The 72,089-nt window shown below is 39.3% G+C and overlaps 3 protein-coding genes and 1 long non-coding RNA gene across 4 annotated transcripts; 1 reads left to right on the top strand and 3 right to left on the bottom strand.

Annotated features, from left to right (window-relative positions):
- The first annotated feature begins 26,792 nt into the window (after window positions 1–26,792).
- Window positions 26,793–28,488, top strand: LOC124275523 (spore wall protein 2-like). The gene is made up of 2 exons (XM_046711101.1): window positions 26,793–27,151; window positions 27,882–28,488. The coding sequence occupies exons 1-2, from the start codon at window positions 26,793–26,795 to the stop codon at window positions 28,486–28,488; spliced, it is 966 nt and encodes a 321-aa protein (XP_046567057.1).
- An 11,333-nt stretch (window positions 28,489–39,821) lies between these two features.
- Window positions 39,822–41,548, bottom strand: LOC124275536. Its single transcript, XM_046711113.1, has 2 exons — window positions 41,158–41,548; window positions 39,822–40,743 (listed from the first exon to the last, which is right to left on the bottom strand). The coding sequence occupies exons 1-2, from the start codon at window positions 41,543–41,545 to the stop codon at window positions 40,289–40,291; spliced, it is 843 nt and encodes a 280-aa protein (XP_046567069.1). The 5' UTR covers window positions 41,546–41,548; the 3' UTR covers window positions 39,822–40,288.
- Window positions 41,549–46,783: 5,235 nt separating this feature from the next.
- LOC124275535 lies at window positions 46,784–47,985 on the bottom strand. Its single transcript, XM_046711112.1, has 2 exons — window positions 47,607–47,985; window positions 46,784–47,410 (listed from the first exon to the last, which is right to left on the bottom strand). Exons 1-2 carry the CDS (start codon window positions 47,965–47,967, stop codon window positions 46,971–46,973), a joined length of 801 nt encoding a protein of 266 aa, XP_046567068.1. The 5' UTR covers window positions 47,968–47,985; the 3' UTR covers window positions 46,784–46,970.
- A 115-nt stretch (window positions 47,986–48,100) lies between these two features.
- On the bottom strand, window positions 48,101–61,084 carry LOC124275533. The gene is made up of 3 exons (XR_006898304.1): window positions 60,966–61,084; window positions 48,224–48,229; window positions 48,101–48,110 (listed from the first exon to the last, which is right to left on the bottom strand). It is a non-coding gene; the product is annotated as an uncharacterized LOC124275533 (long non-coding RNA).
- Between the last annotated feature and the right edge of the window lie 11,005 nt (window positions 61,085–72,089).

Below are 72,089 nucleotides of genomic sequence, written 5' to 3'. Positions count from 1 at the left end.
CCATACTCGCTCACTCACTCACTCTGCCTGTCCCGAAAGCATGTGCCGTTGCTCATGATGTCGTCCATCGGTTTGCCTCGGCAGCTGGTATTATTGATCACCATGAATCATTGCTGCTTACTGCGTAAAATAGCTCAACAATATAAAACGACTTCCTCTGGTCGCCCACCCAATCTTCGTGACGTTTCCGGCCCAGAAATGATCACTCTAATGCCACAAATATAACGTCATATGAATCTGTCTACGAATATGATGGGTATTATGATAACGTGTCAACTATATCCTTCCGGTTACCGATAGCATTGCTTCGAGGAAAATCTGATTTAGAATAGAAAACTGATCATATACCAGAGACTGCGCTCTAGTGATCCCGCCTCGATAGTTCTACCTCCCACAACGCTTCAGTGTAACCAACACTCCCTCCCAGATCTATCTATCTATCCATCCATCCATCCATCCATCTAAGAATATTAATATAATACATACTGATACCGGGGCGGTGTTGAAGCCTAGTTGTTAAAGTGTTCGCTCGTAACGCCGAAGACCCGGGTTCGAACCCCCACATGGGTACAATGTGTGAAGCCTATTTCTGGCGTCCCCTGCCGTGATATTGCTTGAATATTGCTAAAAGCGGCGTAAAACAAAACTCACTCACATACTGATACCATTAAAGGTAAAATCCCTGATGGCTGGTCGGCGTGTAATAATATATTGTGGGGAAAATATCCGAGTCTTTCTTGAGTATAGATGACGTCATCCACGCCGTCGTCTCATGGAAAATACATCACATCTTTGTCGTGCGGTTTTATTGATTAGGATTCGTCCCACAGAAATAAGGATTGTCTTGAATAACTCATTGTCAAGCCGGAAAGAATGGGATCGGATCGTTCCTTTGTCATATCATACAAAGGTGGTAAAAATAGACAGCGATTATTGATAATCATGCCCAACCCAGGATTGCTGTGATGCTGTTAAAAATTGCCACAGCGTACACTCGCCCATTCGGACTGACATATGCAAACGTGTCGTCTAAATCATTTGGCTAATAGAGCAATATGGTGGGGTAGGGTGGGGTAGGGTGGGGCAATGGGTGGGTTTCGCCGGGTTGTGCTGTGGTCGTTTCGAACCCAAATCGGGTCCGGTCCCATAACCTGGTTAAGACATCCATAAAACGGGAATTGCTTCGCTAATGCACAGAAAACCTGTATTCATGCTTGCAGTACATACGTACCAATGCCAGCAGGATGGGCCGATTAACTGGACGAAGCGCTCATATCAATCACTGGATTGTCTGGTCTTGATTCGATCATTTACAGTTATATTGCAAGAATAATGCTGCGTGTGGAGTTGGAACGGTTGATTGTGGCTAGCATTCGGTCACTCGTTCCCTCACAGGTCGCCGTTATGTAAAGTATTGCTGGCCCGGCGTAATATAACATTCAAAAGTAGCAGTTGTTCTGGTGGAAGATCTAGGGTCGTCATATGAGCGAAACCTCATTTCACCTTAGGATTGTGAGTAAGTTGCAGTGAAATCAAAATGGTCAGATCTGAGTAAATCAGGTTGGGAAATTGTCTGGTGGGTGTGTGGAATTGTCTGGTGGGTTTGGGGAATTGTCTGGTGGATTTGGGGAATTGTCTGGTGGTGCAGGGGAACTGTCTGGTGGGTTTGGGGAATTGTTTGGTGGGTTTGGGGAATTGTCTGGTGGAGAAGGGGAATTGTCTGGTGGCTTTGGGGAATTGTCTGGTGGGGGAGGGGAATTGTCTGGTGTGGGAGGGTATTTTCAGGTGGAAGTAGTCACAGACAAGGTGGCAATTGTCCTGATTTGAAAGAGAGAGTGAGTTAATATTTTAAGTCACATCGGCAATATTTCAGCCATATCGTGACTTAAATCAAATTATAGATTTATAGTAATTGAAAGTAAAAATTAAAATCCTGTCAACAAAGGACAGTAAAACAACTAGATTATCATAGATATATACATTCAAAACTAGTATTAAAATCTACAATATTTTAACTATAAATGACAATACATTATAAAAAACAGGCTATAGATTGCCAACAACTGAAGGTAGATCACCATACTAGGGGCCATGGGGACTCACAGTACATTTGCTTCCTGCATGGACCCTAGCTGGGTTTACACCATCCCTTCAGATGTTAGCATATTTTTGACAATCTAGCCATAAATTAAGAACATATATGCTGCAGTAAATAACAAGTAGTATGTTTAAATTTACTATAATTGTTTTGGGACTTACGTACCCAGATTTAAAAGAAAGATGATCAGTGACACTCTATCATATCATGATTGACGTTGTCAATTTGGTCAAAGTCACGACACGGGCCGGCGCGAGGTTACTGTAATATTGCTGACAACTTATCGGGCAACACATCGGTGTCCCGGTAGCCTCGTACTTGCTTTATCTACGGAGTGCACTTCGGAAGCAGTCATAACAAGGACGTTGATGATACTATCTCATAGACCACTCGTCCTGTGCACCTTCGATACGTTTCCTCATCAGAGTGGATGTTTCACTTCAAGGGTTGCACACTTCCCGGCCTTACAGATCTGGTAACATTTCAAGTGGCAGGACAATGTTGGTATTCCGGATCGGGAAACGCTGACCTCCCCCCATGCTCGTTGTTATTGTATGCGTCAGCTGATATGTTTGTTTGTTTGTTTGTTGTTTTTTGCAGTCAGCTTTGTTTCAGCTCTATGGCGGCGGTCTGTAAATCATCTGATCACAGATAACCCAGTGATTGACATCATGAGCATCGATCTACACATCTGGGATGCGATGACATGCATCAACCAAATCATCGAGCCTGACCACCCAATCCCGTTAGTGAGTGAGTGAGTTTAGTTTTACGCCGCTTTTAACAATATTCTAGCAATATCACGGCAGGGGAAACCAGAAATGCCCAATCCCGTTAGTCGCCCGTCAGAACCATGGGCTGCTGAATGAGGATTCTCCACGGGTACCTTAATGGATCTGACTGAAGTTGTTTGAGCCTAATTTAAACAGTTCCGTTATATTCAGCCTTGTCAGCTTGATGTTGGAGGAAATCCCAAAAGCTATGCGTGTCTTGGGCGTTTGCCACTATGGTGAAGAGCTCGGGTATGGTACTTATAAACCGTCAACCAGAACACGGATTCGAACCCACGATCAACGAGTTCTGGCAGGACTGAACTCTGAACGGAGAAGAGCGGCGCCTTTAACCTCTGGTCTTCCTGAAGAACGCGTCACGCCGAAGACCCGAGTTCGAATCCCCACATGGGCACAATGTGTGAAGCCCATTTCTGGTGTCCCCCGCCGTGATGTTGCTGGAATATTGCTAAAAGCGGCGGAAAAACCAAACTCAGTCAGGCAGTCCTGAAGAACGAGTGGTTTCCATGTGATTAAACACCATCTACAAGACTTGTCGGTATTTCATATATTTTCTTATATTCCATTTATTCTGTTTTATTTTATTTCGACAGCAGATGAGATCGCGTTTTTTGCGTTATCACCCAACAGTGCAAGACTCGATCTTGTACAGTTCTGTGATGCATTTGGAACGCTGATGACTGCGGCATGAAGGTACATTCACTCAGTCAGTGTACTACATCATGGACACGCCGAACTCAGTACGTAGGAGGGACAGTGTACATTCCAGGACAAGCAACATATCAAAACTGATGACGTTGTTGTGTGTGTTTCACTGTAACTGTATATATAATGCGTCAGCGAGTACCGTTACCTGTTCAAGGTCATTTGATGGACCAAATCTACAATAATCCGTTGAAACATATCACATTGTAGCTAAACATTTCATTTGACCTTCAAGTTGCCATCTAAACAAGCCCTGGTCGGATGCACGTTGAATATGTAATATAATAACAACGTCCAGTACAAAAAAGGTACTGTTATTCACACCATTTGAAATCCATTTACGTGCCATTCACATTACTTTTACACATCCATCTATCCATCCATTAGGGCTGGGACGGGTCCAAATTTTCTACCTGGGTACCCCACTCCCTACCGATACCCGTTATGTTAATTCCTGACATCAAATTTGCAAGAAATGGCAGTATATTCTTCAGCTCGGAGGCTAAAATATCGCGTTTTTCAATATCATAACCATGTATTATATTCAAAAGGAGTGACTGTAATTATGTCTAAATCGTCAAAGACAATACAACTATTAATCATGAAAGAATAACTTATTACATTGTTTAATCTATTAGTCACATGAACATAACGGGTCCGGGTATTGAGAGGGGTACCCCGGGTGCAACTCATTACCCCCCCCCCCCCCCTCCCCGGGTATCTGGGTAGCCCATCCCTGCCCTACCATCCATCCATCCATCCATTTACATAGCGCTAACACCCAGCACCAAGGGCTGCTCAAAAGCGCTTCGATGTACTTCAGTTACTGTTTAGTAAACGTATGCAAGTCTGTAATAGTGCGCCTTTAGTGTTGACTTAAATGTACACAACTGGAACCGAATGTCAGATGGTAGGCTGTTCCACAAGTATGGTCCCGCTCTTTTCAAATGATCTGTCCCCGAACGTTTTTGTGCGCGTAACTGGCAGTTGTAAAAGCATCTGTTCATCTGATCTTAGTGATCACTGTAATTGTTTTGTATGTAATACCACTGACAAAGTGTATGTATATATGTTTTTGTCAACACGTATGGATATTGCCATTTTTCCATTTAAGAATATTTTGTACCTTAGTTTCATGGTTACTTCGGTAGTCTTGTGGTGAAACTGGTGGATCGTCTCGCGGAAGGTCAGCGTTCGATTTTCAACAAGGATAAAAGATGTGGAGCAACGTCTTGGTGTCTTCCCCTCAGCCCATGCTCCCAGACCCAGCCCTGACATAAACTGTCACACTTATACACCCCTTATGCCCCATCCGTTGTTCTATGGTTGGTACGCAGGGCCACAGAAAAAGAAGAGGGAAGCAATTCGGAGTATTCAAAACGCCTTTATTTGTTTATTATACGACTGTCTCTAACTCTTAACATGACACTTTATGTACAAATATAATTGTATGTGATACACTGCAACTATTGGAAGAACACAACGCTAAAACGGGTGTCGGGGTCGTCAAGGGCACAGCAATTCGCTATACTACCAGTGGTAGTAGTAGTGGGATGTATTACACTATAGTGAGTGAGTGAGTTTAGTTTTACGCCGCACTCAGCAATATTCCAGCTATACGGCGGCGGTCTGTAAATAATCGAGTCTGGACCAGAGTTGAGCTGAGTTGAGTTGAGTTGGGCTTTACGTGACATCGGCATTATTCCAGCCATATAGTGACGAGATCATGTCTGCATTTATAAACATTGTAAGTACAGAGTCAAAATGAGTTTTATTTCAAAAACATATATTCATTACATTGTCATTTAAAGACAGAAAAAGGCATAGCACTAAATTTAAAGGCAGGCAATTTGTTAGTCACATTACACAGTTACAACTTATGATACAGATCAACTTCCCTCAGGTAGTTCACTATCAGATGGGGGCGGTGGGGTAGCCTAGTGTTAAGCCCATTTCTGGTGTCCCCCGCCGTGATATTGCTGGAATATTGCTAAAAGCGGCGTAAAACTAAACTCAGTCAGTCAGTCAGTCACTATCAGATGAGCGCTCACGCGGGAGAACAGATCTTTTAGGTTTGTTGCATCACAATGTGAGTCCCTTGCAGACGATAAGTCCACACAGTCAAGCAGAATATGCTTGATGGTGAAAACCTCATCGCAAGAGACACATATGGGGGGTCCATCCCCATCCGTTTTCAGCAGATCGTCATGTGACTATTACATTATAATAACTGGAGGGTGTTACTTAATTTCAGAACTTCAAACCAATATCTACCAATTGAAACAGGGCGATGGATCAAAACTCCCCCAAATGAAAGACTATGTACTCTCTTTAATGCAAACGATATTGGATATGAATTTCCCTTTTTGTTTAATTGGCCTGCCTTGACCCAAGAAAGGAAAATTAATCAACAACTATTTCTGTAGAAACCCGAACATCCACAAAATGAACTAGCTTTTTCACTCTAACAAATTAGGAACAATTAAGAAATTAGCAATAATTTGCAAAATAATAATGTATCGTTTAAGCAACAGCCCCACACAAGATAACCAAACACGCACGAGTGTAACATTGTTCATTTAACTGGTTAAATGTATTTACAGACAGTTTATTCTTGCATCTACGCGATATGTATATATATTACCACTATATGTTCCATACATGTTGTACATAATGATGTATAATTGTACCTCAAAATGCCGCGGAACGCGGCCGGAGTGTAAATAAAGTTCAGTTCAGTCCAGGTAGTTTCAGATAATAAAACACATTTCTTAGAATACAATACATCGAGTTACTGGAGGCCAAAAATACACCTTTTTCTGATTTAAATACACACAGGAATAAACAGGGGGTATTCAAATTAATATAATGGGAATTATATTATGCTCATCTGATAGTTACAAATTTGCTAATCTGGGTTTCAAGCGACGTCTTGGTGTCTCCCAAACAGCCCATACTCCCAAACCCAGCCCTGACATGAACAGCCACACTTATACACCCCTTTATGTCTCATCCCCCTGACATGAACAGTCACACTTATACACCCCTTTATGTCTCATCCCCCTGACATGAACAGTCACACTTATACACCCCTTTATGTCTCATCCCCCTGACATGAACAGTCACACTTATACACCCCTTTATGTCTCATCCCCCTGACATGAACAGTCACACTTATACACCCCTTTATGTCTCATCCCCCTGACATGAACAGCCACACTTATACACCCCTTTATGTCTCATCCCCCTGACATGAACAGTCACACTTTTACACCCCTTTATGTCTCATCCCCCTGACATGAACAGCCACACTTATACACCCCTTTATGTCTCATCCCCCTGACATGAACAGCCACACTTATACACCCCTTTATGTCTCATCCCCCTGACATGAACAGCCACACTTATACACCCCTTTATGTCTCATCCCCCTGACATGAACAGCCACACTTATACACCCCTTTATGTCTCATCCCCCTGACATGAACAGTCACACTTATACACCCCTTTATGTCTCATCCGTTGGTCTATGGTTGGTACGCAGGGCCACGGAAAAGAAAATGGAAGCAATTGATTTGGAGTATCAAACACGCCTATTTCTTGTCAGTTATTAAAAGAGACTGAAACTACTTCAGCGTATTTCATATAAACTATACATTCATTTGGGAAATGACTTCAAGTGAGACAATTCAAGGAGTAAAAAAACCTTTTGCAATAGTGTTGCAATAGTTGGTCGCAACAGATTATAGCTATCGCAATAGTATGTTGCAACAGACTATCGCTATCGCAATACACAATGTAGTTGTTTCCCCCTTATAGTACCCGCGTATTTATTCCATACATCTAAAGAAATATAGAACATCTTCACATAATACAAGAAATATTATATTTGTAATTGCACTCTTTCTAAAGTACAAATTCTATTACTTGTTATTGTTGAATCCTGTTCGGGATTCGAACCCACATTTTCAGAACGAGGCATTCGAGCACACAATGTCAAAGATCCAACCGGCACCGATCATGGTAACATCTACGTTGACCACGGAGTTACATCTACGGTGACGATACTATCAGTTATGTAGATTATTTTATTTTAGAATGTAGCACCAATACCTTCTTTATAAATCACAGAAATAACTCCAAAAGCGCAAAGAGTGCTATCCAAGAAATATCAATCCTCGCGATAAACATCGTCCTTGAAATATGACCGCGTAGTAGCAATCCCGGTAAGATCCGGTCAGCTGATCCTGAGTTTTATTTAGGAGCTAACGTGACCAATATGTCTATAAATAGAACATCTGCACGTGTTTCTTTCTATCGGTTCGTGTTGTCAATAGCAGTACGTGTCACACTCTGTTAAATATAGCCGTCTTTGGAACCTATCATGTTTTTTTCTAATGTTCTATGATGTCTCGGTTTCCATGCTGACCGGGTGTTATAAACCTTTGAATCATCCTCGAAAAACATTGTGTTTTAATACGTGACACATTAAAAGAGTCCTCTTTTTTTGTCTCGTGTCACAAAACTGCTAACACAAGTCGTACTTCGATTGCGTTGACCGATACACATGTAATCAACCATTGTTTAATGTGGCTCAGATACTTTTACCAACACAAGGGTTGACCTTTGACATCGGACCCCATGGGGTCAAACAGCATTTACATTCACAGTTTTTTCTATGCCTTTATCCTCCATAGTCAGGTGAACCTTTCCACAGAACATTCCTCCCGGAGTTGCCTCCCTTGTTATAGCCAGGGCGATAAGCCGACTGTGGAAATTAAGGGATACGACGAACGCATAAATATTGTGTTTTCAGGAGACAAAACAAAACGATATCACCTATAAAGCAAAATGGTAAAGTATACTCTTTTGAAAGGTAATATTCATGGATTATTCTTTATTGTGAGGGACGCGACGCTTCGGAGTATATTCCTACTCCTTCATCAGTTGCGATAATATAATACAAATGGACACTTAACAAGAGACGTCAGTAGCAATGGAGGAATATAAGCCAGTACTACATTAGTTCGGACAGGTAAGGGGGGCGGTGGGGTAGCCTAGTGGTTACAGCGTTCGCTCGTCACGCCGAAGACCTGGGTTCTATTCCCCACACGATTACACTGTGTGAAGCCAATTTCTGGTGTCCCCCGCCTTGATATTGCTGAAATATTGCTAAAAGCGGCGTAAAACCTAACTCTCACTCACTCACTCTGATAGGTAAGAATCACTGATTGGTAAGGGACGAAAGGAAGGCATGGGGTAATTAGAAATGATTTGTGATAGCGATGAAATTTTTATTTTTTTATTATCTGTGCCACTATCCATTAAACTGGCTTCCATATGTCCATCACTGTCATCAATCTGTACTTGCAGTCCACTTTCAGTGTATGCGATGTTCCATTGTCTAATTCTTATTTCAAAGATTTATTTCGAATAGCACCTGTCGTGCACCATACCGGGCGGTAAGAATCTTCCTTCTACCTCGCCATGTTCAGGAGAGAATTGTCAAGGTGACCTCGTTGACTTATGTCTTTATAATTACATACAGTCCCAGATGTTGTGACTTTGTCCACCTAACTGAATAAGCTCAATATAATTAGGATTATCTTTTAGTCGGTACTCAGCTTAGAAACTGGTTTGCCTATTTTTTATTGTTTACAGATTGAATTCCTTACTGAAAAACCTTTCAGTTATTGTGTTTTAACTACGAGTCGTTCATCAAATAGGTAATTTGCTTATTTAAACGTCAGTATTTGTTCAAACAGTATACGCATCAAGGATTTCGTAATTCAATGAGACTTATATGTAATAAAAACATATCTTCGTGTGATAATGATTAAATTAATTGAGAATAGTACATTTACTCCGTTTATTACGTTTTCATTGATCGCCAACGTGGTGTAGTGGTTAGAGCGTCCGCCAGGAAAGCGGAAGGTCGCTGGTTCGATTTCCGGCTTGTTTGTCCCAGCCTGGCACTCGGCATTAATGGGTAAAACAAGCTATAACTAGTCGGCTCGGAATCAGTATAATGTGTCTGAGTGGGGTATTCATGCTTAACTGCGGCAGGGTATCTCATTGAGCTAGCACTATAAAACCAGCTTAAGTGTGGGCTAGTACAAGCGGTGACCTCCCAAAAGTTAGACGTCCCAAAAGTTAGACGCGTTAACACAACAAAGGTTATGGTTGGTTGCACTGAGGTTCACTACACTGTTACCTTCGTTAATTAATGGACTACTCCAATTATACTAATCCAAACACAAAGAGAAGCTTGGATAATGACAATGACTTTATTTGACATGAAACAAAACAATTTGATTGTATTTTTGTTAATATGTTGCTTTACAACCAACCTATGTTTAAAAACATAATTATTAAGTGAATAATGATGAACGTAATAAAAGGTTAAAAATGAGTTAAAGTTAAAAGAACATATATACATATTTATAACAATTTTTAAAATGGTAAAAAGTGGAATTATTGTATTATTGTTTTTTATCCTAGATTGTTTGATATAATTTTGGCACACGCACGCACGTAATCATATGAGCGAAATAAATACGACGTTAAACCCCATGTTATTAGCGCTTCACAAAGAAGCTAGTGTCCAAGCTTTCACGAGGGAGGTTTTATGTTTTGTGATTGTCGTTTTTCGCCCAGGTTCACTGAATCAGCATGCTGGGAAATCAAGGCTATATCACCACCAAGGGGGCTTGTATGAATGGTAATGACCCAAGTGTCCATGCATAATTACCCATTACTGACGACATCGAACTACAGATGATGAACAATGGAGAAATCCTCTAGCGATATCCAGCTCACATAAACAAAATACTTACACTGAATCTATATTTGGTGTTACAGTTGCTAAGCAACTGGTGTACGACTACGCCAGAACCAAAGAAGGATTTCGCGCTTTGACCAAGCATTACTAATTATAGATATTAGCACTCGTTTTCCGTTCATTTCAGCTCGGTAACGACTGGGAGTAGACGAACTGTTTAACCTCGTGTGATTATCACATGGCATGTAACCCAGTTTTCCTGATGTGAACGCTCAAGTGTTTCAGTTTGTTTAATTTTAAATCAAAATTTATAAATTACCTTTCTGAACCATACACTAAACTAAGGGAGATAATTCAAGTACGTCTATGCCTTCAGTGTGAGGATCATCTTTGGGAGCATATGCTTACATCCTCATCAGTTGAAAGTAGGAGAGAGCATATTGTCCGAAACGTTTTGTTCCTCATGATAGAGACGTCGGCGTTCATCAATTATCACTAATATGTGTATTTCTCCTAAATGTCATTCAAAAACTTCATGAACTCCGTTTTTTTATATTTAAAAAATCCTTTTCGTGAAACGGTTGCGGTGGGATATTGCACGCGGGACAGTGTTAAACTGTGAACACAGAGCTGAAGAGCTGCCGAAGGTTGTCGGTCGCTTGATGTGAGCTCTGATGAACCAGGGACGAAGCTTACTTCTCTCCGCCATTATCACATACAGTGAATGACTGTCTGAAGAGGATGGAGCAGAATTTTCATCTTCATGTGTAAGAGCCTTGAACACTTGCTTCTTGGTAAACAGAAAATTCAAAATGTTTCAGTGTAAAATTAATGCTCAAATATAATTTAATAATTATTCCATGCTCATTTGAAGTTTTTGGCAGGAATGTGTTAAGTTACCAGCTTTGCAATGAATTAATACCAAAAGCTACCCACTGTGGTGAGGTGAGGTGAGGTGAGGTGAAATTGGGTTTTACGTCGTACTTGATAATATTTCGCTCATATGACGACGTGCATGCGTGTGTATGTGTATGTGTGGCTGCTTGTACTAGCCCAGACTTAAGCTGGTTTTATAGTGCTAGCCCACTGAGATACCATGCCGCAGTGAAGCATGAATACCCCACTCAGACACATTATACTGACTCCGAGCCGACCAGTCCTTGTTGTACCCATTAATGCCGAGCGCCAGGCAGGGACCAACAAGTACCATATTTTAACGTCTTTTGGTATGACGCGGTCGGGGATCGAACCAGCGACCTTCCGCTCTCCGGGCGGACGCTCTAACCACTACACCACGGAGGCGGTCCTACCCACTGTGGAAGTGACGAATAAAGATTTCCTTACAAGTTCATACATGCACATGCATCTGCAACATTAAATGTTCGTGTTTTAACTGATTGTGAAAGAGATTCTGTCCTATCTGACTACATGTATATATGTCTGGGTGTATCGTGTGATTATGGACGTGTAATAAACCCACACGTATTACTGACAGGAACATAAATTCTCGTTTCTATCTGAACGTGGAATATATTCTTAAATGAGATATGAATACACGAGTATTTTTGACGTGAAATAGATCAATGTGTATTTATGAACGTCACTTACACTCACGTGTATTTGTGAACGTGCGGACCCGTGTAGGTCAGGGTTAGAATTGACCTTCTGTAACCCGTGTTTGTCGTAAGAGGCGACTAACGGGATCGGGTGGTCAGGCTCGCTGACTTGGATGACACGTCATCGGTTCTCATTTGCATAGACTGATGCTCATGCTTTTGATCACTTGATTGTCTGGTCCAGACTTCATTATTTACAGACTGCCGCCATGCAGCTGGAATATTGCTGTGTTCGGCGTAAAACTAAACTCACTATGACTGACTGACTGACTGACTGAGTTTGGTTTTACGCCGCTTTTAGCAATATTCCAGCAACATCACGGCGGGGGACACCAGTAATGGGCTTCACACATTGTACCCATGTGGGGATTCGAACCCGGGTCTTCGGCGTGACGAGCGAACGCTGTAACCACTAGGCTACCCCACCGCCCACACTCACTATGAACGTGCGATATACTCATGTATATTTCTGAACGTCACTTATACTCAAGTGTTCCTGAACGTGAGATAAATTCTGATATTTCAGAACTTGTGATAAATCCATGTATATTCATGAATGTGTGTATCACACATCCACGTATATTTCTACACTAAAATAGATTCACGTGTATTCTCAACGTGAAATAAACTTCAGTGTATTTCTCAACGTGAAAAAAGCTCACGTGTACTTCCGAGCATGCATTAGTGTCGTTGAGTTTCTTCATGATTGAAGACTGTATTTTTCACCGGAAACACCGAGATGTTAAAGTCACGCCAACAGTGTTACTATAGTAACAACAGAATCATCTAACAGCGTACCTAAGACATGACAAATCAATAGAGTAATAGTCCTTACGTAATTGAACCCGTTTGTAGCGTAATTAATGTTTTCAACAACGGGTTTTATCATGTTATGTCATTTAATGATATGTGCTTATATGTTACCTGGAAACATCCTGTCCGTGTTTGTAATCATAAGAATATAATAATTAATTGAATCCATCGTCAATGTTAATCAATTGATCGTGAGAAACATACTCCCATGTTCAAGTGCACCGAGTTATGCATTACCCATTAAACATGTATAAGTATAAAACACACATGGTGCTAAGTGCCAGTGTACGCATACGCATCAATTTGCCTATGCGTATGCAATATTAAGTTTGTATAGTGCAATTTTTTTTCAAATTCTGTTGTTTACAATGCATTTTTAAAATCAATTGTTTTATCGCATGAGAAAATTCAGGATACAAAATCATCAAAATTAAATTTTAAATTAATTTGAGATTAATTTTTTATTAAATAAAACTTGAAATTACATGTATAAGTAAATTACTACTAAAGTACTCAAGTACTGATTTGTTATTTTAATAAACAGAAGGGAAAAAACCATTTCCACATACAGTAGAAATCTTTGCCAAGATCAGAGTCGATTGTATGACTGATATGATAATGTTTTTTTAGAATCACTGTTAAATAGCTATGATACCAGGCTTTCGCGAGAAGGGGCGCATATTCTGCAGTCGTCAAAAAACATATTGAAGAAATGAAAACAATTGAGAAGATTTGCTTCAAGTCAAACTAGCGAACTGCATTTTTACAACTGATGGGATAAAATTTGAAACGCCATCCCCATATCTACCACGAACATTTTGAAAGCTTTAGTTGAATGTTACAATCCCGATCGAGCATCGTCTGAGTATCAATCGTTTTTGACGCCTTTTAAAATTTTGGTGAAAAGGCCATGCTTGATTGTACCTCAAAAGTTGTAAACTGTAAACATCAAAGGTTGGAGAATAGTGGTCGACCAAAATGGAAAGTCGACTATTGGAAAGTTGAAAACGTCGACTTTGTCATTCAGCCTTATGGCGAGGTGTCGATCTTTCAGCATAGATATAAATATGAAACACTCGAAACCTGGTTTGTCTGGTTTGTGTTAGATCATTTTTCATACATCTGGATACCCATGAAGATCCGGGTTAGAATTGATCTTCAGTAACCCACGCTTGTCGTAAGAGGCGACTAACGGGATCGGGTGGTCAGGTTCTCTGACTTGGTTGACACATGCCATCGTATCCCAATAGCATAGATCGATGCTCATGCTGTTGGTCACTGGATTGTCTGGTCCAAAGACAATTATTTACAGACCGCCGCCATATAGCTGGAATATTGCTGAGTTAAACACCAAACGAACTTAACTGTCGAGCATGTTAAACTGTTAAATGTTTTCTGGATCTAGAAATATTAATACATGCATGGTGTTGCATTTTCAAGCATTTTCTAAAGCACTTATCCATTTTTGTCTAAATATGTCATTTAGGCTTTCTAGATATTCATTATCAGTCAATATTTGATGGTCCCTTCCCTGAAGATTACAGGGAGTGTTGGGTAGGCTAGTGGTCGAAGAGTTGCCTTCTCAAACTGGAACGACGGGTTCAATTATAGTACCCACAGTGACAAAACTTGTGAAATCAATTGCAGGCATCACTTGCGGTTTTATTGCTGGACCTTTGCTTAATGATGCTAAGACTTTCTCTCACTAAATACCAATGTTTTTGTTAAACAATGAATGGAACAATTCGCAATGTAATAAGGTAACCGGTAGTTATGTCTTCGAAATTGAGGAAAATGTGTCACGTACGATAGGCTCCGGTTCTAAAAACCTCAAATGTAACACTAAATTTAGTTCATATTAACCGTAGTTCCTTATACTCATGTCGTCTCAAATATTTAGCATTTGCCCAGGCCTCAGATTACTTTATGTTTGTAAATCAATATTAGTGGGCGTGGTTGGTTCAATGCAGTTTTTGGCTGTACATAATAGTGTTGATATAGTTATAATAGTTAAACATGTACACACCAAGATATTATAACAGTAAAGTATGTCTAATAGGGGTGACTATTCAGGGGGAAACAATTATTGCGATAGCGATAGTCTATTGCGACTAACTATTGCAATACTATTGCAATATTTATTTTTCTCCTTTAATTGTCTCATTTGAAGTCATTTGACATGTGAATGTATAGTTTATATGAAATAAAAACAAGTTGAAGTAGTTTCAGTCTCTTTTAATAACTGACAAGAAACTTGAAACCTAGATGAAGTAAACAGTTACCTCAATGAAGCTGAAAGTCTGCACCCAAACATCCTGTATTTTCGGTGCGCATTTATCAACATAAGTCAATTACTAAACTATCGATAGTCACACATACATCGATAATTTTTCGTTTCTGCCATCGATTAATTGCTATCGGAGACTCAACAATTGCAATCCATCGATAGTTCGATGCATCGTTACAGCCCTAATGTCTATGCACCAGCCACATTTGGGCTCATGAAACATGTTAAACTAGTTTTGACATATATACAATCTATAAAAAGTAAGAAAATTGATTAAAAGATACTTTGGTAAAACAATTGCTGTTAAAACTATATTTTAATGTATATGGGCCTCTGTCTTATTTGTTTACTGAGTAACAAAAAAACGTGACTCTTTTACTGTTATCTATCGGTAAACTTAATATTGTTAATTGCACATTCAGTGTGTTATCTCCCCATAAATCACGTCTTTTGTGACGTGATTGTCCCTCGGAGCTTATTAGATGCTCATTCAAACCCTATTATCTCACGATATAATTATCCGGATTACCTCCCCAGCCTAGGCAAGCCCTTATGACGCGTCGCTAATCTTCTTAGACACAAACAGTTTTATCCAGACTTAAATCTGAACGTACTTTGCATCGTACACCCAAATGCATTATGTGATTTGTAGAAGACAATGCTCATAATTAAAGATAATCGCTTTCAAAAGAACATTGCTCAATACAGACTCTTGATCTTGGATTTCCAATAGCCCCTTCTCTCCGACCTGGCATTGAAACGCTCGTGGTCAACTACCCGTTAAATCACGTGATGAAGGTCTATATATACATAACATATAGTTACAGGGTTAATATTGTTACGTCGACAGATGATACCTGTACTGTTGGCTGCAAGTAGAACGTATTTCTGATTGGAAGTGTTTTCGGTTACAGTGTGTGAAAAACGTGATGAAAATGAAAGAAGGAGTAACTGAAACACTTGGAGGTTTAACTGTGGACATTGATATTCACTATGAGTTGGATATGACCAAGTTCCCTGGTATCGACGACCCCGGGAGTACCCAGGAACCTGCACTACTGTTACCGTCTCAGAGGATGAATGAAGCCTGGTTTGATGCCATTACACAATATGACTCCGAGCATGACGACGATGCAAGTGACGTTGATGACGTTGACACCGAGCCTGGCGAAGGTGGATGCGTCTTTTGTGACGCTCTAGTGTCTTGCGAAGACAACGACAACGATCCTATCACGACGAAGCCATGTTACTCAAATCACAATTCGCCACATATGCTATACTTCTTTAACGGTAAGAATTTTCTTTGGATTGTATCTCAATAATAATATCAGAACTTGTTTGTTATGTAATCAGAAATTCTACAACAATAACAGGAAACAGTTATATATTCAAGTAAACAAATATAAGCTGTGAGCGCAACATAACTGCACGTGTTTGGTAAGGTTTAACCACAGTGTGAGCGTGATGGCATACACTTCCAAGTTATTTTAAGTAATGTAGATGTGATTGCAAAGGGGTGACACAGTCGCTATTAACGAAAGTATTCATCGGCTATTCAGTGATGAAGTGTTTGATACACGTATCATGTGTTTTGAACATAAATATGCAACGTTTCGGCGAGAGTGGTGACCCTAGTAACGTTTTGATCACTTATGTATAATTTTGTGGTCAAATCATATTTTCAAGTGTGCAGGGTTATACTTATGATATCTGATGTAGATTTTACTGATGTCATATTTTTCTTGAACAATTTGTACTTGAGAGTCATGAACGTTGAAAAGAGATATATGTGTTAATTTCTAGCGATCACAATTATATAGTATCTGTTCGATTTGCTACCATTCGTTTCAGACAATTTTCTTATTCGGATATTATATTTTGATGTCGAATGCGCTATGTATTGTGTGAGTGGCAGGTTCTCCCGGTTTGTTGGCCATGCTTACCAAACGTTTCCCTGAACAAGTCTTATTAATTTTCACTGCTAATTTGCCTGTTACGATCGAAAGAAACTGTTTCAGTGAATAATGGAACATGGATATTCTCTATGGTACATGTAGAATATTTTTCTACGTCGATCTTGTTTATGCATGCTTCATTTGGCTTCTTGAGGATTGTATTTAAGTTTCATTGAAATCATATTTGTCCTTTGCAGATTCACACATGATTGAATATGAGACTGTGGAGATAATTGAAGAAGAGGATCCGATAGACTCAATGCATCTGGGACACGAAGGTCAAGGTCATGAATTCGAGTGTACATCTGAAGTAAAGACTTATTGGCTAAACACCTCTAACCAGGACAATTGTATGCAAGTGTCAGAAGAAAATACAACTGAGTGCGTTATTCCGGAGTTTCAGGACACTACCTACACACAGCTTACTCCCTGTCAGTATGTCTCGGACGTACATTCGCCACATCTATCTCATCATATGGACACGTGCATTACGGAACAACTTCCACTCTTCATTGACTTAGTGGATGAGTTATCTCCCTTCCTCTCCCCAAGCGGCCATGTTAGATCACGGAAGGGAGATAACTCCATGGACCAGTCGGGCAGTGACGATGAATTTAGACACTTTCTTGCATCCGATGAAGGTTTAATAACAATAGACACGTCAAATACATCAGTTAGTCACAAGAAAAGTACAACCCCCACTATATTCCCCAGGGGATCTTAATGGAAAATGGGATACTCAATCATTACAATGGAGAACATCGGACGCAAATTCGTATTGGCCAGAACTGCCCTACATCATGGGTGTGCACAGAAGTCCTTATCCTTTCCCAAGATACTGCTTTCCGTATGGATTCCGGTACAGAGACACTCTCAAGGATACTATTGTGTTGTGCGAGCCAAGAAACTGAGGTCAGGACATACACTTTGTTTGTCTGAATGGCTGGCATCCTACCTTACTACTGTTTGTCTCAACTAGAATCGAAGATACGATTATTTATTCGCCCTCAGTGCTTGCGGCGTATGAACAACATTCCCTCGCCCTCACAAAGGCGTACTACATTCCTTGCTATATGTATGTATGTATGTATGTATGTGTGTGTGTGTGTGTGTGTGTGTGTGTGTGTGTGTGTGTGTGTGTGTGTAAGCGTGTGCCTGCGTGCGTGTACGTGTATGTGTAAAGTAATTTTTATTTCTGTTTATAAGATCAACATTCATCTGAATATTGCCATTTTAACACATTTGTTGTATGTTTATATTTATGAGCATCAGCTACATGCATTATACAAGGATCATATTTATTAAGAAAACGTTATTTTGATTTCGTTTGAAAAAATAACCAAACAAACTATTTATTGAAATAAACATTTTGTTATCGTTACAATCACGTCTTGCCTCGAAGCATTCTTTAATAGAAATATTCCTCTCTGTTCTATAATCATTTTATACTTTGATTGGATCGGTATAAGGGGCGGTGGGGTAGCCTAATGGTTAAAGCGTTTACTCGTCACGCCGAAGACCCTGGTTCGATTCCCCAAATGGGTACAATGTATGGTGTCCCCCGCCGTGATAGTGCTGGAATAGTGCTAAAAGATGCGTAAAACTAAACTCACTCACTCACTCGTTCAAAGTTTATAATGGATACAGCTAACATATCGTAAGTGAACAATATTTCTCTGTTATGTAGTGTATCATATTTCCCCTCTATGATAATATACCGGTATACCCTGTGCCCCTCCACCACTCCTTCATTTTGAGGTCACTATATTGGAAAAACTACTCACCGGATATCAGGGAAGCTACAATGTTCTATTTTAGCTATGGGGTGTGAATTCTTTTGTGTAGTATATAGATTCGTCTCCAGCACCTCTTATACCGCTGAAGGCAACTTGAGTGTACCGACGTGCGACACGCTGTGATAGCAGGAGACAGAACACGCCTTATTGTTTGTATCATCTTTTGTTATGGGATGCTGGGGGCTCTTCCTTCCCGATTTGCCCGATAGGGCCAACGGAAAGGGTACCCTTGAAAAGGATGTTTGTGTCATAATATACACCCCAGTAAACAGGATTAAACTATTTCGTGTTGCATCAAAATATTTTTTTTAATAGATTCAATTTTAACAAAAAATACTTGTGACATACTATAAGGTTATTGAACAGGTTATGACGTAAGGGTTAGTATGAAATGCACAGAGAATTCAACTCAGATCTGTTGATGTTTTCGGCTTCAATCAAAACTATACAGTAACCTGTGACTGAAACAAACAGCAACGCTTGTTCTACCACGCTTTGTCCGAAAGTGGCGTCAGTGATACGTCGCTTGCTTGTTTCCAGATCTTTTGTCTTTCAATTTAGCAACGCCACCTCTCTCCACCGAATATTTCGCTAGCTTTGTTTAATCACGGTGATTGAAACACACACGCATACCTGGGAGGTTTTCATTGAGGTAAGCATAGTTTTCATTGCGTAATAAACACGATGGTTTCTCGGATGATCAGAGAGAAGATATCTATCCATCACTTCAACTAGTCATTATCACCTTCGTCGTAATGATGTCCATTTCGTCGCAGCTACTTCAGCCCCTCTTCGTCGACATCAACATCACCTACGACCTGGACATGTCCAAGTTTCCAGGTCTTGACGACCCAGAACATATGTACCAGCCAGCTCTGTTGATTGAATCGCCCGAGTCACGCGTCACGTGGATGTCCGTGCTGTCACAGCATGACGGTGTAGACACAAGGGTGGCGTCGGTTGACGACGACAATAGCAGCGTCACTTATTCCGGACACAGCCAGAGTATTGAAGAGGATTTGTACACATTGATCGGTAAATATATGATAGACTGGATATATGTATAGCATTTGAACCCATTCTAACTAAATAAAATACATTTCAAGTTAATTTCAAACTGAAACCGTTGATTGGTTATGGTGTCCTACCATTTATGGTTCCCCCGTCGTTATTGTGCTGGAATATTGCTACTAGCGGTGAAAAAGATATACTCACTAACTCCAACAGAAATCGGCATAGGGGACGCGCCAACCTGCAACAGTGAAGTTTTTTTCGCTGCTGTTTGCAGAATTCGAAGTGACCTCGGGGCAGTAAATAATCCAGCCCACCTATGGTCTAGTGGATAAAGCGTCTGCCCAGTGAGCGGACGTCGGTGGTTCGATCCCCGTTCGTGTCTTGACAAAACGATTTTTCAGATGGTACTTATTGTTAGCCTGCCTGTATCGACATTATGGTGAGTAAGTGTAGTTTCACGCTGCTTTTGGCATTATTCCAGCAATATCACGACAGGGGACACCAGGAATGGGCTTCACACATTGTACCCATGTGGGACACTACGGGTGAGTGAGTGAGTTGGGTTTTACGCCGCTTTTAGCAATATTACAGCAATGTCACGGCGGGGGACACCACAAATGGGCTTCACACATTGTACCCATGTTGGGAATCGAACCCGGGCCTTCAGCGTGACGAGCGAACGCTTTAACCACTAGGCTACCCCACCGCCCGGGACATTACGGAGAAAGTGTAAGGACTGGCTGGCTCTGCGAGGTTGAATGGGGGTTACGGTCACGTTACAGATGATTGCACTTTTGTGGTGACGTTTACGCACGTGTGTATGGCTGCACGTAATAGTCCTGAGTATACAGGTTTCTCTTTCGACAAGCAAGGTTTGACGAAGACAGCTCTAACCCGGATTGATATGAGTATCTGTACTGGTATCCATCCCTATAGGATGTGAATTGTCTGTGAATTGGTTTAATGGTAGTGACGAGACAGGAACACAAATAGTAATAACAGACTCGTGTTGATCCTAGTTCGAATTCGTCTTCAGCAACCCGTGCGTATCGTAACAGGCGAATAGAAACGGGTGGTCAGGCTTGCTGACTTAGTTGACACACGTCACCGTATCCCAATTGCGTAGATCGATACTCATGCTGTTGATCACTGGATTGTCTGGTCCAGACTCGATTATTTACAGACTCCCGCCATATAGCAGGAATATTGCTGAGTGCGACAACAAACCAAAGAAAGCAATAACAGAAACCAAACTTTGATGAAAATGTTTTTTCTCCGAATGCAAACGAGGATTTTTTAACACATCTGTGTAAAACTTTTCATTTTAATCTTTCAGATTCATGTAATTTGTCCCCTCCTTGTGCCGTCACAGGAAGTCCCCCAAATGATGGCGTGGATGCGTCACCATCTGATGGCGGACTGGACCTGCTCGAGGGGGTATATGATTCACTCAGTACTGATGTCAATATATGCCAGAGGACGAGGTGTTTCCACAGTGAATATCTCCTAGACAATTACTACCCAGGGAACCTTTGTCGGAGAGAGCCGTGGCCAGTAACAGAGCCTTATTGTGACAATGCCGCAGAGTGTTTCCGGGAACAATGTTCCACAAAGTCGTGTTGTGTCGATGCTGCAGAGTGGTTCCGGGAACAGTGTTTAACAGAGTCGCGTTGCGGCGATGCTGTAGAGTGGTTCCGAGAACAGTGTTCAACAGAGTCGTCTTCTAACGATGCCGCAAAGTGGTTCTGGGAACAGTGTTCAACAGAGTCGTCTTGTGGCGATGCTGTAGAGTGGTTCCGGGAACAATGTTCAACAGAGTCGTCTTGTGACGATGCCGCAGAGTGGTTCCGGAAACAATGTTGCACAAAGTCTTCTTGTAGCGATGCCACAGTGTGGTTCCGGGAACAGTGTTCTACAGAAGACATAACACAGTCTTGCAGCATGAAACCTTCACGGCTTCATTACCTGCGTCTTGATGATGAAGTGGGAAACCCTAGAATACCAATGGACTTATGCAGAACGCAGAGTCGTAGAGAGGCGTAGTGAGTGCTCATTGTGAATATAACTGAATGTCTGTCATTAGAGTGGCCAGATGCAGCTGATTTGCTAGGACAATGTTGGAATGCTGTGAAACTTTATATGCAGTTTATATATCGTTTTGCTCACGTGCTTTTGAGTTGCTGTGTAGACATATATGCAGTTTTATCTGTTATTTTTATGCTAAAATATGTTGAATAAAAAAAATGACCTGTGCATGTTTTGCATATTTATATCACTTGGGTTTGTGGATCGTTTACTGTGACGTGAATATGACGTGATCAAATATCGATGTGATCAAATATCGATGTGAGAATGAAAGTTTACGGTTTTACGCTGTACATAGATACAATTACGGTTACATGGATATGACGAATGGAGAAATGAATGATTGATATTACGAGCGTCGGGTCACGATGACCCCCAAATTAGGCATTTAAGTCCTTGTTACCATCCAATAGTTGGCTTTTGCGTTCTGCTGACATTTTCAACATCAAAGTGTATGTATCTCTAATCAGCACATTGGTAAATAATTTTTCAGAAGTGTAAACACAAAAAAGGATGGCCAAACAACCTCCTACGAGACGGTCCTTGACAACGGATGGTTTAACTCATTTTAAGTGACAGTATTTTCTCTGCTGTTTTGCCTTTTATACCCAATGTGATAATCGAAACTGGTTCTTTCCTGGTTGTTCATTCCTACATTTAATGTGGCATTTGACACACTAAACAACGTTTATAACGAACACGCTTATTGCGAAGTGTTTGGGTCCCCGTGTCCTACTGTATAATACATCAGAAATACAGACAAAGAACTAGGTTATAACGATTGATTTTCATCAGTTGTCATGTTTTTCTGTTGCTCCACATACACAACAAACATTTCATTTAGCAACGTTCCAACAGCTCAAGGTTTTCAACTAACTCTTACGGGGTTGTGCGTGAAGACCTGATATATACTCAGCAGCAAAAAGAACGTCAGTACGAATTCAAAATTAGATAGGCACTGTAGTCAAATCATCACAGAAATGGACATAATAAGCGGATCAAAACTATTTTTTGTGTACAATAACCTGACACATCAATGAATAACTCAGCACAATTCCAAGACATTACGTGAACGTTTGCAGTCCATTCAGACTCTTGACTTCAGTATCTAGTGTGACCACCACGGGCGGCAATAACTGCAGCACAGCGTCTATGCATGGAGTGCACCAATCGATTGATGAAGGCCATTGGCACCTGGAACCAGAAAGACATGGCGCAATAAATCGGCTGTGTTCGGCCTTGGTATGACATTATTCAGTCTCCTCTGAATTTCATCCCAAAGATGTTCAATTGGGTTTAAATCAGGACTAAGGGCTGGCCACTGCATAATGTTGACACCGTTCTGCTGTAGGAAGTCCCGTGTAGCTCTGGCAGTATGGGCCCGGGCGTTATCATGCTGGAAAATGTTGTTCCGGTGACTGGCGAAATGTGGTATGACGTGGGGTCTGAGAGCTTGGTTGATATAGCGCACCGCTGTGATGCCGCCTCCTCTCCCTGGACCAAGGTTCTGGAACACCACAGGACCCACTCTCTGGTTCAGGCCTATTCAACCCCATACCATGGTGCTTGCACCTCCCCATGAGTCTCTTCCCATAAGACATTGGTCTGAGTAACGCTTACCACGTCGTCGCCATATTCTTGTTCTGCCATCTGCAGTTGATACGAAGTACCGACTTTCATCTGTGAACAGAACAGTTCTCCATTGCCTGTATCGCCAGTTTTGGTGTTGTAGGGCAAACTGTAGACGTTCACGCCGATGACAAGGGTGAGGATAGGTCCACGGTAAGGTCTACGGCAATAGAGGTTCCCGCTATTAAGACGTCGGCGTACTGTATCAGTACTGATTAGTCTTCCGTGTGTTCCCACTGTATGGAGTGCCTGGATGAAGGGATTCTGTACATACTGTCGCACAACATGGCGGTCTTGTCGTCTTGTGGTCACCCTTGGTCTGCCAGTACGGGGGCGATCACTTGTAATGTTGGTGGCCCGGAAACGTTGCTACAGCTTGTAGATGGTCCGAACGTTGACCTGGAAGTGATTGGCAACGTCTTGTGCAGTGTGGCCAGCTTCAAGTTTTCTTAGCACCTGGTTCCTCTCAGCTGTCGTGAGTCCTGCTGACCTTGTAATATGAATGTTTCAACCAGGTTTGGGGGTGCATTGTACAGGGCTGGTCCTTGTGAACACCACTTGCAGCATGAGTTGCATGAAAAACATGGCGAACACCGTACCATCTCCGAGATCAGGTTGCGTCTTTGAGACCATTTCCTGGGTTCCATTCTGCGTTTGGGAAGGAATGTCTTTGCTCAGGTAAAGTTGGAGATGTTGTCAAAAATATACAATCAAAACATTAAATGAGTTTACAGTTATCCGTTTCTGCGAAGGAAAATTCTAAACTGACGTTTCTTTTGCTGCTTAGTACACGTGAACTCACTGGCTTGATATTGTGAGCACACTGATTTGATGTATAGAAACACACTGACTTGATATTGTAAACACACTCACTTGGTATTGTATACACACTGACTTGTCATTGTGAACAGACTGACTTGGCATTGTGAACAAACTGACTTTGTACTTTGAACAGACTGACTCGGTATTGTAAACACACTGACTTGGTACTGTAAACACACTGACTTGGTACTGTAAACATACTGACTTGGTATTGTAAACACACTTACTTGATATTGTAAACACACTGACTTGATATTGTAAACACACTCACGTGGTATTGTATACACACTGACTTGGTACTGTAAACACACTGACTTGGTACTGTAAACATACTGACTTGGTATTGTAAACACACTTACTTGATATTGTAAACACACTGACTTGATATTGTAAACACACTGACTTGGTATTGTATACACACTGACTTGTCATTGTGAACAGACTGACTTGGCATTGTGAACAAACTGACTTTGTACTTTGAACAGACTGACTCGGTACTGTAAACACACTGACTTGGTACTGTAAACATACTGACTTGGTATTGTAAACACACTTTCTTGATATTGTAAATACACTGACTTGATATTGTCAACACACTGACTTGGTGTATAGAAACACACTGACTTGGTATGTGTGAACACAGATGTGATATAATGAAGCCACTGATTTGTAACATGTGAACGCACTGACTTGATATTGTGAACATACTGACTTGGTACTGTGAAAATACTGACTTGGTATTGTCACACACTGACTTTATATTGTGAACACACTGACTTGATATGGCGAACAGACTGACTTGGTATGTGTGAACACATATTTGTTATTGTGAACACACTGACTTGATATTGTGAACACACTGACGTTATATTGTGAACACACTGACTTGGTATGCGTTGCCACACGTATGCAATACACGTGGAATGGACATTTGCGGACACACTGACTTATCCGGACTTAACTAATCAGATCAGTCAAATATAGACTAATGAGGTTGCGCAACGCCTTAGTTCACCTGCGCTTTATCATATTCTATGTATAGAGACGTGCTAAATAAAGTAGGTAGTGTTCGCACTCCTACTTAGATCCATGCATAGATTAGGAGTGACAAAAACTCTCCACAAGGCTGCATGACAAGAGGAATGAATTCAACTTTCCAGCAGTAAAACTTCCCTTTATTTCCAGCAATATTTCAAAAGCTCCAGCCTTTGTTGTTTACATTTCCTAACTTTTGAGGCACAATCGATCCAGTTTTTGTACCAAAATTTCAAGGTTTTATGGTGGACGTGTAGAGTGAGTGAGTATAGGTTTACCCCGCTTTTAGCAATATTCGAGCAATATCAACGCGAGGGACACCAGATATGGGCTTCACACATTGTACCCAGGTCTTCGGCATGGCGAGCGAAAGCTTTAACCATTATCGTAGCCCACCGCCCCTTTAAAGGTTGAGGAATAACAATCCATACATAGGCATCCAAGAGAAACAATCGTGAAAAAATAAATAAACCATTAAATAATAATGACTGCAGCTAATGCTCAAAAGAACCTACCTTCCAGAAATTGCAGTAGTGTTATTAGCTAAAATTTCCATCTCTGAAAAATTAGTGAGTTATACAAAATTCATTATTTAGAATGGCGGCCTCCTCCGTGATTGCGTCAAAGCTTCATTTCCTTTAAAAAGCCAGAATGACAGAACACATTAATCGCCAGACATAGAGTACATAACATCATTAAGGTAATCTATGAATCACTGGTAAGTAGGTTTCAGTGATTGTCAGGTCACGAAGCAAATATGAAACCATGTCATGGTGGTGAAGACGTTGCATCGGGACATGTGACAAAAGTGGGTCAGACAAGAACATTTTTAAAAATTCTAGCAACACTAGAAAAAGCTTTAGGAGCAAATCACAGCCGTGCAAACCACGCACAATATGCGTTATTCTGTGTGAAATAATATAACTTAGCTCAATGGAGGTATACAATGCCACTGGAGTGAGTGAGTTTTACGGCGCTTTTAGAAATAATCCAGCAATATCACGGCGGGGGACACCAGAAATGTGCTTCACACATTGTACCCATGTGGAGAATCTAACCAAGGTCTTCGGCGTGACGAGCGAACGCTACCTCACCGCCCCTTAACGCTACTGGAAATACCCAGACAGTGATACCACTGGTGTGTGTGAGTGGTAGGGTAGACTAATGCTTGGTCTCTGAATATATATAATTTTGATATTAACAAACAAGCCCATTTAAACTGAAAAGGAGCCCTAGGGATACCAGAGATCCTGAACCTGAGGAAATCTAGACTTGCTTTATTTAGGGCTTTAGCACTGCAGAGAGGGCTTGGCAGCAGGGAAATAATGTGGTTCAGGGACTGTGAGACAGACTAGTGGTAGGGATATGCGTGCCAATGATGAGGATGGCAAGGGTGTGAGTGGTAAGAATGTAAGTGGCAAGGATGTGAGCAGCAGGGATATCAGTAGCAAGGATGTGAACAGCAAGGATGTAGGTGGTAAGGATGTGAGTGGCAAGGATATGAGTGATAAGGATGTTAGTGGTAAGGATGTGAGTGACAAGGATGTGAGAGGTAAGGATGTGAGTGACAAGGATGTGAGTGGTAAGGATGTGAGCAGCAAGGATCCGAGTGGCAAGGATGTGAATGGCAAGGATGTGAGTGGTAAGGATGTGAGTGGTACGGGTGTGAGTGGTAAGGATGTGAGCGGCAAGGATGTGAGCAGCAAGGATTTAAGTTCAAGGATGTGAGTGGTAAGGACGTGAGTAGTAGCGATGTGAGTGGTAAGGGTGTGAGTGGTAAGGATATGAGTGGTATGGATGTGAGTGGTAAGGATGTGAGTGGCAATTAAGGATGTGAGTGGTAAGGATGTAAGTGGTAAAGGTGTGAGTAGTAAGGATGCGAGTAATTTCGATGTGAGTGGTAAGGATATGAGTGGTAAGGATGTAAGTAATAGCAATGCGAGTGGTAAGGATGTGAGTAATAGCAATGTGAGTGGTAAGGATGTGAATTGTAAGGATGTGAGTAATAACGATGTGAGCAGCAAGGATGTAAGCTTCAAGGATGTGAGGGGCGGTGGGGTAGCCTAGTGGTTAAAGCATTGGCTCGTCACGCCGAACACCCGGGTTCGAATCCCCACATGGGTACAATGTGTGAAGCCCATTTCTGGTGTCCCCCGTCGTGGTGTTGCTGGAATATTGCTAAAAGCTGCGTAAAACCAAACTCAGTCAGTCAGTCAGTCAAGGATGTGAGTGGTTAAGGTGTGAGTGGTAAGGAAGTGAGTAATATCGATGTGAGAGGTAAGGGTACGAGTGGTAAGGGTGTGAGTGGTAAGGATGTGAATGGTAAGGATGTGAGTAATATCGATGTGAGAGGTAAGGGTGTGAGTGGCAAGGGTCTGAGCGGCAAGGATGTGAGCAGCAAGGATTTAAGTTCAAGGATGTGAATGGTAAGGATGTGAGTAATATCGATGTGAGAGGTAAGGGTGTGAGTGGTAAGGATGTGAGTGGTATTGGTGAGAGTGGTAAGGGTATGAGTGGTAAGGGTATGAGTGGTAAGGGTATGAGTGGTAAGAGTATGAGTGGTAAGGGTGTGAGTGGTAAGGATGTGAATGGTAAGGATGTGAGTAATATCGATGTGAGAGGTAAGGGTGTGAGTGGTAAGGATGTGAGTGGTATTGGTGTGAGTGGTAAGGGTGTGAGTGGCAAGGGTCTGAGTGACAAGGATGTGAGTGGTAAGGGTGTGAATGGTAAGGATGTAAGTAATATCGATGTGAGAGGTAAGGGTGTGAGTGGCAAGGGTCTGAGTGACAAGGATGTGAGTGGTAAGGGTGTGAATGGTAAGGATGTGAGTAATATCGATGTGAGAGGTAAGGGTGTGAGTGGCAAGGGTCTGAGTGACAAGGATGTGAGTGGTAAGGGTGTGAGTGGCAAGGGTCTGAGTGACAAGGATGTGAGTGGTAAGGGTGTGAGTGGCAAGGGTCTGAGTGACAAGGATGTGAGTGGTAAGGGTGTGAGTGGCAAGGGTCTGAGTGACAAGGATGTGGGTGGTAATCACATGTTGCAATACATTTTCCTCACCTGAAATACGTTGGTTTATAAGTACCCATTGTACCCATGTGGAGAATCTAACCCAATGCTTTGAACAAATGTAATTAGAATAGAATATGTCATGATCAAATGATATAGGGGTTATAATCCATGACCATTCAGCTTATGAGACAAGTCGATTTCATAAACATTTACCACTTGGAAATATCAAAATCTTACGAAGTTTGGGACTCTCTACCGGGGTCGACTGTCGGTGAAATGGTAGTTGATGACGACCAACTTCCGGTTGAGCATGGACAGGGCTTACCACCTGTGTAAACATGAGGTTGGAAATCTGAGAGCACAACACTGTGAGGAAAGTGGTATCTACCTTTGATGGTGGCTAAATAGGAAGACTGGTTATTCTTCCGTCTGTTGCGCAACCCTGTTCACACCACAGTTTGCCTGTGCGTCAAGCAACAGTAAACAGAGATCATATACCGGTATATGGTCTCTGCAGTAAATTCACTGTATGTTATGTACGCTTCGTACACGCAACATACTTTCAGTATTTTAAGTCGCTTCAAACATTTACTATAACGGTCATATTCTTTTTATAAGGTTGAATATTTATTGTCAATGATGAATTAGTAGCTGCTCGGATGAATCCTAACAAAAACATCGAACGTTAATTTAGTGGGAGTACGACCGGGATTTGTGATCCTAGCAACACATGCTTGTCGTAAGAGGCGACTGACTGAACGGGTGATCAGATTGGGTTCATGCCTTTTATGTATTCCAAAAGTGCAGCTCGATGCTCATAATGCAAATCTCTTAATTTTCTGGTCCAGATTCAGTCGATTGCAGACCACCGTCATATACCTGCAATATCAATATATCTGAGTGCGGCATAAAACATCACGTACGACTTAACTGGAGTTTGGTGAGTACATCTGTTCACGAAGCCAACTGCTACTAACTAGTACAGTTTGTTTTATCAAATACCTGAAAAAAGATTCATCACCTAACAGTACATATTGATACAAATCCTAAAATATTCTAAAATAACAAAAAATTACACTAGTTTATAGTGTGCTGGTATGGTTTAGAAATGTCTCTTTCGCTCTAAAAAGCATCCAGTATTCGACTCGTCGCTTTCGCGCCAAAATACGTAAAACGTGATGTAACAATTGTCCACCATATTGAATATTGTATAAATGCGAATACGAATGTGGTCAGGAAAGCCTTTGGTGCATGACATAAATTCGAATTTAGTTCAAACTATTATTTTTCTAAATGGCTAAAAAATAGCCAATGTCGTGCTTCATCTGCTCGGATGAAATACCGTTTCGGTGGGATAAATATTTGACACTCTCCATAGCCCGTGAAAAAGACGGCATACAATCAGTATATTAGACATCGCAAAGCATTCAACGTTTGAAATGTATAAAATATTTAGCAAGTAAAGTGAGGACTAGAAGTCGCCATTTTGAAACTATGGGTATATAACTGAACAAAGCTGCCTTCTGATAGGCTAATGTCGACTTCGTGTTAGTAGTTCCATTGCTCGGTAAAGTTCGCGAAAGGTCGTTCTGCCGAGACCTGTAATGGTGTTGTTATCTGATCTTTTAGTGTTGCTGTGGCGAGCACTTACTGTAATACAACAGATTTTAATCAAACTTTCCGTGACGTTAATTATTTGACCCAGGGCTCGATCACCCACACGCGTACAATGTGTGAAGCCCATTTCTGGTGTCCCTAATGCGGAATACTAATGCCTAATGCGGCGTATAACAATACTCACAGTCTCCCGTTTCCAATCCCGTCCCTGTTATCGATTTCCAGAGCAACCACCTCCATGATGACCCGGATATGCAGGTGTGTCTTTTCAAACAGTGCCCGTTGACAACCTCATTGATAGACATGTGGGTAGACTGTTTCTGTTTCACCTTTTCGTCTTCTTGGTCTCCCGTGGACAGATGATGACAATGACATTTTCGTAACCTGGATCACTTGATAATTGTCTTGTTCTCCCCTTCCATCGTTTCTGAAATGTTCACCATCGCGGACTTTGACAACCACTATCAAAATAATGCAGAAATTGGATATAACCTCTATCGCCGGTCGTTGTGGACGACAAGCTTTATAAATAGCATTGCAGAAGCGTTTTGACGTGTTTCGGAATAATCTCTACTTCACCAGAAGGACTCCATGACGTAAACACGTGTCTGGAATCCGAGGGCTGATTTAACCACATCTAGCATGGAGCAACAGTTTCTGCGTACACTTCAATTACGAAAAGGAATTGATTAATTTTTGCGGGATATTATCGTGTTCACCTCATGTGCTATTAATTAGTAATCCTGAATACTTTGACCTGTGTTACTAACGTTTCAATTGATGGAATGTTGTTTAAAGCGGCGTAAAGCTAACCTCACTCACTCACTAACGTTTCGACCCGTGAAGATACGGGATAGAATTGATCTGCAGTAACCCATGCTTGTCGTAAGAGGCGACAAACAGGATCGGGTGGTCAGGCTCGCTGACTTGGATGACACATGTCATCGGTTCCCAATTGCGCAGGACGATGTTCATGCTGTTGATCACTGGATTGTCTGGTCCAGACTCGATTATTTACAGACGGCCGCCATATAGCTGGAATATTACTGAGTGTGGCGTAAAACTAAGCTCACTCACTCACGCAGTGACTGAAATACTGCTCTAGGCGGCGTAAAATCCTCACGAGCGCGCAATGCATACAGTCCATTGGATGATGGTTACACAGATTGTAAATTTAATTTAAGCTATATCATGTTGGTGCAAACGCAAGAGTATCCACATATCTTTCAACGTCCAATTAACTTTCCAAGTTTAAGTTCAAATAACATATACCACAATAATTTACCTGTCGTATTCGTTGTGAATTCTGTCTATGAACGATCAAGGTGATTGAAGCGGACATACAATATTTCATCAATCGTCGAGACAAATCGCCCGTCGCCATTAGCATATGGTCACTGTGCCGCATTATTTTCCCTTCTGCATTTTCCTTTCAGCAATGCTGAAGCCATAAATGAAGCAAGTCTAGATTTCCTCACGTTGTGAGTCTCCCATCTCACTGGGGCTCCTTTTCAGTTTAAAAAGTTGTTCCTATCAAAATTATATATATTCAGAGACTAAGCGTTAGTCTACCGAGAGCGCAGTGGTAGTGTTTGTATACATATGTCAGCAAGGAATTGCCGTGTTAAATATGTTCAGTGTGTCGTGGTGTATTTCATTTATAGGTGTCGTGTTGCATGTACACAACAGCAAATATTTATACCCTTCGTAATATACTTCACACTCTAACTTGCATCGAATAAATCATCTCCTACCCAGCTCCTGTCGTTGCAGGAAAAAGAAACACATGATAACTTGTTGACGTTAGGCAACGTTGGTTACGGAGAGTCTTTGGATGGTTGACCATGAGTTTATTCATAAATTGCCTCTGTTTACCCTGCAGTGAATGGGGGCACACACACACACACACACACACACACACACACACACACACACACACACACACACACACACACACACACACACACACACACACACACACACACACACACACACACACACACACACACACACACACACACACACACACACACACACACACACACACAATTAATCAAATCTATGTGTGACCGCAACACCCTGCCTGGATCCCAAATCAAGTGTACTCTAGGGAAATGGTGTGTGTGATTAACACGTCTTTAAACAACATCTAGATTATTTCGGGTCAGGTTGATGCTGGTGGTTGATGTAGATGACACTTGTGCCCGTGAAGAATGTTGCTGAGAGATCAATGATCATACATGTCACGCCTTAATAAGCGGTCGCAGCCCTTCAAAGAGTAAGTACCTAAGACGACTGGAGCATCCCTAACGACTGATCCCGAGATAGTATCCAAATTAAACCTGTTTTCGTGTTCTTTCATACCCTTATCAGCAATTAATTCATTGACAAAAGAGGTGGTTTCAACTTTCTGGTGGTCAATTTCTCTTCTAATCCTGTCGAGCAATATGCCAACAGCTCCAGCCTTTGATGTGCACATTCAAAACTTTTGTTGTACAATCGAGCATGTTCGTCTCACCAAAATTTCTAACAGCGCTGGGGTGGTGGGGTAGTCTAGTGGTTAAAGCGTTCGCTCGTCACGCCGAAGACCCGGGTTCGATTCCACACATGGGTACAATGTGTGAAGCCCATTTCTGGTGTCCCCCGCCGTGATATAGCTGGAATATTGTTCAAAGCGGCGTAAAACTGAACTCACTCACTCACTCTAACAGCGCTATACAACTCTTGATCAGAAGTTGTTTGTTTGATTACCCGTGAAGATCCGGGTTAGAAATGATCTTCAGTATCCCATGCTTGTCGTAAGAGGATGGGGTGGTCAGGCTCGCTGACTTTGTTGGCACATGTCATCGTATCCCAATTGTGTAGAACGATGTTCATGCTGTTGATCACTGGATTGTCTGGTCCGGACTCTGTTATTTACAGACCGATGTCATATAGTTGGAATATTGCTGAGTGCGCTGTTAAACAACAACGAATGTTTGTTTTTTCAAGGTGTCAAACATTGAAGGCATCACTAAAGTTTTTGTATGGAAGACATGTTATGGAAACTTCTAAATTTGGTGAATCGGTGACAAAAATGATGTACCATACGTTCCCGATATTAATTCAGATGAATAATTGACTAGCTTTTGCATGTGTTTATGATGGGTGCCACCGGTGGGACAGGATACACTCACCATTTCGCAAATAGCTTGTATCTTCACTATGTCGATAGTTACCCCTAAACACTAGATCATATTATAGATGGAATTGTACAATCGATTCCGCCTTTAGCAGAGATTTCTTGTGTATGTAGAAAGGGCCACCGCTTTTGTTTTAAATCATCAACAATCTACAATGTAAGATTAACCTCCCATTCCGGTTATTTAACAAAGCAATGCAACCTTCCCGTATAAACAGTCAGTTTCCGGCTGTGTAATTACCTACGTCAATGTTATTTCGTCATTCACATCACACAAATGGATAGCTATCAGCGTACCAAAGGCAATGATGTCATACATCGGATATGTCTTACCGCAGACAAAGACACAATGATACACCCACTGTGCTACCAGTCGCTACAACACAACACCAGATAACAATGTCATCACATCGCCGTGATGCTAAACACGCAATGGTGCCCATCATGCGGTCAGCGCATTACGTCATCATCCTTTCTGAAGTCTGTGATGGCGTCTTGCGCGATAACCTGAGGGTAAGCTTGTGTACATATGGTGATTAGACACTGACTGACGAGTGGTCTCCCACCAAGTCACAGGGGGACGTTGGGTGGGGGCATAGCGTCGTCAATAACTGTCTATCTTTCACTCAAGAAAGCGCCCCACTCCCTAAGACATCAAACATAGTGGTAAACTGAAGCACAAATGTGCTGTTATCTTTATATCCGTTCCATCTGGTAGCGCGTCTTTTTAACCTTAGAAATAGCCTTTGGGGCGTCATGCAACTTAGTGTGCGATTTAAGAACAAACCTACCCAATGTAATTTCTTCTAAGCCTATGGACCGATTTAGCGAGGAGGACATTTTGAAGAAAGGCGAAAGGAGAGCTGAGTTTGAAAGGAAGATATTTTTCGATCATGACCTGCCAAAGGGAAACCCTTTCTGATTATGTTTACAACAGGTCGACGTTGGGTGAACTTTCGATGTCTATGCTAAACTAGTATTTAGGGTCTTTTGTACGCACATTATCTATAACCCATAACACCAATTTATTTATCATTTAAATATTCATTAGATAGAACTTTCAAAATTCAAAGTTAGCATAACGCATATAATTGTAAACGTGTTAGAATTCAATAATACAAATATATTGTACATACTTTTGCCTCGGGAATTACTTTGTATTGGATAAATGTATAAGTGTTTGCCAGTTTTATAGGAAATACATGTATATGTTTCAATGGAAATATGTTTGCTGTCTATGATTAATAGCCTTGCTTCTATGGTAATTGTTTGGCTTTAAGGCAATATAAGCAACAATGTTTTGACAATGGTAAGGTTCAATCTTCAACTTACACAGAACAGAACTGTCAGACGAAAAACTGACTGCATTAACACATGTGGTTGTGAGTTTGTTCCTAACTGTTATCCAATGTTGTGTTTGTTATTCTGCGTATTCACATACAAACTATGTCGTTGTGTCGAACTCTGATAACTCGATATCTCGGTTGTCTCGATATAAAATCTCGGTCCCGACAAAATCCTTCATAATTTATCATTATTCAAGCTGTATGTATACCTCTTATCACTTGGATAACGTCATAGCTTGGTAAGATTCTGTATCAAAACAGTGCTAAATGCAACCATGTATTAACATCTGTAGATGAACTCGTTATCTTTAATGTTGTATTTTCTTATTATAAATTCTCTAACTTCTAGAACCCGTGAAGGCCCGGGTTAGAATGAGCCTTCCGCAACCCATGTTTGTCGTAAGAGGCGATTAACGGGATTGGGTGGTCAGGCTCGCTGGCCTGGTTGACACTTGTCATCGGTTCCCAATTGCGCAGATCTATGCTCATGCTGTTGATCACCTGATTGTCTGGTCCAGACTCGATTATTTACAGACCGCCGCCATATGGCTGGAATATTGATGAGCGCGGTGTAAAACTAAACTCACTCACTCTAACTTCTACAATACAAATTTAACATTGGTAAATAGTTTTTACAATCCTGAAATACAATCCTCAAACCATGACCCGGTGTATTGAAACAAAACGATACACTATAAGCCAGATGAGAGACAGGCAATGCGCATTATACTGTAGGAACGCAGATGACGGCAGTGTCTTTGTGTTTGGGCGAAGCGTCGTAGTCTATTGTATGAATATTCCCCTAGCCGATCTGACTATATGCTAATGTAAAGTGTTTAGCTGGGCCAATAGAGAAGCACTGGATTAAGGAGGAACTGGAATTTCAGGATTCATGCTAAGTATAAACTCTTAAATTTGGAACACTTTAATAATATTGAAAACACATTTCCAATACAGCATGTTACAAGTGAAGTAAAAAACAGAATGTTTCAAATCTTCCTAAGCGAGTGGGTAACAGCGATCCGGCGTCATCAAGGTAACCGCACTACCGGAGGTAACAAACTACGACTTTACGGTTGTTTCAAGTCGGAGTTCGGCGCTGAGGAATACGTCATTACCCCTATGGCCAAATCTCACAGAAGAGCGTTAGCCGTTTTTAGATGTGGAGTTGCCCCTATCAGGATAGAAACTGGGCGATATGTTAACCTCTCTGTTGCAGAACGAGTTTGTTTTAACTGTAATGACTGTACCGAAGACGAAACCCATGTGTTACTGCGATGTCCTGTCTACAATGATGTCCGACAGGTTTTACTGCAGAGATGTGCTGAAGTGTGGCCCGAGTTTAATACTGCTGATATCACTAAAACTAGCTTAATGTTATCTTGCACTGTGATAGCCATTTTATGTTCCCAAACATGTAAACTATTTTAGACAAACGAATGGAAAAATTGTACAATTCCTAGTTATATATTTTATGTATGTATGTATGTATGTGTGTGTGTGTGTGTGTGTGTGTGTGTGTGTGTGTGTGTGTGTGTGTGTGTGTGTGTGTGTGTGTGTGTGTGTGTGTGTGTGTGTGTGTGTGTGTGTGTGTGTGTGTGTGTGTGTGTGTGTGTGTGTGTGTGTGTGTGTGTGTGTGTGTGTGTGTACGTATGTATATGCTTATAATCATATTTATGCTTCTCATATCATAGTGTATTTTATCATTGTTAACATCTGCACGTTAACAAATCTTTAAAAATATCCTAATTGTGTGCGAACATGGGTCGGCCAATCATGTTATTGTCATGGACCTAAGAGCATTGTAAATGGCAAAAAGCTCGCTGAAATGTTATTACAACTAGAGTAACACACGATGACATACTGCAGTTTATAACAACATTTACCTCATTAACACATGGAATAAGATTATGGCATGCCGACATTGACACGTACACTAATCACAGTTCATTATAGATGCATGAAAGACATGTCCAACAACCTTCAAAGTTCAATGATTGTTGTCACAGATACGCGAGGACACAGCTGTAGATACAATTAGTTTGTGTGTAGATAACAAGTACAAAATAAACGTGTTTCTTGCAATGTTAAATCTATAATGCAAAACCACATGATTCTGAATTAACATATTTATTAGGTGTGACGGTGTATTGCATATTCCTTCTATCATCATACTGTTCTGTGACTGACACATGTACTATCGACAATAGCCATTTCACTCATACAGCGACATTTGAGTAAATGAGAGAGGGCTATTCCAAAGATAAAGTTTTCCCAAGAGAGGTGAGAATAGAACAGCCATTACTCTAAATGATATGAATAAATAAAAAGAAGCGAGCGCTCTTGCTTTAGACTGAAACCATGTTGGACTTGAGTTGAGCTTCATTCTCGAGGGTCTGGGAGAAGACGTCTTCCAGTCTCCGATGAGCGCTTCAAAATAATCCTATCCTCCAGCAAGATGGGCAAAACACATTTTACCATCAACATCAGATCTTACAAAGTTTCAAGAGAACAATTTTGTTCATTGCATTACATGTATCTTTGTCGACCATTTGTCCAAATTCCCCCATCTGTCCTCAAGAATGACACATGATAGATGCATACTGGAATATTTCAGCTGCTATTCATTATTGAACAGAGCAGGATACAGTGTTTTCACAATACATCATTTAATGTAAATGACATTGCACTTGTATAAATGAAATAATTATGACAGAACGCTTCTAACTGCAATGGAAAAAATTGGTTCTGAAAATTAGATGAAGCTCGAATCCAGTTATGCTGCATCTTCCAACTGACTGCATGTGCATGATGTATACAATATGTATGACACTGGTTATGTTACACCAACAAAGGATGATAAATTGGAATTATATTAATATTCATATTCTAACAAATGGCATATGAAACATCCATCTGTCACATTTTAACTGCATTATGTCTCACATAAATCGCTAAAGGGAACTACACATATCATACTGAACTACTAATAGTCTATATTCAAACCCCAAATACGCCTCAAGATTGTGCTGCGAGTTTACATTCATTACTTTACAACAATCTATTTTTTGACAATCTTTTTTCATCTCATTATCCCAATATACTAATAAGGAAGATAAAGCCAATTTCTAAACATACAAATGATATCGTATATGTACTCACTTCATTTTATGGACGCCCCTATTACAGACAAAGAAGCTCCACATCTGGTGAGTGACCCGTGTCTTGTCATGAAGACGTTGTGCATTGTTTTATTACTAAACATATATATTTATGTGTGACAACATGTCAACAATTAAAGTACATATAAAAACATGACAATTGCACACAGAGGTATATTATACCAGTGAGAGAGTATAGTTTCACTATTTCATTATTGTTGTCACAGGTAGATAATGTTTAATATCGTTCATGTTGGTAATATTACATTGTATATTACCTTACAAGCATGTGTATATTTGCTTGTATGTGTGTCAAATTATTGTAACCTTTATACTCTGTACTGATTGGGCATTTCGTACAATAAATTATATCGTCATCTATTATGGCCTTTTAGCTGCGTGCTTCCTCGATGTTTTCAAACTATCAATACATTATGCAATTTGATTCACTTACTACCCCAGGGGTGTACGACAAGATTAGGCCTTGTGTTGTGTGGTTGATAAGGGAGTGAGCCTGCTTGTGTACCAGTTTGACGATTCTCCTGGTTCTAATTGATACTATGTCTATTGAAATTAACAGCCAGGGGTTGTGTAACATTTCAATGTCACGGTTTGGCAGGTTTTGGCATATCTGATTTGACATTGCTCAGTAATTGACCACTTGCTAACAGCATGATAAGATTATGGACAGAAACGCTCCCCTACATTACGTCACTAGCTGTTGCGCAATGCAGTTTGGATCAATGTGAAAATAAGAACAATTATCATAAACGTCAGTCACACACCAGTATTATCATCACGGTCAATCAACGTGTATGTCGATAGATCAAAAGGATGTTGAAAGGGTTTCTTTGTTGTTAATGATGTATTGTGGGCAGCTTAGTTGGAGGTATTCTCGAAAACTACCAGACTTCGACAAATCCCTATTCATAAAAGATAACGAACCGTTGATTTAATGTTTAACACTATTCGCCTAAGGCAATGTGACAAGGCAGTGTTACGGACCATCCTGGTTTGGATCAATACTTACTGTCTATATAAATAGGACATTAACCATTTTAACACTGACTGACTGACTGAGTTTGGTTTTACGCCGCTTTTAGCAATATTCCAGCAACATCACGGCGGGGGGACACCAGAAATGGGCTTCACACATTGTGCCCATGTGGGGATTCGAACCCGGGTCTTCGGCGTGACGAGCCAACGCTCTAACCATTAGGCTACCCCACCGCCCCCCCATTTTAACAAAGGTGGTAATATGTAAAATTATAAATTTCGGTAAAATGATAAATGCCCTGTTTGTAACGACAGTGAACGTGGCCAAGAAAACAGGAATTTACTTCGACGTTTGAAATTACTGGTCACACAAACGAACACAATTTCCTTCTGTGACCAAACGTCGTTTGAGACTCACGTTAACTGTTTAGGGCCCGGGGTGGTTACCTTTAAACGTCATCTGCTCTGGTTACCTAAACACAGGGTAGACAACTCCAATTAGGGTGTCAAGCATACCCCTATCACTGCAGAATCAGTCGTTAGGGTACTTCACCCAGAATGACCAACAATTTTTAACCTAGGCGTGACGTCACTTGGAAGATATACCTTCACCCTTATGTCTAAGGGGACATAACTCATCGTCCCGCAGTTTTCAGTTCACCACTACGCTACTTCAATTCTCGTATATAACCTATCATAATGCGTTAGCTCCAGCATTATTAATAGCTATGCATGGAATATAATACGTTATAATTCAAATACGCAAATTCATAAGGAATGCATGGTATTGTCTGATGTGTGTTAGCGTGTAAATGATGTACAAAATGTGAAACGTTATACAAATAACATTGTATGTCTGGGTTTAGTCTGTCTCACAGTCCCTGAACCACATTAATTTCCCTACTGCCAAGCCCTCTCTGCAGTGCTAAATCCCTAAATAAAGCAAGTCTAGATTTCCTCAGGTTCAGGCTGAATCTCTGGTCTCCCTAGGGCTCCTTTTCAATATAAATGGGTTTGTTTGTTGCTATCAAAATTATATATATTCAGAGACTAGTCTAGTCTGGGTTAGGTCACTCTTCTTACAACATTGAGCTAAGAGGCTTTCGTGAACCATAATACTGGTACACTGTATAACGCCAAATTCAAACTTTCATCGTTGTATAAATATTTGGAATTTACCAGTCCTAGAATTCGTCAAGTGATAAGAAAAAACAGCGGATACCGATCTGTTATGTTCATCTGTTTTGCAGTTGTCATCGAGCACTAAGGTGAGAAAAGAACAAAATTCGTGACAGGTATTTGCATTATGTATCGCGTGGTATGTACTAGTATTTGTGAGAAAGATCGGTTTGACTGTATATGCCAAGATATGTAAGATTGTAAGAACACCAAATATGTTGTACATTTTAATTGGCCAAAAAGGCTATTGACGTAAATTAGCATATCATGACAGTCACATTCGGTCATTTTGGTTTGGGACTGTAGTGAAAGACATTTAGAGAAGAATGTTCATAGCACGGTTCATAACAATAAATACAGCTCAATACATCATCATGTCATGACGCTCCTGCCGAACATTGTCTCATTGAATGGTTGATATTGTCCTGCGTAAGATACATTGTAACCATGGTGATACATCACACCCATAGACTGGAGAGCTTTACAACGTCGTTTCCCATAATCAGATCCATCTTCATCACTGCTATGCTTTCGTTTGACACAAGCGTTAGTCTTGACACATGACAAGGCAGAGAGATTACGAACATAATCCGGGATGTGAGTTAATCCGGCATTTCTTGAAGGAAACACGCGAGTATTGTACGTCCAATGTCTGGTGCAATCCGTGACATTGTTCGAGTACAAAGGTTGTGTATTGTCTGGGTACATTGGTGGACGACACGGTTCATTTGTCAGATAAGAAGGACAATGAGGTATCCGGCTGGCTGTGTAGTCGAAAGAACTGGTTGAACTCACAAGCTTGTCAAGTAATCCTTCAGGACAGGAATCTGCAATGTAATCATTTGCATTAAAAGGAAGAAAAACTATTGGAATATAGAATTACAAAAAATATAAGAATTTCAAGCTGTAAAGCCACATTCATTTTCAGGAGCTTTTAGTGATTTTGCAGCAGATGGAATTTGCTGTAGGGGAACAGAGGAACATTTCTAAAGGGAGATATCTCATGATTGTGAAAATGTTTTGCAACTTATATGTACCTGGGACATTTCATCAAATGAGACCGTCTTTACCAATGGGTAATGGAAATTAGCCACATAGTCTGGACTATTGTCTGTTATAAATAATGAAACAAACATGCACATAAATACATGTCACAGATCCAGTGCTCATCAGCCTTCAAAAGAGGATACTTTTGAAAGATATATGTATCGGAAAGACATGGTATAAAGAGAGTATGTTACCTATCACACTGAGTACGTCTTCAAGGATCTTTGAAGATTCTTCTGTTGTATGAAGCATCATTTCGCTTGAGGGATTATTCAGGGTGGATTGAAAATCATTCATTGCTACATATCTGCCTTGGTCGTTGGTCATATAGCCGTTTCTGTGAGAGTGAGAAGCAAATCGGGAGTCGCATTGCCCTGGTACAGTTCCTCTCTCGTCTGTACAACTCCAAGGGTTCTCGTTGGATGCAATTAAGAGGGCCGGCTCATACATTTGTTGTGGGTCATCCAGACCCGGAAATTTGGACATATCCAGATTATAAGTGATGTCGGTCTCAATGAACAGAGGTTGTTGCAGATGTAGAGGCACAGGAATACCAACATCCATTTCACTGAGTCTCCTCATGCTTCTGGCAGTAGACGGGCAATGATATCATAACATGTTCCGGCTGTTCATACTCTTCGCTTGACCAATCACGACTCACGGCTTTCCCTTCGCCATCACAAATGAGCCAATGACAACAGATGTCTCATGGACAAGAGGGAGGTAGTGAGTTATGATAACAATTACGTCAGCTAGGCGCACACTAATGCTGCCATTTACGACTGAATGGTAACATGTGGTTGGGATTAGTCACGGATGGATTGAGTGTAGATAGACCGAAGTGGGCAAGCCCCCTTTTTCCACCTGCTGTTAACCCTCATCAGACTAATCACCATGTCTGTACAACCCCCAGCGGCACTCTAAGGCCCATTACACAAATGTTATTGTTCGATAGGAAAGAACTGCAATCCGTGATGTAATTTCATGGGTTGTGTATACCACTTAAGGGGACAGTAAATGGATACGTGTTGTTATTTTGAGCAATACTCCCTCCTTGTCGGAATAGTGTCCCACTAATGTATTCGTAACATAATACCATAATTTATTATTCATTTCCAATGTACCATGCATACTTTCATGTTGGTAGAATTGAAGAGCAGCACTAAATCGCCGTACGTTTATGGTGTATTACTATGAAATGAAATGTGTATATACCGAAGCTTAAAAGAACGGTCAATCATTTCTTCAAACTCTAAATAATAAACTAAACTGTACCTTCCCACTCTGGTTCTCTAAGCGCTGCAACGACGTTTCCCTGTTTCCCAGCTACTCAGAATTTTTCGTTTACTATGTTTACTGAAATTTTTTGTTCAGCCTGCGAATATAACGGCCACGATCAAAGATAAAACAACGTGTTAGTCAGATACGTTTTTTGCGCAACAAGAAAATTAGTGTCACGTTATCGCGCAAATACACAAACTTGTGAAACTAATATCGTAACAATGTGTAATGGATATGTTTATTGTAAAATGTATACTAAATTGGTTTCATGGTACGATGGAGTTTAACGTAATACATTCGCAAAAATAGAGAAAGATATTAAAAACGGCTGGTCTACTGTCCATCAAGTGACACAGAATAACATTATTGATCATTAATATATAGTGAAAATTTGAAAAAAGAGCATCAATTTAGAATATACAGACCAGAAGTGTAAGGTCTAGTGAATCACAAATGAGCTTTTCTATTTCAATATTCCAGTCATGGTCAAAACGCACGGGATGCAAGCGCTGGAAGTCACAGAAATGTAAATAACTTAAGAATATTAATAGCGTCAATTTCTCTGGAATTTATTATTGGTAGGAGTATGTTTGTTCTTTCTTTTACAAGCATAACATAGTGTTCATTTTCTGTGTGCTATATTTGTGTAAACACATTGCAATATTAATTGTAGAAATATTTCCATGATAATGTATTACTCATCCTAACTGTAAAAACAGCAACGTGCATCTGCCCATCATCCATAAACAAATTAATTTATGAATTAATATGTAGTTCTGCATGGGTGACGTTACATATTTATGATATCATATGTCATTGCTACATGCCATTATCCCAACACATGCATGCAAAATTATTTATCATTCACATTATATTCTATTCACTACTATCTGTTTTAGGTAGAATGTTGTGGCTTGTGTCTCATAGGCCATATGGCTAGATGTTATATGTTATATTAAGTGTCTTAAGGTATCTATGTTTGTGTCACATATAACAAGTGACACACAAACAATAACACTCTCTTTCTTCTCCGTAACCATACGCAAACGCAGTTTGTAGTCATGTAATTAAATAAATATACCACACTCCATTGTTGCTTACAAAGCTGTGATATTTTATTTACTACTATCTGTTTTAGATATAATATAGTGCCTTGTTTCTCATAGGCCATATGGCCGGATGTTATATTTTATTGAATGTTTTAAAGTCTATGTATGTTTTATATATAACATGTGACACACAAATAAATATATCTTCTTCTTCTTCTTCTTCTTCTTTATATATAACATGTGACATACAAATAAATATATCTTCTTCTTCTTCTTCTTCTTCTTCTTCTTCTACACGTCGAGGCCAATTGTCGGTTTGACCGGCTTGGATAGTGCACCTAGCGGGTCAATAAAGCCAAGACAAATTGAAAAGGAAATACATCGTAGGATCGACACTTGATACGAAATATTTTCGATCTTTAGTTAACGAAGATTACTTAATCTCTACTGATATTTATAATTTAAAAGTCTTACCGGCGAAACGAATTATTACTACAATATTACAAAACTAAAAATGCAAAGACCGGTCTATATATCTAATATTAGTATCATCATTGACTCTGTAAGGGACAATAATTTTTTTAAAAACCGTGTGCAGGGTACGTACATTATCAACACGAACCGAACGAAAAGGTCATGAACGTGCAACATATGTTGTATTTGAGATTACACGTCTTCAGACAGTACCAACTCTGGTACATTTGGGGGTTGAGTCCAATCTCAGAATAGGCATTTGGTCACCATCACACGAAGTCAGCGATCTAACCCACTCAGCCAACGATTTCCACGTAATGGAAGTCTGACAACGGGTAGTCTCCCTTGTCTACGCCTCTGTATTTCAAGCGTTATAGACCAAGCTCATTGCTTCATAAACGTTCAGTCATCTGAAGGTCAATTCCTGTATTGTAGCAACCTGATCAAACTGATGAAGTATCTTGCTATTTCTTGAAATGCTCTTTGGAAATAAGGAACTGTATCGGACGGTCACTGATACGTCAAATTATGAAATGTCATAACTATGTACATGTATACATTAAGCTTTTGAAAGCTTTACTGGAGACTTTAATGCTGTAACAATGATCAGATTACTCTTGAATAAAAAGAGAAATGCAACGCTCTTTGAAATTTTCGTAGAAAGAACATGCCGGACTGTAGACTGATGACAATTTTTATGGATATACAACTTCTTTTATCCTGTGAAAGGCGACGTTTCGACATAGATTCTAATGTTGTTGTCTTGGAAACTTGTTGTCTTGACAACGACATTAGAATCTATGTCGAAATGTCGGACGGTACCTCAAAAGATGTGAAATGTAAACACCAAAGTGCGGAGCTCACGGAATGTTACCCGACGTACAGGGAAAGTTGACTTTTTGAAAGCTGAAATCCTTCCCCTTGTCATACAGACTTGTGGAGAAGTGACCCCTCTGGTTATACAGTCTTATGAAGAATGTTTGTCCCGCTTTTTCCTTTTTCATAGGTGCAACCACGTAGCAGGTTTCACGACCGTGCCAATTAACGCTTATCAGAGGGGTACACAAAGTCCGCAGTTTAGACTACCGGTCTACCATTTTTGTGGAAGTCGCGGTGGCTAAGCGGGTTAAGCGGCTGACTTTGTGTGCTGGCGATTAGGTGCCTGACTCTGCGGGTGTGGGTTCAAATCCCGGATGGGACTCAACCCAACAAAAGCACAAGAATCTGTACTTTACTAAGAAAGTGTAATCCCATATATGTTACATTTGACCACTTTGTAAATCGCATTGTGTAATCATGGTCTCATGTAGTTATGGACCAGGTTGTTAAATCAGTGGACGGGGTTACATGACCGTTGTTAGACCAATGTCAAGCCATTATTGTACCTGAAGTTTAAGTAAACGTCTTGACCAAAAGCTAAATTAATGTCGTGACATAAAACTTAAGTTAAACTCTTCACCTAACGCTTAAGTTAAGTCTTGACCAATGACCAAAAGCTTAAACGTCTTGGACAAAATGTTTAAGTTGAACGTCTTAAAATTTGATTGTTTTGATTTCGCCTGTCCATGCATCATCCTTTACAAAAAGTCTTGTATAAACACTTCTCTGGGGATACCGACTTCCTATTTACACACCCTGTCCTACATTTGACATTGCCGGAGGGAGTAATCAATCCCTCGCCCTTTGAGCACCTCAAATGAGATATATGAGTTCTCAAAGATCATAAAAATTTCAAAATTACTTGCCCCATATAATCCGGATTGTAACTACACAATATCCCCAGTGATATGCCTTCTCACCCAAGTAATACACACTCTTTGTCAACACGTAGTTACAAAGTAAATATATGAGTAAATTCTTTATGTAAATATATGATCCTTCTATGAATTGCTTATGTAACATCTTACAACCTTTCTACTTAATTTATCGTAGGGGTTACTCTGATAAGGGTTCTCCTGGAGGTCGTCAGATAAGTAAAATGTTCAACATGGGGAATGGGCACCGCCACATTAACCAGCCACAACATTTAATTGTATCCAGTCCCTGGTTGTATTTCAAGTTTATGTCACGGTTTGGCAGATTGTCTGATAACTGATTTGACAGGGGATGATAATTAGTGACTTCCTAAGACCATGATTAGCAGATATTTAGTAGTACCGGTAAACATTGCATCATGCATTGTAAAGCGGTCTCAGCTGAGACGTGGGAAACCTGCTGACGTCTCCTACAAAGGTGAGAACTTCCTGTTATCACAGGTGTCAGGACAGACTGGGTCTTGTCTGATACGAAGTCCATTGCTTAGTTAACGGCCCTTATTATTCTGATCTTCGGTATGAGTTGTTTCAAAAAGTTAGTATTTTACACCCAAACTTTGCTCAGTTATCAAACACTGAACAAGCTGCATTCCTCTTACAAACAGAAAATATAATCCACCTGCAGCTTTAGTTAGCCATATGTATCGGCGTACCTTATTATCCCAATAACATAATGACCATACATTTTTATAGTTCTTTCATATGTATGGTACTTTTATGTTTATGCACATATTGTCTAGTATATGTCTCGTTGTCTACCTGACCTGGTGTTTGTATATTCCATGTTCGTTTACCATAGTCATTTTAATCGATATGCACATTCACGTGACACAAAAATAAACTATTTTGTCTGTCTGTCCGATACACGCTGGTCATACATTCTGATACGTTTGCATAACCAATTGTCACGATACATGAAATTAGGTAAGTCATATTCATGTACAATGTATGTAATGTTTTGGGAACGTATTACATTGCGACCGCAATACATTTAGTCAATCTACTGGTCGTCATATACATGTATATGTATGTCACAGACATATTGCCTACACTGCAGCACTTCCAATACATAACTAATGTTATTTCATAATAGACCCTCACAAATTCGAATAGTTGATTTCAGTTGGATTTTATTGGTTGTACTTTCAAATTGTTTTACAGTACCATTTCGTTTCATTGGTGGATCGAAACTCGATATATGGTAATTGTTACAGGAATTTATATCTGTCTCTTACTATGCCATACATACAATGTACATGATGAATAGAATTAGCTCTTTAGAAAGCGCTACACGGCATAAATCGTTTGGCATCCGGGAATGTTCATAGCACCTTTCAAAATAGTATTTCTTTTGAATATAAATTACACATATATGGTAATACAACCCAATTACGTCACAATACTTGTAAACGTGGGCAATTGGTGATAACCAAGATAAGATCCAGCGTAACCGTAGCAATGACCAGCATCCATAGTATCCATTACAGTACATTGTCTCTTTCGTATATCAGATTCGAACCCGTCTTGTGTTCGCTTGCGCTTGTAACGGGTATTATTTTTGAGAGTTGACAAGGACTGCAGATTAGACACACAGTCAGAGATCCTATGTAGTCCATTAAATCCTGTACGACATACAGGTGTGTTGGTCTGGACGTATCTGGCACCATGGAAGTATCCGTGAGGTATTTCCCCGCTCTGCTGGTAATTCCTGAATATCACAGGTCCGTGCGACAGGTCCATTGTATTCCTGTTTGGTGCCATCATTCTGTTTGGAGCTGCACACTCTGGGATGGTAATTAATCGTTCCAGTAGTCCATTCGTGTAGGTATCTGAGGACAAATAAACATTAATTCGGTTTAGTGACAAAGTACAACATATACAGAATACAACCTCTTTTTATCCATTATTTCTTACGTGGTTTGTTATTTCTTATGCTGATCAAATGTATCTCTATGGCGATATTGTGTATCAGAGAAAGTGGGAGGGATGGATTGATTAATATTGAACAATAAACAAAATATTTACCTATGGCAGTGAGAAGATCCTCCAAGATATGTCCAGATGAAGTGTCAATATGACGGCCGATGTTTTTGTCTGGAAACTTAGAAGTTGCATCCCATTTGACACCCATATTCCTTGAATAGTTCACGGAACAGATTGAGCTGGCATTGTCAGTATCCCTTATTTCACCAGGTGGAAGAGCATCACCACAGTGATGGAAATAGTTTGAGATCGTGTCCGGGGTGGCGATCAACAGTGCTGGCTGGAGGACGTGGCAAGGGTCATCCAAACCAGGGAACTTGGACATGTCCAGACTGTAATTAATATCCGTGTCGATGTGAAGTGGCTGCTGTACTTGCGGACACACTGTAGCTGGATGCAACATAGTGAAACAGATCAGCAATGATGCTCACTGCTCAAAGGCTTACTCGCTTTTAACGGACGGGGCTTTTCAGTTGTCATATGCGCCCGGTCAATCAAACCCTGATTAAGCTTTTCTCTGGTGTGCTACCTGTTTATTGACCTAAGCTGCTTTAAGTATGTAATTTAAATTGGAGCTGGCAACATGTGCTTCCTATTAGTCACGGGTCGTTTGTCAGGTTCACCGCCATCTATGGACAGACGCGCCGTGTGATACTGACAGTGGTCTCTCATCAGTGACTACCCAATCACCCTGTCTACACATTCTCACCAGGGTTCAAGCGGAGACAGGTCATTACACAAATGTTGTTACAGGCGGTGAAATTAATTCACCTCCGTGACGTAATATAATAGCTGGTTTGTACTACTTAACAGAAATTGGAATTGGCAATCTGGGGTTAATGGTAAGCTACCTATGTTTACATAGTGTCAGATATATTCTATGGTTGATTTTTTAGAGGCAAAAATGTGTGAAAATATTTTGTCATATTGATGGGTTTATCTGGGTACATCCATAGCGTGTAATTCTTTGTTCTTCCAGATCTTATATTATTATATTTATTACATTAACGTGTAATTCTTCCAGATTTTATATTATTTCCTTTTTATATGCAAAGAAAAATACATATTCATTACATCTTCTGGTTTGGACATAGTAATACATGTACACCCCAAAATAGAAATGTTCCCCAACTTTCTCTCACCACAGAAACTATATTATCAAGTAAAATGATTTGAATTATACTCAAAATGTCTTACAATATGAGAATATATTTCGTTTACATGTCGATATAAACTGAAACATATGTTATATTTGGGATTACACTTTCTTAGTAAAGTACAGATTCTAGTACTTTTGTTGGGTTGAGTCCCATCCGGGATTCGAACCCACACCATCAAAGTCAGGCACCTAATCGCCAGCACACAACGTCAGCTGTCGAACCCGCTCAATGGTTTGAATGTGAGCGATAAGAGACATCGGAACTCAATATATATTCGGGGACTCATAACAATCAGACCTCACAAATAAGAGGACTGGATACATCATGTGATCACCCAATAAGTAGATAAAATACATTTCCGGAATCATGAGAATTACGAGTCCAGTGCATGAATCAGACGGAGTCAAGACTGGGTACTTTTTAGCCCTGACGCTTTATAGTTTTAATTATTTCAAAGGTAGGCTTTGGAGTAAAGCAATACTTAGCATATCGATAGAAACAATACTGTAAGTCTCTCTATTGCATTGTATACTTCTTCACGCATGAACCGCGGTTGGTGTGAAGGAGTGTAAAGTGTGACGGATATGTATACCGTTTCCATTGTAAGACACCTATTGTCTTTCCTGAAACCTTGGCTTCGAGAATCTGTTGAGTTTTTGTGTTGTCATTACAAGTGAAAGAAACACGAACAATAAGATAATGTCAATGTTACCCATAAATGCACAATGCCATTTAGAAAGTGATCAAATGTAGCATATGTTATACTTGGGATTGCACTTTCTCAGTAAAGTACAGATTTTAGTATACTTGTTGGGTTGAGTCCCATCCGGGATTCGAACCCACACCATCAGAATGAGGCACCTTATCGCTAACACACAAAGTCAGCCGTCTTACCCATTCAACCACTATTGATTTTGGTGAAGCCGCCGCGGCTGAATGGGTTAGACGGCTGACTTCATCCACCTAGTCTGTCGTACAGACCCTGAAGTAAATATATCCAAGAAAGCCCACACAAGTCATTTTCAGTAAAATATGTTCATTTCAGAGACTAGTTGTTAATCTATCATCCACCCAACAAAAGTAAAAGAATCTGTACTTTACGGAGAAAGTACAATTCCAAATATAACGTATGTTACAATGTTACTCATGTGCATATAACGAATGGAAAACCAACGGAATGTAGACATGAATGTATTTTTTTTCATGTGACTGTTATGAGACCATAACGGATATTCAAGCGGAACACGAAATAATACACGTAAATATCACCTAAACATTAACATTCAGACTATGTTACACAATCGTGTGTGTAATTCGATAGATATCTACAAAATGAACCCGTTCCATATGTTATATCATCATTTGCATATTATCCGTGAGGAGCCTCAGTTCACACTTCACATCACAGAAACCGCTGTGGTTCATGCCTGAACAAACTGCTATGAATGCGCCACATTATACTGGCAATTTATATGGGCAACTACCGGGATAAAGGAAGAAATTATTCATAAGTAGGAAATTATAGAACAACATTTACATGTACCTGCATATTTTTGTAGGTTTGATGTTTCTGCCGGCAAACTATTGATTTGGCTGAAGAAAAAAGTGAGTAATTTGGTAAAATAACAAAAGCTTACTAGCTTTCCTTGATAGCAAAACATAGTTGTAATTGTGTTTTTAAAGGGGGAGATTATTGTATAATTTGCATGCTCATGTAGCTATTAACTTCTTTCACGCGTGAAAATTTAATGTTACTGTGTATGTAGTGTATCACGCTTCTGTATCATCTAATATGAAAGTGGTCGACATTGTTAATTATTTTAATTAAAAACCCTCTCCATAGTGATGAAAATCTCTGATTTACGATTTAAACAATATTTTATTTCCATTAATGTTCACATGTTACATGTTACATGACATAACAAAATGAAATAGGATAAGCAAACAGGCCACTAGGCCCATAGCAATGCTTGTCCGCATATAAGTACTTCATTACAATTCTATGAGGCAGACATTAATGAATGACTCAAAGAGCAAGACACCAAATGCATTTTATATTCATAAGTTGCTTCTTTAATTCCGTAAAGCCGTTTGTTTCAATTATGTAATTTGGAACTCATTTTATCATTTGTTCATTGTCTGAAGGAGATGAATCTCCTATAGTTTGTATGCTAAGGTGGTAGTCCAAGATATCAAAGAAAGACAACGCAAATCTAGAAAATGTGGCAAGTCTAGATTTCCACAACTTCTGAATATGAAGAAAGTCTCAGGACTCCTTTTCATTATATATATTATACAAACATATTTACAGACCATAACATATGCTATATTTGGCATTACACTTTCTTAGTAAAGTACTGATTCTAGTACTTTGTGGGGCTGAGTCCCAACCGGGATTCGAGCTCACACCCTCAGAGTCGCACCTAATGGTCTGCACACAGAGTCAGCCGCCTAACCCGCTCAGCCACCGCTACTTCAACTACCTTGGTTGAAGTCCCGGTAGCTGAGCAGGTTAGGCGGTTGACTTTGTGTGCTGGCGATTAGGTGCGACTCTGAGGGTGTGAGCTCGAATCCCGGTTGGGACTCAGCCCCACAAAGTACTAGAATCTGTACTTTACTAAGAAAGTGTAATCCCAATATAACATATGCTATATTTCACCACTTTCTAAATGGCATTGTGTATTTACAGACCGCCGCCATACAGCTGGAATATTGTTGAGTGCGGCGTTAAACAACAAACCAACCATCCTTAGAAACATCAGCTTGATCAGCATACTGGAATATCAACACCATTGAATGCCTTTGTCACTATTTTAATAGTCTACTGTATGAAGCATCAGAACCGTCACTTAACAGACTCAAGTGAATTCAACCAGTCCCAGTGGTTCCTGGAAAAGGGACAACAGATCTTCCAAATTAGTTGTATTACTTGGCCTTCGTTCTTGAGATACCGGAAACGTTCGCTGTAAATTGACGTTGACATTTCGTTGGTTCCAAAGATCGGCAACGTTAGAAATTATATAGAATCATTTATAGAATGATCAGGTTAGAAACATTTATTTGTACAAACACAAAACACATATAGTGTCCATAAAACTTCTTCTCCCATTGTAAGATTTCAAAAGTTTCACACTGTTTAAACAATATTCATTTCAACAACAGTACACTCATGAAACAAATAAAAATATATCTTCACAACGAAACTGTATTAATCAGGTTTATATTTTTGAAATTAGGGAATTCACTCTGCAGCGACAAACAGTTTAATGCCTGCTACATTTTGGGAAGGTATATATTGACACATGATATAGGTTCTACTACACCAAATAATTAGTTGCTCCCTGAGGGAATATCTTAGTAAACATCAGTTCTGATGGAAGCTGTGATTGGATGATATTACGTAAGATATCTATGTTTTTAAATGTTCATCCATCCAGTAATCAAAACTGACCACATTCTTAATATCTAGTGCTGCTTGTTTTAACAGGATGACTTACGCTGAATGTGTGCAGATATCAAGTAGGTGACATTTGTGCGGAACTGGAGTCTTCAGCTTCCTGTACTCGGAAAAGGAATTAGCTAGCCTAGTCAAAATTGGTGGGGTCAGGTCGAAGACCATACTGTGCATATATGTACATGTAATGGCTTGAAACGACCTGGTTATTTTTTAAGAACATATAACGTTACTTTGGAAGTCTTTGAGAAAAAACATTAGGTTTTGTGTAACCTATACAGTATAACAACTCTTTTTCAATATTTACATTTAGTCCTCCACAATGGTAATACGAAACCGAATGATAAGTGCTTCTAGATATGGCTCTTGTTCAATGGCCGATGTTTATGTACAATGCAAATAACGTAGTTTCTCCGAGAGGTTTTAGATTTATTGGCATTATTATGATGTATTCTGTCTGTTCCAACTTACTTGACAACGATACAAGAATCTGTATCGAAACATGAAACAGAGAATTTGTTCATCGATAAAGTTTGTCCTTATCTGTTTCAACCTGATGCAAAATGATTCTTGTTCCAAAATCTTTAATAACTATGTGTTGGGGGCATGTTTTGTTAATAAAATACTTGTTCCATTGTTTGGCCCCGTTATGGCGTCTATGTGTAGATGTCTAACTGATTGATGGGGGTCAACTTTATGACATCAAAACACATGTTTGAAGCCTGGGTATTGTCAAGCTTGCCCTGTGGCACCTGATAACAGCTCATGACTCAACTGGTGATGTACAAGGAGTCTCTTGGGCTTAATTGAATCGCTCGGGTTGACACATTGTATCAGTAAATCCTATGCTATAACACAGCGAGCGTTATCAGTAATAGCTCGAGTTAGGTAAAATGATACAAAGAGCCTCTCAAGCTTATTGTTATACTGTGTGCTTTATTACCCACTTACCGGATGATGGTGTCTCTTGTATATAACATATACATAAAGGTAGCTGTGAATTGGGAGATTTGGATTTAGGGATATTACTCATTGTCTAATGACAGTTGAACCCAGCAATATAAGTTCAATTGTACAAGCCGATTATATCACCTACCCTTAGAAATTTAATAATACACTGTAAAAGTGAAAATGAAATACAATGTGCGGCGGTTTGAATTTGATGATGTTTAGCGATACATAAAATGTAGGACATACAATGTGATTGTAATACTTCATAGCCTGCACAGACGGATTAGTGGACATTTTTTGCCACAAATATAAAATGTCAAAGTAATGTTAAATTTCAGTCTTAAATTCCGACTGTTTTTAAGTGTAATTACGGTTGTAATTACAAAAATTGCTCTAAAAACATAATAGCATGTTATATTTTGGGAACTCCTCCTTTCGGTCCCATGAAGAGTTGCTCTTCAGCTCATTTTTGTCTATAATGAGGATTAAGTGGCTATTGTATTAATAGAGGGGCGACAGACACGACATGTACATGTATAGCTCTCTATTATTGGTAATATATATGTTTCATTTTCAAATTATATAAATAATTTAGATATCCAACATATGAATTACACAATAGTTTTATTTTTTTCTATATTTGAAGTATAACTCCAAACCTTTTGAAATATGAAGAACAAGACAAATTCACGTGAGACACAATTGCTATAAGGTACCTTAGAATCTAATCGTTGAAGGTAATTAGCTTGCAGAAAATTCTTTTTTGCAGAAATTGATTATATTTCAAACATAGTATAAGTCATTACTAAGTCTTCATTAAACCAAACTATTTTTTCTTCAAACTACCCATCCACAGATTACATTTTAGGAAGTGTTAGTGATGGATAAACAGATGTAAACAAATTTAACAACCGTTCAGTTTTTAACTAAATATAAAAATCGTTTTATTTTTCACTTCAAACAGTTCTATTTCAACCTTAAAAGTCACGTTTCTCCACTGCTATGAATATAATTGAGAGCTAGATATCATGATGTTTTCAAACTGTGATCGAACCTTAAGTGATTGATTCGTTAATGTTCTATTGTCTGCTCCATACAATTAAGTCACGGTAATAATGAATTATATGCGGAGAAGCATTGACATAGGCCATATGGCCTGTTTGCTGATCCTATTTCCATTTTCTCATGTTGTGTACTCTGAAAAATGTAGACATTATTGGAAATAAAATACTGTTTAAATCAAGTGATTGATCCCTCTTGTCATTAGTTAATTCACAAGGGGCTGTCATATATATATAACACAAACACATGCAGCATCCTGTGTTATGGCAATTTCCGCTATCAACACCCAATAAAGTATCTATAGTGTCTCTGCTTAATTGGACATGCCATCGTGACAGGCATGAATACACTGACGTAATCCGCCAATGTTAATTGCCTGTGATGTCAATTAATTTCTGACTGATCACTGAGAGAGCAAGAGTCATTATCCTTTCATTGGCACGTAGATTACGTTATAAACGTTTGTATTCGTTAACATGTATATATTGTTTTGATTAGGGTTTTTGTTTCATAAAACTAATTCTAAGAAATGGCCTGGATTGACAATAATGACATGCGTCTCTAACACATAATCTGAGGTTTGAAAAAATAACACTAGGCAAAGTACCATTAAAGTCCAAATCAATGATCATAGGCAAAGTAGAAAGAAATTATTTTAACATGCTGTATATATATATAGAAAGTATATATGTCATTGCTCTTCTAACAGGAGAAATGTTATTGGGTAAGGTACATCGGACCGGAACTGTACGCATCTCGTAATATGACCTACAAAAATATTCATGTACCACAAGTGATGTTAGGCTCAATATGAAACATCGCCAAATCTGCGGGATATTCTTCATGCTAGCATTGATAATGATATTGACTTTTGCTATCTTTACGTTTTTATTTACCCAGAATGATATCCCCAGAATACAGTATAGAGAAACCTGTAAGTGTATATAGTTTTAGTTTACCGTTCTTGGGCTATCCTTATTGAAAGACAAACAACCATGGCATAAAAAAACGAAAACCTAATTATAATCCTACACATAATATTTTCTCCAAAATAATTTTTTTGACGTGTATTCTATTTTCCCTAGAACTAAACATCCATGGTTGAAGCATTAAATCAACAAAGCTTGCTATTTTCTCCGATTACACAGCGGTGAATTGAAAGGTTTCAAAGTGTGAATAATTACAATCTTCTCAGATGAATTGCCAGACAAAAACAATATCAAAGCTGATTTGTAATCCGCGAGTATTTCACATATATTGTCAAACAAACACCCCGGGGCCTACACCTGGGGTGAGCGGGCGGGTGGGGAAGGCAATGCTTCGTGTCATTTGTGTTAATCACCAGTCACACAATGGGCACCACAATGGGTGATTCTAACCGGTGCGACACGGTTGATTAAATCCTTCACTGATTGGATGAGCACAGTCGATCCGGTGTGTTTTGATTGGACGATGCCACATAAGTCTCAGAGACCTGAGTGACACGAGGGGTTTAAATAGACGTGATGTAATCGGCAATGGCATCATTCGCTTCCAATACATTAACCATGCTGGACGTACCTACCCACATTCTTCAGCCTCTCAGTATCGACACCAACATCACCTACGACCTGGATATGTCAAAGTTCCCAGGTCTGGACGACCCACAACAGATGTACCAACCTGCTCTGTTGATAGCCACTGACTGGAGCGACTACGTCTACCATGACGACCAGTGTGTCACACATGACGATGATGTTCTTGAGGACGACTTATACTCTCTTATAGGTATGTATATGCAGCGTGAAATTGAGTAGTAAAACCGAAACATTTCATCTATTTCACAATTTGAACCACTTGTGTGGCTGTATATGTACGAGATAATAATAATTGTTTATTTTACTTATACTTATATTTACTTATGTTTTCAGAATCCAGTGCAGTCATGTTTGCAGATTTGACAGACTCCAACAAGAGTGACAGTGCAAACTTCGAAGCTCTCCTTGATGAAGTCATCACAGGCACAACGGCGGATTGTTGCAATCTTTTGGATTTATCACATTTCACGGAGTCGGATTTAGCATCCTCAACAGCCAGTTACCAATCAGAGTTATCGCCCCCTATGTGAAAGGGGTCAAAAGCGACGTCACTCGAGTGATACTGAACATTTGAAAATGAGGAAGAAATACAAAATGGCAGAAGTTGACAAGCATTCGTGGCTCCTCCCATCACTTGTATCAGTATGTCCAACTTCCAAAAACTGCATCTTCGGAAGAGATTCATAGACTGCTGCACCAGAAAGAGACTTGACACGAAAATATATTTGAGACGTGCTATGCTAGTAAAAGAAATTATATACATATCTATATGGTGCAAAGGACTATTTCAAACGTATGCTATAAACATAGTGCCAAATCTGTTTTATACATTTTTTACAAATGGGTTGCTTGTTTTATTGTTATCTAATTAAAAAAATGGATATATTGAGTTTTTGCTTTCTGTTCTACATTGAGTGAGAATGCAGACAAGTTGATTATCATCCCTTGATTTGCTGAATGGACAGTACACTAGAGGGCTATATCCCAAAACTTCCATATCCCAATACTACCACGCATTGTTTTGGGAGTTTTGGGAGGACACCCACAAAAGATCTGGTTGACATCACAGTGACACATCGTTATAAATACAGTATGCAGAGCTGATAAGGACCCGAGACTATGTATATGGTACCATGTATATTAGAAATCCCACCCCAAAACCCTCCACAAAAATCACAAACGTTTCCATTATTGATTTTAATGGAACCTAATCAACATATAATCCTGGTAGCTATGCCCACACAACATACTTTGGGCATAACTTTATTTAAGAGGCCACACATGAGACAACTTACAATGAATAGGATTAGATTTACCAGAACTTACAGAAATATCAAATAACGAAACTATGTTTCTTTCGTAACGAGGTATCTTAGAGTAGACTTGCTTCATGAATGCTGAATGTGCATTCGTTGTGGTATAACGAGTCACTCACACAATTGTGTATGATGAATTAAAATCTTATGTGATGCGGTTGAATTATCGGGTGTAATTCTCGTCATTGTCGCCTTCTCTTTGGAGTTGACGGTTACATAAAAGCTATTGCGGTGGTCAATATTCTACATACACGTAAACATTGTTCTCTGACATCAAAGATGACCCGCAAGTTACATGGCAATTTGCTGCAGCCTATTGCTTAGTCAACTATGCAACCATCGGTTACCATTGCAGTTGCGGCTAAGTCACGTATATTTGTGCATTAGATTGTTTACATAGATTTGCCCATGATGTATTAAGGCAGCATGTAAGGTATAAATTGGAATTCTATTAAACACACATCACAGCGTCAGCTACACACGTCACATGTGCCCAATATCACAGTAAATTTGCATTTATTTGTGTTGAAAGCGACATTGGAACGTGTATAAGTACAGATCGTGGACTGTATCCCTGAAATATATTCCCCGTGGTTACACAATTTGTATTTATTAGTAGTACTGTAGATGTAGGTATACGTGTCGCTGAAGCTTTATATGAAAATGTTTCTCGAGGTGTCAGATGAGCATGTAATTATTGAATGAACATCTGACATTTCCATGTATTGTCACGTTATGGGCACCTATCGCCAGAGTCTATTTAAAACTGCTTTAGCTAATCGAATAGTCAAAGCTATATATGTACTCCTCATGTCTCATGAAACAAAAATTGAGATCGCGGTTTCGGATCTCTATAATTTAAGATTTGGGTCTCACGACACTCTCAGCTTTCTTGATGTAAGATCAAGAAGCATGTGACATTACCTGATACATATCTTGATATTTACTTTGAGATTTCCTATATCATGACGTAGCTCTGTGAACCATGACATGATGGATGGAGTTTAAATGTATTTATAACAATTTTATCCAAAGCTAAAGGACCCGGACTCTTTTTACACGAATTGGACGTCTTACAACATTTTTAAAGCGGCACATCAAGCGTCACGGTCCCTCATTCTGAGACTTTATTATACTCATCTCCAGCGTATGCCCTGGCAGCAACATAGTTTACCGGCTTGTGAAAAAAGTTAACTCTGATATTCATTTTTCATGATATGGTGTTACGATTATTGTTGGGTTTGGAAACTGAAGACTTAATTGTACCTCATCTCCAGCGTATGCCCTGGCAGCAACATAGTTTACCGGCTTGTGAAAAAAGTTAACCCTGATATTCATTTTTCATGATATGGTGTTACGATTATTGTTGGGTTTGGAAACTGAAGACTTTATTGTACCTCATCTCCAGCGTATGCCCTGGCAGCAACATAGTTTACCGACTTGTGAAAAAAGTTAACCCTGATATTCATTTTTCATGATATGGTGTTACGATTATTGTTGGGTTTGGAAACTGAAGACTTTATTGTACCTCATCTCTAGCGTGTGCCCTGGCAGCAACATAGTTTACCGACTTGTGAAAAAAGTTAACCCTGATAATTCATTTTTCGTGATATGATGTTACGATTATTGTTGGGTTGGGAAACTGAAGACTTTATTGTACCTCATCTCCAGCGTATGCCCTGGCAGGAACATAGTTTACCGACTTGTGATAAAAGTTAACCCTGATAATTCATATTTCATGATATGATGTTACGATTATTGTTGGGTTGGGAAACTGTGAAACCTTTCACTATGTGTGTATTATTCTGCATAAATGTACCCGACTCATTACAAATGTACTTCAACCTTCAAATAAGAAGACGTAGATGTTGGCGTAAAATATAATGCACTTTATACATTATCTATGTATAACACATTAGTCAAATTAAATAAAAATGCGAAGCAATAGTGACTGCTATGCACCTCATATTGCATTGACATGCTACTCGATCGATTAACAGAGCGTAAGACTATAATACGTTTGCCATGGCGTTCTATACATTGGCCAATTGTTGTTTTTTTGCTTTAAAACAAAAACATTTACTTTGAAATATTGGCTTTCGTGTAATCTCGCATAATGTTGTGAATGACGTAATTTTATCTTAAGGTGTTTATTGGCCCTGCATTATTATGTCTACGAGCAACATTTATAACAATGTTTGTTCTTTTTAGTCCCTAACTTACCATCTGTTTGAAGTGCCATAAGACGGTCTGGGGGTATTTCTGTTATCGTAAAGCGCTAACGGATCATTATCTGGGTGTGGCGTTATACAATGCACGTCCAGGGGTATTTGTCTCACTCGGCGGTAAATTACACTGATCTTTGATCTTTCATCGAGTGTCAGACAATTGAATAAGAGTCCAATGCAATTCACACCACTCTGTAATGCGATGACAAGAAGGACTGTGTATTTTATCAAGATCAATCAGACATCACGGCATTTACCGTAAACAAGAACATCACATGTCATTGAATGATTACCGAATCTATTGACCACCAGTTTTATACAGTGTATTTGATTACCATCTTACAAACTATTCTGACTCAAATTAAAACATGCAAACAATCTAACGTTCACATGTTAGTTTCCCATGAGTAACATACTGGTGTCAACCCCAATATGTTTCTAAATTTGATTGTGTTATACATTGTGTTACTTATTATGAAATGAATCTCAGAATCACATCAAAGATGGCCCGCAAGTTACATGGCAACTTGCTGCATCCTGCACAGTTTAGTCATAAGAAGCTTTGATCAACCCCTCGAAAAGTATCTGCTATGTGAAATATTAATTTTGAGTCACTGCACTATTTGTCAAGCGGCTGTGTTAAGTGTACGGAAATAAAAACGGAAGAAGAACGTGAGTAATAATAAGTTGGAAAAGAATGCTCAATAAATTCGTCTAAAAATGGCTTATGCGTTTCTTTTATGGAAGAGTATATTAGAGGCAAAACCGTTTCCATAATCATAAGAAGTGCGTTCTGACTATATTATCATACATTTGTGTTTTGGAACTGGCAGCACATTGTCTTTGCATCTGTATACAGACTATATAATTCCCCTGAACAAATAGGCCACTAGAAGTATTAACTTGGACAACTTTACATTAAAAATCCTTTTACAGTGTGTATTGTCAGAGATGAAGGACTTGTGAGGATATTTTCTTAACATGTATAGTCTTGCGATCAGGTTACCGGAACTGTAGTAATCCATAAACAAAAAAATCAACAATAATTTCTGAAATTCATAAACCTCTCCTATATAGGATGTTTGGCGATTCTAGCTTATAAAATGTTTTTTCTGATCAAATGAACGGGAATTTACTGAAAGGTGCAGGCAGGAAATAAATGCAAATTTTGTCATCTCATGAGATAACATCACGTCATTATTCATAATATATTTATAAGCCATGCTGGTGTATTTTCGAAACAACGTGTTATATCATCCTCATAGGATATCCTTCTTGGTTTCAGAATACAAAATTAATGCTAATTACATAATACATGATAATTCCCATAACCAGGTAACGCCAACACAATTCACAACACATGATCGCTTGTTCACAACATTACATATTTCTCGGATTGTGAACAAATGCATATTACAATACATGCTTAAAGTTTTTGAATTTATTAAATTTTCAAACATCTGTGTGCTATGGAAGAACATAAAAAAATGTTTTCACAGTACTGTTTCATACAGCTCATGTTACACCCAACGTAGTAAAGTTCTCCGTGTATACGATGCGCCTATGTTCTTTTGTTTTTGAACCGTTCATGTTTTTTCGTCACTCTAGAAGACAGACAGACAGACAGATTATTAAGTCTCACCCCTGTTATACATATATACAAACTAATTTAACATATGTTTACATAAGGGCCATTACATACGGAATTATGAGAGACTAATATTCTTAAAAAATTGCATGTACATGTATTATGAGTAACAATAATTAAAAGTTATATATGCGGATTTTCTCCTTTTTAAAATAACATGGCAGGTTTTGGCAGCTATAAAACAGATATTGCTATTGGTCAGGATAAAAGCAGCTTTTTGTATATCAGTAAAATTACTAAAATTTTAGCACGACGTGATGATAAGACAGAAAGCCTGTCCGATCGGCGGCCATCGTGACCATGTCGCCAAGTCGCTGCAACGTGCTGTTCATTGTTGCATTGTGAGGTTGCCAGAACCAAAGATCGTGGAATTTAATTACGATTCACCCCAATAGTTGCTAGCTTTGTCAACACCATGTCCTTCCGTACTTGTGGGATTCAAAATATGAGACCAACGTCACCAAACCGACACGCCGCGATAGAACTGAAATACTGTTCAAAGCGTCATTAACTAAACCCATTCACTCACCCGTCCCACTAACGTGTCTTCCGATCCTGTCAGTTTCACGGTCGTCAAGGCCGGTTTCATTTTGTTTTCATGTACCAACGCTGTGATCAGGCCCCGTGACTTGGTAGATTGTGAGTGTTCAGATAACATGGGTACCACATGGGTAGTTGCGCACTCTTTAGCTGGGTTGAATTCCATTATTTGTTTATTTGTCCATCTTTAGAGAACGAAGGGAAACAATTTATACACAGATATTACTACACTGGACCCAATGTGTAAAAAATGAATTTACTGTTCAATAATCCATGATTCGGACATTGAAAACGTTGTCCAAATTTCGCATGTCCATTGACACCCTAGTAATTACTTCTGATGCACAGCTTGCATACATGGAACACGAAGATGCACGTTAAAGCAAGTTTGTCCTTTCTACATAGTAGCAGTATTGGCAACAACATTCAAGCTGTGACGGCCGTCATAAATATAGAAGGGCTTAGTGACAAAACCATCATACTTTTGTATGGTCATAAAGTATAAATTTCAAGTTAATCCATAGTTTAGCAATGAATGTTGAAATACATACCGAGTATCATTGAAAGGTACTACAAGATAATTAATAAACAACTAGCTATATTTTGTCAAAAGTCCGACGTCTTATTTCCTTACCATTTAGGCCACACATTGTTCGAGTAAATGAAATATCATTAAATTTTTTAAAATGGCCACAGTGTTATTTCATCGGGATGCACAGAGGTATAATTAAAGTGCAGCTTCTGATAAATCTCAAAAAGAATATTTCATTGTTACGTAATCCCATTTATAACAATTGGGCTACCACTGTACTTTCAGGGACGGTTAATTACGGACCGGGATGACCATTACGATTGCACCAATGATGTCATAAAAGACCTAAACGTAAGCATCATTTACCATCTGTCGTTTCATTCAAAGAAGGACCGCCAATAGCGATGAACACGGAGACAAAAAGCTAATCCTGGGTAGCCCTCCGCCCCTAACCTTGACATTTTGTGTAAATTAGTCATAATTGAATTTCCCCTTAATCCGCGGTTGGACTTCTCTGCCCCGACGAATGTCCCCTGGGGTCATATGGTCAGTCAGTTGTGACACGTGATGATAATGTCCAGGTAAGGTGTACATCCTGTTATTAATTCGTTCGACTCATGAATAGCCACTTGTACCAGCAGAAATAGAACCCAGGTGAAAGATGGCTCTTGTTATTGTAATTAGGGACGTGGCGCCTCGGAGGTCTTTAGTTCAAAGTGTGACCGGTGCTATTATGGGAACAATGCCTTCTTTAAAATCTCTAACTAAGTAACGTAATGATGTTTTCATTGCCTTTACTGCTTTTGTTTGAAAATATAGCTGTCGATATGTTGAGCATTAAGGGTATTGCTGCTTCTCCGAAAAAGCGGGACAACATTTAGCTTTTGAAATATTCAACAATATCTTGGTGAATTGTTCTTTTCATATGTTTTAGTACATTATAGAAAAGATCTAAGAGAATTGCTACGTTTTGTAGATTTAGTAAATGGATTTCAGACTTGCTTGGTGGTTACCAGATTCTGTATGAAAGACAACACTAAACTTAACCCTATTTCCCGATTTAATTGTTTTTATCCATTTACTATTAAATATTGCAATGAACAAAATCGTCGCGATGTTCACAATTATATCTTTATATTTTGTTTTTGAATGAATGTTACTAGCAGTTTGTCTAATCATAGAATTAAATGCAAGAGGAAGAAATATATTCTATTATGTTGTAAGGGGACGATTTGCAAACATATATACACCCACACGCACACACACACAAAAAAACCCCACTGATATGCTAAAACAGCATCCAGCCATCAGGCCTAAGAGACATTAGAGTCTACATAAAGTATATTTGTTGTGTGTCTGGAAAGATGACGTCAATTTAGCTTTGACATCAAACTATTGAAAAAAGATAGCGAAAGTGTCAATGTCTGGGAGGTTTACTCCAATACACATGTATAAACAGAGTACATCATAAGATGATTGATGATCCGATAATGGCTCGCACACCAACACAGCAAATACCTCCGGGGTATTGTTTATGTCCTCCCACTGACAAGCGACACCCTGGGGCGAGGCGTTGCTCCGTGTCAATTCGGTAATCACTTGACACTTTGGCTCTCCTCACGTTACAATTAACGGCGTCGCGTCTCGCGTCTTATCAGTCGGCGTCTGATTGGTTGTTTAGGATTAGTGTCGCGTGATTTGATTGGTTCATGTACAGCGTCGCGCTGCCTATATGTTCTGTATGAGCTGAGTTAGGGCATCATTCCCTTCTGTCACTCTCACCATGTTGGACGTACCTTCCCACCTTCTTCAACCGCTGTGTATCAACACCAACATCACATACGAGTTGGATACGTCCATGTTCCCAGGTCTGGATGACCCACAACAGATGTACCAACCGGCTCTGTTGATAGCCACTGACTGGAGCGACTACCTCTACCATGACGACCAGTGTGTCACAAATGACACAGACTGTTTTTCAAGTTCACATGAATCGGACAGTAGTTTAGAAAGTGACTTATATTCTCTTATAGGTATGTATATTGTTTATGTATATGTGTATTGAGTAATAGTTCTCTCCATGTAAATGTAATGAATATGAAAAGATTTTTTGTTGCCTTTATGTGATTAATCATGTGCTCTCATATAATTATGAAATTGGTATGATAAACACAATTAAAACAAATCGCTAATGAACCGTACCTTTTTTTACAGAATCCACTGATTCCTTTTTCACGGACCAGAATTTATCTGTCGATGACATAACGCTGCAGACACTCCTCGATGACGTCATTGCAGATTCTGTGATACCAGATGACATATTTGGATTAGTGGACATCCATGCTGATACTCTCAGTGATCTTCCAACAAGTGATTCTCCACAAGCAGAAACTACTGCTCCAAACGCCGGATTAACCTGTGCTGTAGACACTGAAGAAGTACACCCTGTCATAACTTGTGGCAGGGGTCAGAAAAGACGTCTCTGTGATGATCTCTGTTACCCACATACTGACAAAAGATCAAAGATGGAGTCATTTACTCAAGTCTTACCTTGTCTTGTGAATTTTTCCCACGGATCAAAGAATGGTGAAATGGACAGAGAGTCATAGAGTCTCAAATGGAACACAAAAAGACATCTTCTTAAAAAACAATCCATTGTGCTATCCAGACTATGACATGACACAAGCATGTGTTGAGTAACAAATATGAGAAAGAAGATACAAAATGCGAACAGCAGCATTGTATAACAATGGAACACTACTTCATTGTAAACGAACATGGGTGAATGAAACTTGAATGACTGAATCACGTAAAAATGACATTGTGCAATAATCGAAAGCGATTTGTTGAAGACTACATTGTTTATATATACAATACAAGCATCAATTGTGCCATAATATTGTTGACATATTTACATTTGTTGATTTGATGATGTTGTTAATTTTGTTTTTTTTAATAAACCCGATTTCTTGACAACGTGTATCTGTTGTTTTGCTGGTTCTATCAAAGGGAAACAAGGGTGGACATTGCATATACTTTGATTCATTTCGAATACAGTCTGGCGCAGTTCGTCTCGAACATGGATGTTATCAGGGATCCAAAGCTATTTGATCTTATGTGACAGGTACACGTGTTTCCCACTGGCCTGCCATCATTAACTACGAACATTATACATTATACACATACTTAGACCAAGCACTTGAGATATACATGCTGGGTAATGTGGAATACTTGTCTAAACGACACATAATAATGTGTCATCTGCAAAATTGAATAGGGATATTACATAGCAGCGTTCGAAATTGACGTCTGAAAACCACTCAGACCCACAGCTTTTGTTTTCTGCAGGTCTTACTTATATTGTAGCTTAAAAGTAGGGCCTACACTTTCTGACCAGGACCCACAACTTATTATGGTTTTGGGTCCGTCCTTAGGGCCTGCAGCTTTTCAGGGCTAAGGGAAAACTTAGGCTTAGGACATTTAAGCGCACACTTTCTTCTTGTCCCAAGAGACAAGGAATAGTAAGTCTCTGAATCTTCAAAATATACATGATGGCATGGGTACCCCGATTCGTCCATGGTTCTTTGAGCAAAGTCTGGTAATGAAATATGTGATGAAGGATTTGATGGAAGGTTTTACCCGGTAATGTCAATAGGTTTGTCAGCACCTTGCTCGTGTTTCTTCATTTTGTCCAACTTCTACTGAAACCAGCTTTCTCCTCTTTTTAAACGCATACGTCGCAAGGAGAACCTTTTTGGACATCCCTCTGTTTAAAAGTAATATAAACGTAACATATTACAAAGTGTAATTTCAGTAGTACACACACGTGTGTGTGTGTGTGTGTGTGTGCTATTAATGATAATAGCGATTAAGATAATTTGGAGATTTAACGTGCGCTTTCCGGCATAATGCGTATTTCGTACACGGGTCATTTTGTGTTTGATTGAAATATATGGCAACCTGAAGAGGGCGTTAGGGTTGCAGAATAAACGTTGTAACGGTTTGTTCACAAGTCGCTATTCTTTCAATAAAAAGTATTTTTAGAGATCATATTTCGACACACCGTGAACCGGTTGCCTGGAAACACATGCCATGTGTAATACATCTCTCACGTGTGAAATTCACCACGGAGTTTCATACACACACTCTTTCGTTTAACGTAGGGGTGGTCCTTTGATCCGTTGTCTCCCAGGCTGGGACCCCCGGGGCTGTACCTACTCTGTAGGCGGGGAACAATGACACTGATTGCGTGTCATCTAAATGTGACGGTCAACCGTAATTAGGTCTTCCAATAGATAAAACTGAACAGATAATCTATTGTTCCAATAACAATAGTTATGTTTTATTTCAAGAGTAATTTGCGCTCAGCTTCTCATACATCGATCAAAGAAACAATGCGGGTTGGACCAAAGCTGTCAGGCGTGCTGTGGAGGCCGTCATCAATAAACGGGATGCGGATCTGTTGTATTAATCAAAGTACATAAACATCAGAGGTGATGGCAGATTAGGGGATGGAAGTGCTGACGTTATCTTCACGGGTTGTAACACATGACGTAAGAGACCGCCATTGTCATTCAGGCGTAATATATTATAGGCATCACATTCAAGATGTTTACAAATCATGCCTGACAGAATGCTGTGCTTGTGTGCTTTGATCAAAGATGCTTAAACATTAAGGCTCGGCTTGCGCTGAAGGTCTTTGATGAGTGGAACCGCTTAACAGGACATGGCTATTTGCATTTTACTAAACAAGCTGCACAGTTAAAACAACTTGCTTGACAACGACATTAGAATCTATGTCGAAACATCGCCTATACAGAATAACGAAGTTGTAGATCCATAAAAATTGTCCTCATTCTTCATATCCTCAACTACTAGAATGCCAATCAAAGACGCTGTACAGCATACTATACAGTGTAAGTATGAGGAAATAGGCTCAATGTCATTATTAGAATACACGATAGTTAAATAAAAAAGATCTGTATTTGTAAACAATAAAACATGTCGAGAAATATCAATTGTAAATGTGCATTGCTGATGTGTTTTTGCAACAATTTGTTATTTGCAACGATTAGTTATTGCCGCCGAATCAAAGCTTTAGGCATTATGTATATGTTTAATAATTTAACACCACTGACATGTTAATTGTATTGTTTTCCTGGAGCGGAAAGCACATCAGCAATCTCTCTTGGTTATTTACCCTATATAATAAATTTGGAATGCAAACATATATAAAGCATTTAAGACTATTGCAATTCATTTTACATGATAATGACAAAACACCATAATACAGCGATGACATGAATTTAATTTCTTATCAATTATTACGGTGCGGGAAAATACAAACTTCGAAATTGAAAGTAAGGGAGGAAACGTGTGCTCGTTTGTGTGTCCTGAGTTTTGTCGACAAACATAAACTAATTAATCATGTAAAAGAGACCAATTAAACATAGCATCATAACCGATTGTACCTTACACCCTCCCGCCCGTCCATTTTGGTAGACCTCTTTTCATATATCCAGTTTGAATTTGAAGGCAGGAGAGGAAATCTTTGTTCTATTTTTGTAATCGTACTGGTTTTACAACAAAATGTATCGCGGAAGTTACCTAAAACAATGTCCTGAGATTTTTTCTGTAATTTGAAATGGTTTTACCTGAAATTATAAAATAAATGAATTTCTTCTTCCATGTATATGTTCTACAGTATTGCATTGTGGCTGCATTACCTATGCAATGCCGACATATAATACTAGTATTCGTGGTATCGAGAGTATTATATATCGGAACATATTATATTTATAATGTTGCACCTTTTATACCTAAATAGATGCATTGTCAAGCCATTGTTGTTTAAAATACTGCTGAATCGTTTCCAACCGTTTACTGTTATATTATTGGTTGACTTACTATCAGCGTTGGTAAATAGAAACTCAACGTTTAGTGGCGGCCATTAGCCGCCGCAGACAGAGGAGCCTTGGGGTTTACTGGTCAAATGAAAATTCATGGTAGAATAACAAAGACCTCCAATACATGAATTACGTCTATCGAAGCTTCATTGTTCCCGAACAAAAGACATATCCAAACCACCAACAACCTGCGTCTTTAACAACACATATTGCCATTTCAAGGCTAATTTTGAAATCAATGGAATCATTCAACAAAAGGGGCATAGCGGAACGTAAAGATTGACCTGTCAGACAACCACGCACAGAAATCAGAGACTGGCCATAAAGAACTGTAACATACATCTGCTGAATTGATCAAGGTCAACAAGAGATGAAAGGGTTGGCAGATAAGAAACACCATCAGCACCTGACACGTTAGTCTGGGGCTTCATCCCCGGCTATTGATGACACAATAAAATGGCAATCGTCACTCAAGGGAAATGTTTAATTAACGTTCAGGCCACAATATTTCTTAGAACCGACAGGAGGTCTGAACACATTTATGGTGTCCAGGTTGATTCTTTTACGAAGTAATCAAAGCAACCTTACAACTCGTGGTCTTATGTAACATGCCAATATCCATATTCGAATAGTTGATGGCCGCTATAGAAAGGTATTATGCAAGCTCTGCAGACCTCTAGTCAACTCTAATTCATCACAAATCCACCTTACATTACACCACTGCCCAAATGAAGTTTCCGCTTGATGAAGTGCAAATGTTCTTTACTGTCTAATCTATCTATAAATAAATGTATTAAAAACATAGGATACAATAGCCATTAATTTAAATCTTTACGTGACTCATGTCGTACTATTTTAGCTTTTGAAATATTCCACGAAGACACTAACAAGAGTTGGGTATTGCAATTTGTCATTGCGTCCCTATTGCTGGCCAACACCCACGACTGTATTCCGATACCAACTGTTATATTGCAAATACGATAGTGATAACTAAAATGAACATGAGTCATTTTATTTAAATTTCCAGGTAACCTGTTTTTTTTATTTATAGGTCACATGCAACATAAAACACAACTTTGTAGATTCTGATACCTTTCGGTATGGACTTTTTTCACAGATGTAATCAGCATAATGCTTAGGTTTGCTATTTGGATTTGACTGTGAAGGCATTATCGTTCTACATAGAGTTTGCGTTCTATATATTACTTTTATAAAACATTATAATGAAAACATTATGGTCCCGTGTGTCGTTTTCAAAATGTGCTGCCATATAATAAATGCTACATTTGGGATTACTCTTTCTCAGTAAGTATATATATGATATATATTTTGGATTATACATTATCAACCTCTAAAATATGTTGTGTTCTCTTGTGCTGTCATATACTTATACGTCGATTCAGTGTTACGTCCTAAGTAAACCCACTACTGACCTTGTGCATAATGGAGAAATAGGATATCACAGTTAACTAGAAAAAAGTTTCGCATGTACAATTGTGAAATTCCACTGAGTGGAACCACTCACCAAATTAGCTTTACACCTTCCTGCTTTTTCTTCAGTATTTATTGCAACGAAACCCCTATAATAATAAAATTGCAAATGATTAGGTGAGGTAAATCCTTAACCTTAAGTTCTAGGTACCGCCTAATAGATAGCAGCATATGAGGCAACACGATAATGATATATGTTACCATGGAACTCGTAAACGAATAATATATTCTAAAGAGTGTTATATTGCTGACAAAAGAATCTCAATAACCTTTTCTATTTCAATAATTTTCTGCAAAACATATGACACTCATGAATAATTGAGCCATGGTCTAATGGGTATTTGAATATAAATATTTTGTCAGTATGTAAACAATTGTTTATGACATGTCACCTTTGGTCTAGCAATTCTTAAGCTTCTGTTTGTTCTTCGGTTTTTTTCACACGCGTAGTGTGTAATAGATAACCAGGCAGCCGGACTGACAAGTCGAATACATTAACCGGTTGAAATGTTTTCTGGAAGTTTCATGGAATACATATTGTAAGTCGACTATACTTGAATAGGATCATTATTCAAATACATGTAATGATATTAAGTATACATTTTCATTGACCGAAGCTAAACAAATGAAACTCAGCCACTCCATCGGACGTGACGTGTTTCAAAAGTTGGCCGTTCTGGACATAAAATAGCCCCGAACAGGATGACAGGAAGGAGATTAAGATAACCTCTTTGTGCAACATGATAAATGTCAGCATTATATCTGATGGGAACCCAGTCCACTCACTATGCAGGTTGTCATGGTCACAGAATGTTGATCGTGGCCACTTTACTTCCTGATTTACATAGCCCAGTGCACAAAGCCACTGGAAGCCCATCCCACCAATAATTACACCTGTGATTTCAAAAGGTTTCTCATAAAGTTCGTGTCTGTATTGCAATCACCTGAAACCTTAAGATGTTCACCCTGCACTTGTGCATTTCTTTGTCCGTGTTTTCTTTTTTATCCTCAGTTTTTCTTTAAAGTTAAATCGAGCGGATCGAAGTGGTCGTTTTATCGTCTTTCGTTTGATATTTGCAAATTATATCGTAAATCTAAGTCCACATTGTAGCTTTAATGCTTCCTTCCTGGCTTGAAGTACCTTGATCGTCCCAGTTACATATGGCGTGTTATCGCGGCGTCTTTTATCCATTGCTAATGTTGTTCGTATTCCCTCCTTGTACGACACAACAAAAGCTACAAATGTGTAAGAACACCAGGGTAATATTTATTTCTCGGATCAAGAGAAGGTTGTATTCGATTATGCAATTTAGTAGTGCTGAATAGATGAACAAATTAATTGTCTCATTATCGGTAGTGTGCTTTCTCACGCTTCATGCGAAAAGGGTACCCCTGATATATCACGTACCGTTTAAACTGCGCTTTCTGAATGGTATTATTCATTTGATTTGACTGTGTCTATGTATCTTTGATGGGCATTTTAGATGTTAAGGTGATGAAGAATGATGATAATTTTATGGATATACGTCTTCTTTATTCTGTGAAAGGCGACATTCTGTGTCTATGTTTACCAAACAGTGTCAAAATCCGCCCATATTTCGTAGTGCTGAGATTTATAATATATTACTTCCTTATTCTCAATTTTCATTCTTTACATATATAAAATGAAAAATAAAGGGTCAACATATTATTGTTCAATATGGAGTTAGATAGATACACATTCTTACTTTCCTTCATAATATGAAATTGACAGTACATTGATACTCTCTTTGTGTGCAACACGAAGAGTTAGTCCACTGAGCTACTGTTCAAGAAGCTTGAAATATCATCGTCGAAGGAATAACCTCCCAAGGTGTATGCAATTCTTGTTCCAATATTGGATCATGATGGTTAACTGAAGAATGTTTGTACATATATCCAAAAATTGTTAGCGGATAAATGCAGAGAGAACTATATGTGGGTCTCATTCTGAAATAAATACTGAAACAACAGTTCTCCAAACTATCGTCACTCAACTCAACACGTGTGCCATTCGTACATTGTCATTCATCCCGTCACCCACCTATCAACATAGTTTCAAAAGAATTTTAAATATTGAACCAATTGACGTAGTACATTGACTGAGAAGACAATGTGTATTATGGTGCCTTCGTTGTTGATAATATGTATACTTGTATACCATTTAGAAATGCGACATTTAGGCAAGAGGTACATCCCCAAACGTGCACATATTCTTTCAGATGGCGATCTTCATGTATAGGAATCGGCGTTTCTGTTCAGATTTGCGAAGTCATAGGTATATGAATGATGAAACATTTAAATAAAATACATTTTTACCTCCAAATCAACTGATTACCGACCAGAATAGAGGAGACCAGGTATATGAATGATGTGTAGGTATATGAATGATGAGACATTTAAACAAAATACCTCCAATTCAACTGATTACCGACCAGAATAGAGGAGACCAGTGAAAGGGACTTATGCATTTTATTGGGGAAATAACATCTTTCCAATTGTAAACTTCCCCTTTTTGTAGAGCAATATTCCTGCAGCTACATCCTTTGGTGTCTACTTTCTATACCATTTGTGGTTCAATCGAGCATTCTCTTCCAACAAATATATTAAAAAGCGTTTGGGACGAAGGATACAATATTCCA

The sequence above is a fragment of the Haliotis rubra genome, unplaced genomic scaffold (assembly GCF_003918875.1).
Source record: "Haliotis rubra isolate DU_JTF1 unplaced genomic scaffold, ASM391887v1 Scf20, whole genome shotgun sequence".
NCBI lineage: Eukaryota > Metazoa > Mollusca > Gastropoda > Lepetellida > Haliotidae > Haliotis > Haliotis rubra.
The sequence above is the reverse complement of the archived record's forward strand: the minus strand, read 5'-3'. Positions and strand labels throughout refer to the sequence as shown.

Coding starts and splice junctions, on each gene's coding strand:
- LOC124275523 (XM_046711101.1), top strand. CDS start 26,793: ATGCGTGCCAATGATGAGGATGGCAAGGGTGTGAGTGGTAAGAATGTA. Junction 27,152..27,881: donor AAGGATTTAAGTTCAAGGAT/GTGAGTGGTAAG, acceptor TATCGATGTGAG/AGGTAAGGGTGTGAGTGGTA.
- LOC124275536 (XM_046711113.1), bottom strand. CDS start 41,545: ATGAGGAGACTCAGTGAAATGGATGTTGGTATTCCTGTGCCTCTACAT. Junction 40,744..41,157: donor AGACGTACTCAGTGTGATAG/GTAACATACTCT, acceptor ATTACATTGCAG/ATTCCTGTCCTGAAGGATTA.
- LOC124275535 (XM_046711112.1), bottom strand. CDS start 47,967: ATGTTGCATCCAGCTACAGTGTGTCCGCAAGTACAGCAGCCACTTCAC. Junction 47,411..47,606: donor GGATCTTCTCACTGCCATAG/GTAAATATTTTG, acceptor ATTTGTCCTCAG/ATACCTACACGAATGGACTA.